Below are 62,261 nucleotides of genomic sequence, written 5' to 3' on the forward strand. Positions count from 1 at the left end.
GTATTTCCACTTGTAACTTAACAGCACTGGCCCACCTTTGATAAAGYGATTCAAAGAAGAAAAAATTGCTATCTGCCTCTTAAATGTTAATTATGCTTCTGTGATTCATTAACGAAAAAGACAGAGATGAGAAAGAGTAGGTAAGTTGCAAAGAGCTGCATAAATTGACAAACAAAACTGATACAAGTCTGTAATTCTGTTCTGAGGTTGAATAGTCTGTACAGAGAGAAATGGGGTAAAAATTGTTGGTGACCAGGAACTTGAAGAAACAGGAATTTCCTTGTGTTACAGGATTGCATGCTTTTATTAGTTCAGTGATGTACAGTGGGACTATTTCTCTTGGAAATGGCCTTTTGGTTAACATTTCATTTTCCTTCCCAAAGTTAGCTCTTGCTCTCAGTGATATGAAACACAGCTCCCTGCAATTGGCTATCCTGAACTTTGTTAATACCACTTGTTGTTGTTGTAAACGATCTGTTTCAGAAAAAGTAATAAAGCTCTTGTTTTGCAGGTAAGTATGCCCTCACCCTTTATCTCGGGGGGTTTCCATAGCAGAGGAGGAATGAAAAATTTCTTAATAAAAAATAATAAGAATAAAACTCATAATATGTTGCATCAATAGTTATAGCATTTTTATACCAGCTGCTTCTCTTTAGGAATTTGAGGCCACACACTAATTTAATATAACTAAATTGGCCCATATTTTGATGTGATCTATCATACTAATATTGAATTTTCAGCCATTGTCACTTTGATATTACACAGTGCATCCCAATAACAGTCTTTGGAAAGCTACCAAGTTCACTTGTGCGGAAGGTACACGTTTTTCAGGGACAGAGAGGTGGTACAGACTAGCTGGTCTTGGATTAACATACACTCATCACCAAATGAGTATGAGAAAATTAGATTGAGGGTCCTGTTACTCCTACCCATGCCTATGGGTAAGAGTAACAGGACCCTCAATCCAGTTTTCTGGGAATGGGTGCCACCCATAGGGTGCTGAATGAAGCTATTAATATCAGGGCTGGAGAACTGTGGGAGATGGCTTGTGTTGCTGGTGCTGAAGGTAACACCTCTGCGTGAAGCCAAAGTTTTCTCAGCACCTTCACTAGGAGCAGACTCTGGCCCAAATTCATGCTTCTTTGAAGTGAATGCAGCTCAGTTGTTTTCCTGTTTCTTTCTTGTTTTCGTGTTTTCTGACCTGCTCAGTTTCTTTTTTTCTTGCCGGAACAAACTCCGGGGTGCTGGCTGCTTTGTAACGGAGCCTGCACCAGCCTTTAATGATAGCAGAAAGGCTGTGACGCCTCAAGGTTTCTCTGTGCCTATTGTCTGCCCTGGCTCATGAATGAAAGTAATTTCCCCTTTTTTGTGTTTCTGTGCCGCGTGCAGGTGGTAGAATGTTTGCTGGTATATTTGTTGCCTTGCTGTGGGTGTTTCTATCCCCTCTCAAAAAGTCCAATGGCAAATCCCAAGGCCCCCTGTTAGGCTATGTCTGTTTAAAATGACAGAACCATTAACGAATTTGTGATGCGTGTGGATTTCTCTAAATCTCCCGAGGTGGAAAATATGAAATGATGAAGCAGAGGAGCCCGGCCTGAGGCTGGGCCTAGCTGTGAAACTTTTTTTGCTGGGGTCACTTGTTCAAAGGCATAAGGAGCTGTGTCAGCTTCGTTGGATAGAAATTCAAATGAGCCTTCATTTACATTTCTACACTGATCTTAGGATCTCGTTTCCCATTCAGTGACTTTTTTTGTCCTGAACCTYGTTTCCCAGGATGACAATTCCTGCAGTTCCGCTACATGACATTACATGGCAGCATATAAATGTTGGGCAATTTTTGGCCTGGGAAATGACTGGTTTTAGTTTGTGATCCATGGGCTCAGATTCCAGAGGAATGGAGCCCAGGTTGGCACTAATGATTTTGGAGAGAGATGGGACTGCAGGGCATGCATCCATCCCCAAACTTCAGCTAGATGTGGAGCAGCTGTGTATCTTCTTAGACGCACCTAAGAGAAGCAGGCAGGAAAAAACATCCTCTTACAGGGTTTATGTTATCTCCACTTTTCCTGCTTTGTCCCCTAGTCCTTTCAACGTGATGTGATTTTGCTGTTACTCACAGCCGCTGATGTTGTCTAGGTAAAGCCTTCTACTTCCCGGTGACTCCCCTTGGAAACCTTACTCTCCTCAGGCCATGCAGGTCCACCCTCAGAGCCGTGCAGTAGTTCTCGGTGCTCATCTGGAGGCATGCCAGCCCCACCGCAAAAGCGTCCACCAAACGCCAGACTGCTCAGGGATGCCAAGGTTTTCGAAAGTGATGCTTTATTTTTTCAAGCACATCTCCATTTGTTKCCTTTTAATGCGGGCGGGGAGGGGCAGACTTTACTATTTGTTTAGATATACAATTAGCCAAAGCGCACAGGACTCTGACAGGCCGGGAAAGTAACCTTGAATCTAGTGAAAGTTAGGGAAAATTTAAAGCCAGCTGCAGCTGAAATGGGTCCCTGTGCACCCCTTTTGCTCACAGCTCCTATTCATGCCGATAAAGTACCAGAAGATATGCAATACAATGGAAAATTGCTTCTGGGGGTATCATAGCATCTTGACTTAGAAGTGCTTTAACCTTGGCCTCATGCTTCCTGCGGGGCCTGTTGTCTTTGCTGCATAAGTACTGACACTAGCAAGGAGCACGTAGAATATTTCATTTGAGTAAAATTAAAACCCGAAACCTTTACTATTCTTTCAATTCCAGACATGTTCTAGCTGCATTAAATTGAACTTAATGGACTGAAAAACGAGCATTTCGGCACGTATGGGAGTGGATTATTTGTGAGAGAGTAAGTTCCTTRCATTTTTATATATTTCCTTTCTCACCCCAGCCCACCTTCCCCTGGAAACGCACACATCCATCTGTGTGGGTGAACAGAATGAAGACAGTCTATTAACACAGCATGACTCCAGAATTGCTCTGTTTCAAAACATTAAAGACAAATTTTCCCCGAAAGCCTGTTGCCGCCCCCTCAAAAACAACAACAAAAAAAAATTAACAAAGCTTTTGTTATTTAAAACAGCAAAATAACTAATCCAGCCAAACTGTAGGAACACAGCCGGGCTCGAGGAAGTCCAGAAAAACCGTTAGCGCAAGGCGGAGGTCGCATCCATCAAGCCAGCCAAGTAATGAATAGAGCAAAGATCACTGTTGCCTATTTGTTGATCTGGAATGGTTTTTATTAACCAAGTGCTTGATGGTAGTGTTGAGAATGATGTAAATACTTAAGACGACACCTTTCAGCAGTCCAGCTGAACAGCTAACCATGGGTTTATTACGGTCTCTTCTCAATCCCTTCAAGGTAGAAGGTAGAAAACGAGGCACCGAAACCAGAGCGGGCTGGCCTGAGCCCGCGAAGCCATGCCCGGCTCCTGGCGTATTCGTTGCACAAATGGGGGCCGGATGCTCCGCTTTCRCAGACTGCCCTGGAGCATAGGCAGCCGTCTCTAAGGCAAAGCAGTCCCACTTCTCTCGTCAAGCTAACTATTGCGCCTCATTCAGACGGACGAAGCAAAGCCTGGAAAGCCCCACCTTTTTGCTTGCTTGCTTAGTTTTGCTTTCCAAATTTACATAATTTTCCAAAACTGCATGCGTGTGACTTGGCTGTTTCTCAAAGCACAAAGCCAAGCTACCGTGGGAGAGTGGCACAGTGGTTTCACTTCGAGCTTTCATGGGCACCTTTATAAACGGAAAACAGCATGAAACATTTTGTGTGTATGCATGTGTTGTAATGATCAAAAATACCTTGACTATGTCCTTTCTCCTACCAGATGCCTTATAATCTAAATGAGCATCTTTAATAGTGGCATTAATTATTATTGAAATTCTGCTGTGTCCCACTGAAACAAGTCTAATAGCTCCTGCTCTCTCTTTCTCCCTCCCTTTGCCAGACCATGGTTGCCTTTGTCCAGAGGACAGTCATATGGAAAAGGGACCGTGTGCCTGGCTGGGCGGGCCACCAACGTGGAGAGATCCTGGGACAGCTGACTCTCCTGAGCCCAGTGCAGGTCAGGCGATCGGAAAGCACTCTAAATTCCATTTAGCAGCATGTCTCTGAGCATACAGACCATACACAGACCCCCACATTGCATGAGCCATGGATCAAAAAAAGTCCATTTTTTTCCAGCCTTACCCTCATTCTGAGTGAGTGCCTCCTGCAGGCTGTGCCCCCTGACTGCAGGTGGTACAGAGCCGTGCATGGGAGATAACCTCACATTGGGGTAACGGCGTATTAATGAGGACCAGGAAAAGGCAAGCTTTTCCACTGCGTGGGGAGAAAGAGGCTGTATTCCCCTGCTTCCTGTTGGGGGGTAAGAAATAGCATCATATTAAAGTGTGAATTAGGGGTTAACCCCCCCCCCCCCGGCCCAAAAATGACTGCCTTTCTGGCTCTGGGTGCATTCCTCTCTCTTTCTTCCCATCTCCTCCTCCATCTGGGCCTGTTCTCCAGTTTCTCAGCAGCCATGGTTTCCCTGGCACTGCCTCCTTCTCAGTTTTGCCCAGTGGACATATTTCCATTTTTCCCTCCCTACTTTTCTGCAAAAATCTCTGTTTTTGATGCTGAAGTTGTTGCCTATAAGATATCCCCTCCCTGGCCTGTTCTTCTCATGCTGCATTTCAAGAGCTGTTGGTTCCCTTTTCTGTTGAGGTCTCAGAGGTTTTGTCATGCCCATTCCTAACCTCCCTCACCCTACACTCTTGAACGTCTCTGTCCCTCCCTTGTCTTTCCAACCCATCAATTTCACCTCCTACTACTTTCTGCTCTACCAAGTCCTCTCCTCTCTGCCCCCACCCCCTATCTTCCCTTAGCCTTGTCTGCCTTCTCCACTCCCCAGTCTCCAACAAATGCCTCGTGTTTTGTCCGTTTAACCCCTCTTCCTTGACCTGGGACAATCTGGAGCCATCATGCGGTTGTCATCCATTTGTTCATTCATATCTTGGTTCATAGACCCCAAGGCCAGCCTTACAGAAGGCCTTAAAAGGGGTCACATGCGTAGTGGGTTTTGGAGATGTGCCAAAGGATATCCTGTATCCTGAGCCCTGTTGAACGCGTGTAGCTGTGAGCACAACTTCTGCTGAAATCAGACGTCTCCCTGAGTGTCGGCTCGGGGGCACAGGGAAGGACGGTGCCTGCGGAGGAGGTTGTGATCCCCCATCTAACAACATATGTAGCAGACACCTTTCCCTTGAGACGGCAGCCTCTGGAAGCCCAAGACGAACCTTTCAACAAGATTAAAGAGATGGTATTAATTGCTATCGATCATGGGTCAACAAATTAAATTGCATCTGCAACTGCATCTCTGAAAGGTCTAAATGAGAAGAGTAGTTAATGGGTCTGGCTGGTCCAGCGCTACGATTAATTAAAGGGAGAAATGAACTTAAAAAAAAAAGAAAAAAGGCAGAAAGAGAGAAGATTGAGATGAGGCTGAAACTCTTTCTTTGGAAATATGCAGGATCAGAAAAAAATACAGCATCTGTAGAGAGATCTCAATGGAATTGCAATGCTAGAGCCATGCTACCTGCCCTGAGACGGCAGCAGGGGCCATTTCAGCCTTGCTCAGGGGGATTTATTTTATCAGGGGCTTGCTTGAACTGCGGTGGGACACAGCAGCTGGGGAGGAAGGTGGGCCGGGTTCCTGCTGGGCCCCATGCGAGCCGGCTGGGTGGTGCACACAGATCCTCCCGGCGTGCCAGGGCCCACCCCAATCGCATGGCCCTGCCAGGCGCCGAGACCTCGAAGTGGGTCTCTCTGTGCTCCCCACACCTGCCTCACCTCGGTGGCAGAGTGGCCGCCGCGTGGGTGTAAAATGGTTTAGCTGACCAAGGACATCTATGTTCTTGATGCTGGTCACACATCTGCCCACTGCTGTTCAGCAACAACGGGTGCAGGCAGGGTATTTTACCAGTAGCTCCAAATCACACTACCCTGGTAGTGCTGGTGCTGCTGCCTGCTAATTCCCACTCGGAACAGGAGAGAGATGCAGCCAGTACATTTTCTCCACGTCTGTAAGCTGTCCATGGCACAGACGCTTGGGCTAATCAAAGATACKTAAGGGGCTTAGGAACCTATATGTACTCATTACGCCTCTCTGCTAGCTCAGGCCACGTTTCACCCAAATTCATGCTACAGCCTCCAAATTGCTGTTTCACCAACTGACCTTTCCTGTGCCAACTCCAGCAGTGAGCAGCGAGCTGCTCCAGGCCCTAGCTGAAGGAGCTCGGGGATGAGGAGAAACTTGTCCTTGCCGTGTTTTTGGGCACATTGGACCTAGGGAGGTGCAGTGCACGAATGCAAGGGCTTACTTGTTGCCCGACATCTTTCCATCAACATTTGTGATCAATAAGGAGCTGGGACACAGGGAAGCTTGTGCTGACCAGCAAGGGTGGCTTTCTCTGCACTGTGCATCAGATGGCTAGGTGCACGTCAATGAAATAATCGTGTAGGGGAGAGTTATTTTTCATGGTGTGGGCAAAGAAACCCAAAAGTCTCAGTCCTCTGTGGAGGGGAGGACAAAAGCTTTCAGGCCTGGTGAGGATGCATGCTCAGGGCAATCAATCACACATTGGGTACCAGCGTGAAGAAACCTCATGTCTCCATAAAGCCTGATGGACAGCCCCGACCATGCAGTGGGACTTGCAGACCTTTCTTTGGTGAATAGATTATGCTGTCCAGATACTTCTGGTCTCAGAGAGCTGCCCCTGCAGGATCAGCTGACACTGGGCTGTTGCCCTGGCCCTGCTGGGACGGTACTTTCTGCTGGGCCAGTAGCTCCCAGTTACTGTGAACGTCGGTCATACTGGCCACAGCTGCCTTCACTAAGTTGAACTGAGTGTGTGTGTGTGTGTATTTCATGTATGTATGTATATATTTAATCCTTAATGTTGACCACTGCTGAGACACCCCATTCTCTCCCTTCACGGCAAAGAAAACTTTCTGTTGCATGAAGTTTTTCCTCTAGTTCACTCTGCGAGTGGTCCTAGGGAAGCGCCCCTGTGATTAGCTTTTCTTGTTCTGTTTTTAGACTCAATGGTCTGAAAAGATTGAAACAAAAAAGGCATTTCTATGTTGCTTAGCAATCTGTCTCACCACAGACGGTACAGAGCGAAAATACAAGGCTCTTCCTGCTCCTGTGCCGTGTGGCAGCTAGCATTGCAAAGCAACCTGTTGGAAGCGATGAGTAAGATATACTACATGGTGGGAATAAGAGCACTGCCTCTTGGAAAATAATTAAGTAGCACAGCATGGAAATGTAGATGATGTTTAATTAATAATGAAGAAAATAATAAAAATATGTAGCACGTATAGTGCTGTACTTGTTCCAAGCACTGTACAAACATTAACTACAGTAATTAAGCTGTAATTAATTAGAGTAACTACTAATCAGTGTAAATAATGATGCAGCTGGAGGTACCAAATGGCGTTTGTGACCTGAAAGCAAATTTCCATGTTCATGAAATGGAATCAAATATAAAATGGCACCAAAGCAGTTAAAAAGCCTGTGGAGGTTAAAGGAAAAGCTTCAAAACTGTGGTGGTCAACTGCTTGCTTGACGGTTAACGATGAAAAGGGCCGAGAAGGGAATCCCAGCTGGGCTCATATTTTGCAACAAAGAAAGAAAAGCGGGCGGATATAAAGGATGCTGGGGCAGCGGTGAAACCAGTRCAGCTTCAGTAGCGCTGCTGAAGCTTTGCTGCTTCACAGCAGCTGAGGGTCTCGCTGTCCAACCTGGCCTGGTGGTAGCTCAGGGACTTCTGCAGCTATTTCTGGACGCAGAGCCGACCTTTCCCATCTCGTCTCATTGCCGCACCTGGGCAAAGCACTCACTGACACCCCAGAAAGTCCATGACGGGCACAAGGCAGGGATGCGATGAGGCATTATGACCTTGAGGGGATGGAAGCTCGGGAGAGTAAAATACACCACAAATATATAATTTTGGTTTTTGCTGGTTCACACACTTTATATTTAACAAAATAATTTTTTTAATAATATATTCTTTTACACATCAAATATTGTTTCTAGACCCCCATTTTTTTACAGTATAGTTTGTTTTCTCACTAGTTTCAGGCACACTATTGTGTAAAGATTTTGAAACTGGATAGTCATTGACAGGCAACAGCTTACAAATAAATATGACGATGACTTATTGAATGGTATCTGTTTGTTAAAATTGCAGGAGGCAAATTCTCGGCAGAAGTAAACCAATCAGGAGCTTATTGGTTATCCTACCGCCGCAAAGCATCTGGGCCTCCAGGAAAACGAAAAACGGGGAAGAAATAACATAAAGGCAACAGTGTGCATAAACTGAGACCGCTTTGATGACTGCGCTGATTTAATTCAGCGTAGGATGCTGCTAGGAGAACTTGCTGTCATCGCTGTTAAGGGTAAAAGTGTCGGACTGAGGTCTGAACAAACTAATCCCTGTCACCCTAATGAGAATAACGAAAAAGCAATAAACAGACCATGAGCGATGATTTGAAAGACTCCTGCGGTCACCTGGACAGAGCAAGGTGGCGAAGCGGCGCAGGCTCTTCTCTCACAGTATCGGTTCGAAGCCATGGCCGAACAACCGGGAGGCGTCAGTGCTGAGAAGCTGCGTGGGGAAACCGCTCGCAGGGTGACCGGGGAAGGCAAAACGGTGCTCGCCTGCTGCTCGTGAACACCGCGGGGACCTCTCCTTCCAGCAGGTCCATCACTACCTTCTGCAGAGACTTTTCCCGTGCCACCATGCATTTTTGGAGCTGATCCGCGCTGCTGCGTCTCCGCCACTGCGAAACGTCTCGGGCCCCCACGTGGGTTTTCTTTTATTCCCAGGAACAGGGATGCTCACGGGACACCCGGAGGGCCCAGGCAGCCCCTCTGGCTGCACCGGGGAGCAGCCGCATTGCACACGGGTGGCTACCTTGGAGCAATTTGCCCCTTACACAATAAATGGTCCTGCTGCCTTTGGCACAGCGGTGCTTGGAGGACACCAGGGTGAATGCAAACCTCATAATTTGGCCCTCCAGGAAAAGTTTTCAGGCACGTTTAGGGAAGGCCGGCCGGGCTGGTTTAGTGGGGCCGACGTGCTTTTGGAGGTCCAGCAACTTCACCTGCAATGTGCTGGAAGTGCCTGACTGCGCGTGGTGGGGCAGTCCTGGAGCACCCCAGGGAGTTCCTCATCTCCTGGGCATGGGGGCGAAGCCGTGTCCTGCCAGGTACAGTGGCACGGCAGTGTGACATTTCATTTCACGATGAGATTTCCATGCACCGGAGGTGGGAACGGAAACCTCCCTAGGGGCTGCAGCAGAGATGGGGGGGTTGATTTTTTGTTTTTGTTTTTAACGTGCAGTGGCCAAGTCCTGCTGTCACTGAAGTCAATAGAAACGTTGCCRTTGGCTTCAGCGAGGACAGGTTCGGCACTGGGCCCGCCAACCGCAGCGCAGCAGGAGGCAACGGCAGGCTCGTGAGGTGAACGCAGGATGATTTGGGCAAAAATGCCGACACTCCGGAGGCAGAGGAGATGCAGCTCAGATGGGACCTACTTACCTCGACTCCACCACTTGCACCCAAGAGGCATCACGCAGCGAGATGAACTAATTTGCAATGTAAGCTGGCAAAATTACTTCCCGTGTGAGCTCGGCCCGCTAAATCGGTGAGACTATAATTGGCTCAAAATAAAGAAAACGCCGAGGGAGAAACGCCGCACCTTTTAAGGTAAGAAGTTCTCTAGGGGGTCTTTCAAATAATTTGACTTTGCATGGTCCTGGTTGCTGCACCCGCCTGCCCGTGTGGCCTGGCGTTGGCTCTCGGTCTCATCAGAGTCACGGTGAGGGTGTAGGTGGCTTCGACTTTATTGTCCCCACTCAGTGGGGAAAGTATAACACAGACACAGCTTGCTCCTCGGATGTCCGCTCATATACCTGTGCAGCTCGCTCAGTCCTTCTGCAGGTTACACTCCAGCTGTGATTTGTAATCCCTTCTCCCCTTTTAATTTGTACATCCCCCCTTGTCCTTAGCAGCCCTCCCCCCCTTATTTCTTAGCCTCARTAGACACTATAAAAAATAATTAATTGCTTCACTCATACCTGTATTGCCCCGACGATCCCAGCTGAGGAAGAGGCTTAAAAAAAAAAAAAATCACAACAGCGAAAGAACGAAATAAATAATAAAAACTGCAAAATGCGGTCCACATCATTGCCGGAAGTGAGAACAGTGAAGTCATTGGCGTCTTGGAGGCGTCACCAGCCAAAGAGCTTGCGCGGGTTCTTCTTTTTTTTTTTTCYGTCCTTTCCCCCCCCAACTCCAAAAAAAAGGTGATCACCGAATCCCTATCAAGCACTGATAATTACAAAAGCAGAGTAGATATCGAGAGACCATATACACAGCAGGTGAAGCAAGAGAAAAGAGCGTGAGTGCGAAAGAGAGGGCTTTTCCCATTAGTACAAAACAAAACCAAAAAACCCTCYGCTTGTGCAGCCCCTCGAAGGTTTTGCTGGTGACCCCATCGCCGCAGGAGGCAGCCCGACGCGGCTCCCAYGGTGGCCGGCACGGGCGGCCGCTACAGGGCCTGCTTGCCCTGGCACTCGCGCTTGGAGCACTGCGCCGGCTTCCACCAGTCCCCGTTGTGGCAGTGGCAGATGTTGCAGTCGTCCACCTTCACCTCGATGCCGGCGGGGATGATGGTGGTGCCTGCGAAGCAGTTGGGACCTGGAAACACACACAAGAGAAACAAATGCTTTTTTTTTTTTTCCCCTTATTTTAATTGGGCGGTGTGGGCATGCTACAGGTGCCTGACGTGCCTCGCTAGACTTACATGACCGCTTATAGAGGTCACGCTCTGCCCACCCCAGCCTGGCACCCTTGCTTGCTCCAGATGAAACACGGGCGCCGGCAATAAAAATAAAAATAGCCTTACAATTTTTTCACTCCTCCTGTTTCTCTCCCCCCACCCCAGTACAAATGGGATCAGATGCCCCATCGGAGGCAACAGGACACYGCTATTTTAATGAGCTGCCTACTAATTTAGTATTGCCTTCTCGTAAGGTCTGGCTACGAGGCTAAAACGATGCGGACGAGCATCAGGGCTTTGCTGCTCGAAACTGGTGAGTCCCCACTGATGTTCGTGGCCAGCAGCCAGCTTATCCCCCTCGGACCGTGGCGGTCGCAAGCTGTGCCCAACTCCCGGTAATCCCGGGGATCCCCACCAGCTGGGGGTTGTTAACCGTGAACGACTTACGGCATCAAATTAGCAAAAATAATTCATCTCCCACATAAGTTTTCTGACAGATCTGATTTTAGGAAGGGKGATCCCTTCAATCTGCTCATTATTGGTAGTTTTTTGGTTTAGTATAAAATATCAAAGCTGAGTAACAAGTCAGCAAGAGTTTTATTTTTCCCATTCTTGTAAAAGGCCCGCAAATACCCATTGCCCAGCTGTTTCTCGACAAACCCGCTCCGCCTCCCCGTTTACTCTCGCATTAGTTAGTGCCATGAATTAAAGATGTCAGAGACAACAGCGTACGGAAAACATCGGGGCGGCCACATTCACGGCCTCAAGGAAGTGAGAAGACATTTGAGTGTCTCGTGGCGCACGTACTGCTCCGAAACATCACTCTTTTTGTCCCGCCACATTTTTAAATCTCTTCCTCAATGGCACGAGGTGCACTGGAAAGATGCGAGCATGTATAAACACGACATTTCAGGCAAGTCATTAGTGCTGAAAATAAGATTTAAGCCAGTTTGAAAGGGGAAGTAGGGCTTTCTTACRCCTTCGTTTCTGCCCTAGAGAAGCTACATGTCTGTGCACACGCTCATGCAACCGGGCACGCGCTAGCCCGTGTGCATGCAGCAGCCACGGTGCCTCACGCTCGGCAGGGCTGAGCATTTCCTCCGAGCGGGTTCTCCAAGGTCAGAGCCTGTTTCTACCGACCGAAATTTCTCACAGGACATTTCTTAACATTTGGAACTGTTCCGCAGAGTGTTTCCGTTGTTAGGAACTTGTAAGTGAAATAGTTTGCTTTGTTTAAGCTCGCCCTGGGCCATTTCCAGTCCTGCGCTGACTTGCAGCGTCGTGTTTTGCACCGACCCACCAGCCCGCGAAGCACCAGGCCCTAGAGCAGCACCATGCTGCAACGCTGGCCTCCCCGGACAGCTAAAGCTCTTATAGGAACCACCGGATCRCTAGGAAGCTGGAAATAGGCTGAGCTGCTGATAGCCAGCCTGATGCCAGAATCCCGCATTTTGCAGTTCCAGAAAACTGTTTATCGCAGCTCACTAATTTGATTAGTATCCTGCCTTTATTAGTGTGCTTCTCGGGAGCATATGTTCAATAGCTCAACTGGTTTGACAATGCTGGGCTCAACTAGCTGTAGAAAAGTCAGGCTGTTGCCAAGCGAGGTGGGTGGTGTTGCTTGAATTTTGTTCCTGTTTCAGGGACCCTCCCCTTTAATAAATGCCTCTGTAAATTCAGATCAGCTTTTTGTGCCCCTACTAATAAAGCCACAACAGAAGCCCCTGGGCAAGATGCCTCTGAGCCACAGTTTGTGTGGCTAAACCCTGAGCTTTTTTCCAGTGAGGCATCCCTAAAACTGAAGTTCAGGCACCGCTTGCTGCCCTGATTGATTGATACATTTTTCTATGCCATGCAAGACTTTTGCTCACCCTGTGCTGTCCTCAAGGCTAAACATGKAGAGGTTGGTTATAACCACCATGACATTAAGTATATTTTATTGTTTTCAAGACCTCTGTTTTGCATACTGGTACATCTGCTCATGCATCACTTGCTATTCACAAAGTGATTCCCCCTTTTCCTCTGCGACTGCCCTTCCTTATCTGAATTCGAAGAGGGGCAGGGGGACAAAACCCCCAAAAGCTCTTTTTGGTCATGAGCTGGGGATTTTTGCAGTTGCTGCCAATTTTGCTCCTGCCCTTGCCCCTTTGGAAATCTCTAGCAAATGATCTTTGCTGCAGCTTCTCCCTGCAGCCGGCATCTCGCAGACAGGCACATTCCCATTCGGAAAGGCTGTGAACTCATTTGCGATATTTCTCTGGCAACCTCTTGAAATTGTCATCTCTTCCGACCGCTTATAGGTCTCCGTGTTGTCTGCGCCGTGCTGCTGCCTGCGCTATTCATAACAGATTTTAATTCTCTGCTTCATGAAGTCTGATGGATGTTGTTGTGTTATGATACTCCGAACAGGCTTTTCCATCAGGTGGACTCATTTTCTGCTGTTAAAAGTCTGGGGTCAAATGCAATGGAAATGCCAATAATTGTAGCTGGCTGTATTTAAAGTTGAACTAAGTGCCTGTACCTCTTAAATAGGATGAGCTGATCGCCTGCCAATGTTGGGGAAGCAGGGGAAGGGCAGACTCCCACCAGTCTGCTCTTCACTCCCAGAGAAAAACCTTTTTCATTAAAATTTAAACAAAAAGCTTCCTCTGCAGATTAGGGTGGCAAGGAAAGGGGAAGATTGTTTTCTCTATTGTTGCCCTCTGGCTGCCTGTTAATCATCTTATTTGAGAATCCAATACTGCCTTGACACCCACACGCGTTTTTTCAGCGAGAGCCTTCTCCTGGCGCTTAACTATAGAAGATTTATAGCCCTGCGAGCCGATTAAGCTCTGCCGAAAGTGCAAGGGAGTGCCGGGAAGCGGCCGTTCTTCGCTCCTTCCTCCTCCTCCCCACGTCTCTTAGCCCTCTTGGGCTCTTCTTCTTCCCCATTCGGGGAAAAAAAAAAATCATTAAGCAACCCTCAGAGATGCCKCTACCCATGGGATGGAGAGAGAAGGGAGATGTAGCAGGAAGCAGCCCTGCAAGGTGGGACAACGTGATGAAAGAGGAGCCAGACAAGGGGGAATGTCTTAAAAGCATCACACGTGCCTTTGAGGTCCATGGTGGAGAGGTGGTCATTCGTTCTGGGGAAGGAAAGAGCAGCTCTGCCTGCTCTTTGGGCAGAGCCCACAGCCATGGTGTCCCTGCCCTGGCCAAGCACCAGGGCAGCTCTGCCGAATGGTAACACGACGCCAATAATCTGCACCGCTCCTCTCCAGCAGCTATTGATGTAGGAAGGACCTGGCGAGGACCTCTCGTCTGACGGAAAAATCCTTGGGATGCTGCCATTCCTCCCAAAAGAGGTGGGCAAAGGAAAGGTTTCAAAAAAATCCAGCTATATTTTGGTTAATAACACAGAAATGGGAGGCTGGGAGGAACGTCAGGAGATGACCAAACCCAGCCCTTATGGTGGCAGCACTGAGTGTCCCTGCGTCGGCCTGACAAATGTTACCTGAACACAGCCAAGGAGTGAGCTGCCCCAGCCTCTGTATTCACAGTCTGTAAAACTGAAGGGGAAAAAATTATAGAAACAGTGGGTTTTTTTTCCCTTGTTTTTTAGCAAAACAGATGAAAACCTGGCTTTGGGCTCTTCTGTCATCTGCCCTCCACTGAGATGGTTTGCTGCCTTTTCGGCATAGCCAGTGCTTTTGCCAGAGCTTTTGTTCTTTTTAATTTAGGCCAACACAACCACTGCCCTGCTCCAATTTTTTTTTCTTTAGAGCTATCTCAAAATAACCACCTTGGCATTGCCGAAATGAAATGCTTTCTTTGGAAAACACCAGAGCAAACTGGTTGGACCATTTTGCACCTTCTCTTGCCCTTCCAGTCCCCTCGCTCTATAAAACTGTTGCTGTCAAGCAGGAGGCCGAATTTCCACACTCCCTTTCTGATAATTCAGCTTAAATGTCCACTGGCTGAAAAGCCACTTTTCCAGCACAGTCGTTGCCAGGTGGCCCGTTTTTTCCCATCTGAATCTCTAAACAGGGAGTCCTGTTTGTCCAAAATCGGAGCAGGCTGCATCGAACCCAAGTGCTCAGAAAGATGCCCTGGGCGAGGGGATCCGGACTGCCGAAATGCTGTGCAATATATGCCCCAAACAAGTGGTGTTTGCTCCTCTTTGCAAGTGCATGGTCCCTGGGGAGTTTTCTAGTGACTCTGTGCTTGTACAGAGCCGACAGCTAATCCAGTGACAAAAAGACAAAATTGAGCACTTGGGAACATTTCRGGGATTTGCGATGCTCCTCAAAGGAGCTGTAGTCTGTAAGGCCCCAGCTGGATTATACAGCAAAAAATACAGTCTTTTGATCTGCGGCAGATCTAGCCGGACTCCTTTTAAGTTTCGCACCCCCCCCCCCCTTAGATCAACCTCTGAGCTTTTCCAAAGCTACGTGCCTCGAGGTGGCCCTGCCGCGGACRGTGCCGAGCACCCCCCATGGGGGTTTCATGCCGCTCGGAGGAGCGGGCTGGGACCGGGGTTGGCTGAACCGATTTAAAGCGTCACAAAGAATGGGACAGACAGCAATTGCTTTTTTCTTTTTTTAATTCAAAAGAAGAGGCTGCTCAGAAACCCTTGATGACGTCGAGCACATCAAGAAAGCTATTTCTTATAATAGCAGTAGTACCAAGCAGCTTCTCTGGGCAGAGGCTGTCAGCTTGCTCTCTGTTAAAGCATCTCAGGCCGTGACTGCAACGCTACTATGTGAGCAGAACAGTAATAACCATTTTTCCGCGCTCAGGGGAGACCGATGGCAGAAGTTTGCTGCTCCCGCAGACAGCGTAATGGTGAGATTTGCTTTGCTTAGCATAATTAATACTTATACAAGATCACAGCACTCTGGGCTGTTTGCTGAGACAACTGTGAAGATTTTTATGGCGATACATTATGGAAGTTGAGACACAGTTAAGACAGGAGCAAGGCAGCTCAAAGAGCAAAAATATGTATGTGTCGCTGATCACTAGCGGCGACAATAAATTTGGCAACCCTTAATATCCAGCTGGGTAAGGCTGGATATTGGGTGGACACTGCGTTCCCGAACAACATGGAGCGGGTGGTTTAATGCTCTTCAACCAAGGAGCGTACGCCAAGCGCCRGCCTGGCTCCTCGGCACCGCGGGCTACGCTCTGCTCCCGGTCACAGCTGGGGCAGGTTTAGCAAACGCGACGGCTTTGCCCGCAGCTTACRGCAGCGCTGGGTTTAGTGTCATACGTGCAAACAGGTAATAAAAGGCAATTAAACATTAAGCACCGCGAGCAAGCACAAATCACTTTGGGCCAACTGTGATATTCAGCTTCACCCTGAAGAGCATCTTGCACCAAACGGAGCTCAATGCCTTCACTGGGATTTCTCATGCTATAGTGCCCTATTTYGGCACTGATTTTTTCCTCTTGGTTGAAGATTTGCCAGCAATAACCCTATGTCCTCCTCCACTCCTTTAAGAGCCTCCCCCCCTCCAATCCCTTTGGAGATATTAAGGATGACTCTAAGAGACTTCAGCTTATTCAGTCAATGGATAATATTGCCTGGGAGAGAGGTGCCCCACTATTAAGTTTGGAAAGGATACCGAGAGGTGCTGTTTCCTGAGAGTGGGAATTACGTTCCCCCTCTTTCCATAATATGTAGGTATGGATATACCTGCAAACATCCCCATGAACATTCATGCAGAGGGCTTGCTGAATTTGCTTCGGGAGCTTGTCCAGGAATGGGCTATGGCAGGCGAATTTACCGCCAGCAAATACGGCCAAATTCAGCTCTTCCTCCACGCACATGAGTGATTTGGGGGCTGTATGGTGGTTTCTGAGGAGCGGTTTTGCCATGCAGAGTGACTTTCCCATTTACCTCCCAGGCTCTGGCTCAGACACCTGAAACCCCCTGTCGCCTGCCCGTCTTCTGGCCCCGACTCTCGGCACCTCGTGGCTGAATGGCAACTTTTTTCCATGTCCAGACCGAACTCTTTACTCAGGGAAGGGGGGAAGAAAAACAGCATCTTGTTTTAAATGGCCCCAGTTTCTGGAGGTTAATGCTGCTCCTATATGCTGATCTTGCAGGATCTTTTCAAATGTTCATTTAGTTCTGTCAACACTATTTACGCGATCGCTTCAGCTTGCAAGCAAAGAGCTCAATTTGTGGCTTTAATTAATGAGTCAAGCAGGGAAAAAGTCTTGGTTTTGCTGCCTGCTATCGAGCCCGAATGCCCCCTTCCTCCTATGGGGGAGGAAAAGGGAGTGGGTGAGGCAGGAGGCGAGATATAAAGCACTCAGCGGCCGATGCTGAGGCTTGCCTTACTTAAAATTACATTTGCTGAGGTTCTACAGGGTGAACTGAAGGTTGGAGGAGGACTGCTCATCCTGCATGTACCCAACACCCACACCAGGCGAAAATACCGCCCCCCGCCCCGGAGCAGAGATCCACTGCACATCCATCAGCAAAGGAGTCCAGATGAGGCCACGCAGGAGCACGGACCTGTCTGAACCACCCCTGCTGTCTGCCCCAAATCTGCCGCCTTTGGGATTGCTGCTGCGTTTTTGGCAGGGTGGGACCGAGGTGCACTGAGCTTGCAAAACCCGAAGCCACCGAACCACATCAGCTTTCATGCCGCAAATGAAAAATCCCGGGGATGCTGGAGGCGTAAATCCCAGCGAACCACTTTGCCACACCATCTGCCACCCCAAATGCTAAGCCACGGCAYGGCGCAGCTTGCGAGTGCTGTAGCGTGTCAATATTTTCAGCGCGGGTAGGCGAAGCCTGGTCGCCAGCGTCAACAAGCCTCTGCCGATACCCCGCGCCGCAGACCCGCTCCACGGCAGTCGCGTCCCTGGCACGAAGCTGAGTCCAGCCCGGCGCGGTGGCTGCTGGAAACGCAGCGTCTCCACCTGGCGAAGGAAAGCAAAGCCCGCGCTGCTTTGGCGGGTGCTGTCGTACTGCTGACAGCTGGGAATTAAATCATTACGGTTTTCATCCCCTTTTCCCCCAGCGAGTCGAGGGATTCAACGAGGGAGGCCAGAGCGCTGCCGGCCGCGGCAGCAAGAGTGGCAGGCTGCGAGCCTGCTGGAGAAGTTTTCACAGTTTTGGTGAAAAAGGTATGGGAATTCCTCTGCATCCATTTTTTCACATTAACGTTTTAAAATTCATGTCTGAAAAAGTCTTGCATGGACTAGAAATATATATGCATCTATATGTGTGTGTGCCTACATATAAGCAAGAGCCACAGTGTTTAAGAGACACATTTCTCATTGCCTTTTTTTCTTTTTTTGTGATCATTTGTGCTTTCATTCAGTATTTTCCTGCAAGAAAAGGAGGTTTGTTCAAGCTTTCCTGTCAAGCCTCAGCYTGTTCCAGCCTTCAGGACCGTTTCAGCCGCCGGGACAGACAGTGATTGCTCACTTGCAAAGAGCTCCCAGCCACGTGGCTGCATTAACCTTGTCCTCTCTGCTGAAAGGAGCCACAATACAGATAAATGCGACGATGGCCCAAATGCTGGTCCTTGCGATGCGGCTGCTCTCTCTCTGGGACTTTTCCACTGTCACGCAGGCCGTCACGCAGCCATGGCTTTCATTCGCTAAAACAGTGCAAAAATGAGAACCTTTTCTTTTTTCATTTGTGGACAAAAACCCTGTTGCATCTGTGTTAAAAGCTCCCCGGAGTCAAGTGGCGGCATCTTCTACCCATTCTCGAGCTTTCCCCCGGCTCRCCGTTCCCCTAAAAAATTCATCTGTGCCGAGCTAATCTGCAGTTCTCTTCCCTCTTTTCCCCCCAGGCTCTCCGTGCCCCCTTGCCTCCGGGGCAGCTGGCTCTCCCTGGGTGCTCCTCATGGAAAGTTTGCCGAGCAGCCACGAGGCCGCAGGTGCCACCAGGGATTCGCCCCGGCAGCCGCCGCGTTGGAGGCTGATGAGTGCAGGGGACTGGCTCGAGTTCCCTAAATTACSATCTGGCTCCCAGTGACAGACTGATTTAATCCGCACCGCGTTGAATCTCCCCGGTGGCTTGCGATCAGTCTTAATCACGGGCGGCAGTCCCCCAAACAAATTAGGGAGACATCCAAAAGGGAATACACTGCATTACTCCTTCTTATTGATAGCACAGGCACTTAATTTGATGTGGAGACGCAACTTCAGGCATCACTAAATACTGCAGCAGAAATGTTTTGGTGTGAGGAAGATCTACGAGCGCAATTTAAAAGCAGTCTGTTTCGGACCGGTGACGTCTACCAGCGGCGACGGAGAGCAGAGGTGCGCAAGCAGACTTCAGGCGATCGCTCGGGAAGTTAATCACAGCTCCAGGTCTCTCCTGGTCTGTCCCCATTTCCCAATTTTAAYGAGTTTCTAATCCGGAGGTGGCTCAGGGACTGTTTCCCTGCAGCATCCATACGGGCTCCTCCACCACGGCGTCACCAGGGTCAGCCCGAGGCCTGCTGCGCTCCCGCCGGGAAAGGCTCCGGAGAAGCCCCAAGTGCCGTCAGTGCAAGGACGCCGCCGGGACAAGGCGCTCCCGGGGCCGGAGGCTGCCTTTTGGAGCTGCGAGTTCGCCCAGCGCCGAGCACGACACGGGCCCCCTTCACAACCGGCCATTCTTGAGCGTTACCGCAATGCAGATTAATAGGTAATATCAAATCCATAATTCACCTAATCCGCGCACTCTGCTGCCTGAATAATATCCCCTAATTAAGTACATCATTGAAGTCAAACCACTGGCACCAAAGTCATGGAGGGTCCAATGCACGGCATGTCTCAAGATCAGATCTCGGACAGCRGAAGAGCAAATCGTAGGGCTACAGATCCATCCTTAAGGAGTTCCCCCCACCCCCCATCTTTTAATAGAAAATGCAGGTTGGCATTTTCAAAGTCACCTATGGGATTTGCACACCAAATTCCTATTCATTTTAATAGGCTCTCTGTGTGCAAATACCTTAATCAGCACTGAAAATTTTAGCTTATGTTAAAAAATGCATATGCAAGGTACTCAGCATTGCAAAGGAAGATACTGTGCATATAAAGCAGCTATAGACCTTTTTTGGACCAGATTTTTTTACTGTGTACCTTCAACACTGAATAAGAAAAACAGTAACACCTCAAATATCGCAGTAAACAGCTACTGATTAAGAAATGCAYGTTTCAACATTTGCCTGACCAATATAAAAGGACTCGCTCTTAAGAAAATCTCTTTGCAGACAGCAAACCTTATAACCTTTCAGGTAAGTAATAGGCTTTTAAAAACTTGTCTAAATAGATATTTTGCAAAATGAGCCCTAATAGCTCTGGAGGTACATTAATTCTTTTAATGCATCAAACACGGCAAATAAGGTGGCTTTGGGGGGAGTAGCTATACAATAGATTCATTTAAAATAAATTAATTAATAAAGCTACCATTCAAATGCCATGTCAGCCAACAACGTCGCAGGTAAAACCAATGGCCAAAGCCAGGACTTCCAAAGAAAAAGCTGGACCTTTCAGAGGCTGAACCTTCAAGCACTTAGGTCGGTGCAGAAATATGCACCGAGAGGGCAAGAAGCTGACATGGACCGTCCCGTACTACTGAAGTACAGTAAATGGCAAAGTATCCACCGATTTCCACAGCATCAGCACCTCTGCCCTCTGACTAGCTATCTCCATTCAAGGGGGAAGGTTAACAACAAAAGGGTAGCAACCAAGACTTTATTTTCTGGATCATTTGAGTTTTTAGCCAACTTCATCACCTCTTGGTTGTGCTCTGTGTGAAAATTTAATGATTTTTATGGCCCATTTTAACATTTTTATATCTTTTTTCTTTGGGAAAAAAACACATTTGGAGTAAGAATTAAAACAGTATTTCATCCTTAAATGCAGTCATGGATGATGTATGGAAGAGAGCTGGCTGCACGTCAAATCAACATAAAGCCAGAATTGAATCTAACTTGGTCACTACAGCTGTGCATGATGTTTTATGTATTTTTTTTTTATATCAGCCATAAATGAGATGGAAACTGTGATTGTGCCAATTTTGGATAAAACACTTCTTTTAAAATGCAAAAAAGAAGAAGAAGGAAAAAAAAGGAAGCAGCATTACTACATATTCATGTGAAATCCCCATTTAAATGTGCATTCAATTAAAAAAAAAAAACCCAAAAAACAAACCACTGCTTGATAATGAAACTGCAGTGGTTAACGCACGATGATAGTAGGAGTATTAGGAAAGTCAGTTTAGGCAATGGTTATTTTTTGGTAAAATGCAGCTATTTGCTGTGTGACTCTCTGCCAAGGGTTGGAAGGGTTTCTGCAGCTGCAGGAAACCACAGCTCAATGGGAATGTCCCGAACGAAGGTTTATCCCCCCTCCGAAAACGAGAGCGCCGCTGAAATCACAGTAATTCTGTGGGAATGTGCCATTTGGTAGAAAAACACCTTACGCCTGTCCGCAGGAGTGATATGAAATGTGACATTTTTGAGCGTATCAAAACGTCCCCCTTTTCTTCACCTGGAGACAACTTTTGCCTATGAACGTTTTGAACGTTAGGTTGCATTAGAAGTGGAGCTTCAAAGGAAAACAAAAAACTTTTCATGTCACAGCGCTGCTTCTGAAATGCTTTCTTTCTATCCCGGCTTCACGTTTGAATTGTTGGGCCTTCTGGGTGTAGTTTTGACCAAAACCCAATTTGCACATTTTGTGTGTCACAGAAAGACGGGCGCCCGCGGTTTTCTGAGGCCTCCGCTGTTCCCRGTGCTCCTGGCCTTCGCAACGACAGACGCAGAAATGACTGGCCACAGGGGGGCAAGACGAAAATGAAAGGGGAATTTAATGTATGTGAACATACATTCAAGTTAGCAGTCTAAGTCTGAGCTTGTCACCAAAGGTTCCCTTTTCAGTTGAAGGCCAGTTTGGCCAAGCTGGGCCATTAACACAGCCAAGATCTGGCCTTTGGAGTTGCCTTTTTTCTTTCTTCTAAGTTCAATGAATAAAATCCCACCCCCAGCCTTCAGGTCTAGCTGCACAGCAGGCTCCTCCGCTTCTGTGCAAATCTTCCTTTATAAATGATGGATTACACGGAGAAAGGGAATAAACACAATGGCAGCAAGCATAATTTCTTAATTTGTTTGGGGAATTTAATCTCCTGGCTGTGACAAGGCAGGGAAAAGAGACTTGAGAAAAAAAAAACTCTCCCCGAGCAGCTCCTAACCTCTCTTTTGGAAAGGAAAGACAAGATATTGGGCTGCTGTGCAAAGACGCCCAGCTCGATTCATTTGGAGGCGGTGGAAGGGTCAGGGCAGGGTTGATGGGACCATGATGGCGCACATGAGCTCACCAAAACCCCACCAAGGATGCAGGGACCTAGGGGAGGACCCACCGGTCGCTGCTTCTTGCCTAAACAGATGCACAAACTCATCTCCTGGGACACATCTCCGACTTCTTGCAGCATGTCCAGCTGTGGAAACAGCTTTATTCCACGTGTTTCCTCCCCAGACTTTTCTCTTCTGAGGGCCCATCATGTAACCTGAATTTAATGGTATCCATGGCATTTGCACAATGCTTTCTAATGGCACCGTGCAAAGAGTCAGGTTGCTAATAAAAATAAAATGAGCAGCGCTGGGTTTGCATGTGAATGGCTGCATTTAACTAAATCACCAAATGGAAAAGGATTGTACTTTCCTGTGCTAATAATTCCAGGTGCCACTACAAAATGCATTACCACAATCTCTGCAGGCTTTTATACTCAAGCAGATGCCATGTGATATTATTCTGAAGTGACAGGGCAGGATAGTTATTTTGCACCACAAAGTAGCAACTAGGAACGATGAAAGGTTCGGGAAAATTTATGGTAGATTTATGGGATACTCCTTCCCCGCCCCCCCCAAAATTTCAGAAAGCCTCACACTGCTCGTCTGCCTTAGTTACTTATCGCTAAGTAAAAGTATTATTCACCACTGCCGGTTTCTCTCTGGTCTTGTATCTGAGCAGCTCACAAGCTGGCGACTGTTTCCGTCACACCGTCCCCACGAGGCAGGGAAACCCATGCACCACACATGGAAAATGAACTTCCACATATCTGAGCATTTGGGCACTCTTTAGCGAGTACTGTCTGCCTTGGTTTTCTTTCATTCATTTTTTTCCTTTAGAAATTTTTTTTAAAACTGGAAAGGGGATTAAGACACTAGAACAGCTACCGATCTGATAGAAGTTAATGATTTTACAAAATGCTTAAAAAAAATGCTTTGCTTTATAAGATTGATGCTTCCTATTGTATTTTTTTAATGCCAATTAATTACTTAATTCATTAGCAATGTAACACAAGAACAGTCTTTGAAAATCCTGCACTTTGTGTGGATGCCTTTAATTACGGATAATTAAATACTGTGGAAGGACCTGATTATACCTCTGAGCATTTTCTAATCTAGAAAATGAAACGCGTTCTTGTACTCTCGAATGCACACAACAAAAGCTGAACTCAAAAACTATACGCAGTTAAAAAAACCCCCACACATGCAATCAAAAAATCCAGAGCAGAGCAAAACCCAACAACTAAATGAGGGCAGAAATTCCTGGGGAGGCCTGGGAGGCTTCATGCACACGTGAAGCTTGACGGTTTCATGCGTGGCTGTTTTCTCCTCCGTAGAGGGTCTGACACAGTCCATGGCTGGCTGGAGACACGAGCGTAAGCTCAACACGCGATGCCTGCGGCCAGCCAGCACGCACGGTCTCAAGGCCAAGTGACGTACAGGCTTCCGAAAGCTGGGAGCACACTTCCAGATGGGATCCTGCACATACGGCTGCAATAGCCGAAACTGCTAAAAAGAGCAAAGCACTTTCCAAATGAAATCAGAGCTGACCTTGCAAGCTGAGAACTTGCCAGCACCATAAGTTACCCTGTTTGTTTGGCTTTGCATTCTTTTCACCCTTTTATTTATTTATTTTTGATTTTCTCCTCTTTATTCCTCTGCAGTGATCTCAAGAAGGCCAGCTATAATAAACAACGTCGCTGGCTCAGAAAGGTTTTAATCTCAGGATAAAGCTGGGTAAGTGTGTGTTTGAAGGCACCACCACTAGCACTTGCAGGAAAGGCTCCCTCTCTATTGCAGCGGAGATCCTGCAGCAGGCCCCAGGAGGTCTATTTTTGGGTCCCACTGTACTTACTGGAACAGCAGGGGGAAAGGAGGGGCACTGACCTTTAAAACAGTGGGCAGGGTGACACTGTTCACAATGTGCCTGGTGATGGCTCTGTTTGGTCAGGAGTACCAAAAAGAGGGAAAATGTTGGGCAGTTTGCCCCAGAGATCGTGTCCTGGAGCGCACAACATAAATCCTCAACTCAGCCAGCTGATTTAATCCGAGAAGCCTAGGAAAATCAGGGACTGCCGGGTGAAATTTGCAGCTACAAAATACAGCGTATTGGACACGTTATCAATACAGGCCAGGAACATTACGCCATGGTCATTTGTCAAGATTACCTACCTGATGCTGCAAGAAAAGCTTTCTCCTATAAAGAAGGGGTCAGAGACTCACTGTCACCCCCCCCCCCCATTTCTACCTTTGCAACCCAAATGCAACATGGGGTGCTCTTCTTCTGGGCTGGTAACATACCACCTCCTCCCCATTGCTCCCCTTGATGCATAATGTGGGGAAATTGGCCTACGGTGAGTTAAATTCTCACTCCTGTTATACTGGAAAGAAAGCACAAGGAGTTCTTTGTCCTCACCAAGCTTCATCAAGTTACAGCAGAAATTGCACCCTCTTCAGGCTGGAGATCTCTTGTGAACACCGGCTTGAAGGACAACCCCAGTCCCTTGCACTTGCTGGCAAACAAGATGCTGGAAAAGCCCAGAGTAGTCCAAAAGAGCACCCGTCCGTCACCCCACAGGCCTCCTGAGTTAGGAAATAACGCCCTATGACCGCCAATGCATTTGGGAGATGTAGCACACAAGACCTACAACCGCAAACATTTCCATGTCTGCCCTTTTCCTCCCCCACATCTCTCGTGCAAACCACCAAATGAAAGTAAAACTAAAGAAATGCATTTGTGAACCTGATGCTAAGCCAGCATAGCTTTTTCTGGGTTATGGTTTGGCCAGATAGCGGTGGGTATGACACTGAAAGACACAGACATAGCAGACCMACAGAGAAAGACAGCAATGAAGCATTATCTATGTGACAATAAAAAGGTGCCATGTCTGCAAGCGCTTCTATACTGACCACCACTTTGACTTTACCGATGTGGAAAGTTTCTGCTCTAATAAGCTTATTCGGGGGATTTTAGTTTTTAATTCTAACAGGATGGTGCAAAACAGGATGGTGCAAAACAGAAAGCCAACGATTCACTGTTGGTGTGGTGATCTGCCTGCTAATACATAAGGCAACAGGGAACCACTGGGCAGGCCTAACTTAGGAGCCTCTTCTCTGCAAAACTGAATTCAATCAGCATGTGCAATAGCTCTTTTACTGCAGACCCCCCCTGCCCACAGCATGACTATTTTGTGCACCCCAGCGGGCCATGCCCAGAAGGGCAGGCTCTCAGCTTGGGTAAACTGTGGTACTAATGCAACTGCACTGATTTGTAGCATCGGAGGATGTAGTTCTCATGCGTGTAAACATCACAGGTGTATCACACGGATGAACGCAATAACCTGTCCTAGAAAATGTTACGTGAAGGATAAATCTTGTCTGCGCTCACAGAAACACTGTGGTGCAAAGCGGGCTTTAGAGTAACCAGCTCTCAGGCAGTGATCCTTGACCATAACCCCAACATGCAACAAATTCTGTTCAAACAAGGAAATGCTTTCAATTGCCACGTTTCAATACCAGCGCACATCCGAGGCCGCGCAAGCACAGCCTGTTTGCTCACTGTCCAGTCTGGTTTGATGGTGCATGCCTGAAAGTCAACAGCATCACACGTGAACCTGCCAAGCATGGTCACTGTTGCTGCTTCCAATTAGCCTGCAGTCGCCTCTAATCTCGTCGCTGCCTAGAGAAGAGCAATGACACTTTGTTTAACCTGCATTTAGGAGAGTAGCTTTTGGCTTGATCACATGTGAACCCGGTGCTGAGCAAGGAGGGAAAGCATCAACAGCTCTTCTCAGAAATGAAGAAAGCAAACAGGAGAGAACGGTTTAGATGGACGGCAAATAACGGCGCTTTCAAGCATCCACCAACACACTAATGCATGTAATGCAGAAATAAGAGAAGTCATGGGTTTGCTACTGGGAGCTGACAGTCCCTCCGCTCAACGTCTCAGGAGCTGCTTTTAAGCTCAGGCTCTTGCCCTTGGTCCCTCCCTTGCTGATCCTGACCTTGTCTTGCTGACTTGACTTCCCAGCTTCATGTTGGACCTGTCTCTTCACTAGGGACTTGTCTGGCAATCTCCGCACTGTTGGCGACCCTGGGCACTGTGACTGGATCTGCTCTCCTTGGTCAGGTGCTGCAAGAGCATGTGCCGTGTCGGTGGGGTCCCTGCCCTGCCTGCCTCACTGTCCCCTGGGCCTCCTGGCTCCTCCTGCCTGCTCCTGCTGCTCCAAACTCCTGCGGGTTCAATGCTGCAGGAGCAAGCACACACAGACTAGTCCAAAGCCAAGGTTGCCCCATCACTAAACACTGTTAAGGCTCCCAAGGAGCCATCCATCCCATATCACACCCTGCATCAGTGCTCCTCTAGCCTTTATGGTCTATGGATATCCCTCAGGCTGAATCTGCAAGGAAAGGTAATATCATTTATTACACTATTTGAGAAACCACTTGAGAAAGCCAAACTAGCATTTGGGCAGAGAAGTCCTCCAGGTACAGATGAAACTACCCAACATGAGGGTCTGCGCCATTCACACGCAGCAGCAAGAGCACCGAATGGGAAGACGCCCAAGCAAAGCTCTCCGTGTTTCTCAGACTCTTAGTCACAGAGATTTTGGCAAGATCTTTTTGGCCAAAACTTGCTGCAAACCAAAGCAGGTAGAGCAGCAGTGCAGAGGGAGCGTGGACCCTTCTACCCCAAACAAATTCCCCCTTCTGACAGATTCTGCCTTCAGATCAGTTTGCTCTTGACATGAAGACAGGTGTTGCTCACAACACTGGACATTGCACTATTAAGGCCATGAAATGAAGAGTATTCCCATTTTCCCACCTGTCTTCTCCTTCCTTATCTGCAGTGCGCAGCCTCCCCTCCCCTCCTATTTGCTGGCTCTTCATCCAGCTCCGTCAGGAGATGAAAAATACGCCCTCCTCCAGCTGCAGATTTGGTTTTGGCACAACAGAAAGGGCATCTCCCCTGGGGGCAACACCAGCGTTCGGACGCGCAAGCCTGCCCAAGGGGCAGCTTCCCTGCCTCAAACGAAGCGAGGCCCATTTACTGGCCCTGGCTATTTTTTCCTTGTAACAACTTCATTACCAAGCTATTATGAAAAATCAGAGCAGGCCAAATCCGCAGTTGCTGAAAAGCCCCATGTTTCCATTGAAGCAACGAAGCCAGGCCAATTTACGCCAGTCTTCGAAACCAGATCACAGCGGGAGCTCTCTAGGGAAGTGGGGAGATGAACACAGCTGAGAAAAAATGCGGTTTCTGTGCAAAACATAGCGAATAAATCTAATTATTACTATTGCGGACAGGTTTCCATTTTTAATCACAGTTTTCCAAGTCCTTAATAATTACCATTCAACATTTCCTGTAATACATTTCATTTTTGTATGACACAGCTTGAAAAGTAACCAAAAATTAGCTCTCACGGCTTTCCTTGTAGCACCGTGAGAGTACAAGAGCCTCATGCAAATCAACTGCAGCGTGTCAAACAAAAGGAAGCTAAATTCTTTCATTAATATTTGGCACCCACTGCCCTGATCTGTAACCTAGCAAGTGGGTTTGCGATCGCCATGCTGTCGGAAGACCACCCTGCCAGCCCGTGCTTGCCGGGAGATAAGGAATGATGCATCCGACGCTGATGCGAACCCGGCTCAGGTGAACAATCTGCATGCACAAGGAGTTCCTTGGACATCAGTGGTGCCGGCGATGAGTCAGACATCCCCAAACGAGGCTCTTCCAGCCAGCACAACCTTCACTCAATTTTTTCTAATAACGCCAAATTGAAGCCTTTGGCTTGCAAACCGCGCGCCCTGTTCGCCCTGCACCGAGACGCTGCGTGTTGGCTGCAGCGAGTTGCTTTGACTCAGACACAGACTCAGGAGCTGAGTGGGGGATTCGCTACTCCCGGTTTTGCAGTATTTTTTTCTGCAGGCGGCGAGAGTTGAGAGGGGGTGGGATGAAAGTCCTGTTGTATTTTGGTTCACAAGGCAGAAAACAGAAACCAGATAAATGCACTGACCTGAGCTAACGAGATGCAGGAGTGCTGAAGCAGTACTGAACAAGGATTCTTCTACCTGCATCTCCTGGCATTTCCCATGCATTTTAATGAAATTTCTTCTTTTTTTTTAAAGAAAATGTAATTAAAGGTGCAGTTGCAAATAGCAAAGTCTACAGGCCTGATCCTGCAAGGTGCGGAGAATTTCCTGAGAAGTGCTGGGTGCCTTCAACTCTTGCCAGCCAGGCATGAAGGCTGGAAGCCCCAAAGGGGTCTTGCCCCCAGAAGACAGGCCAACTGCAGAAAAGGACTATTTTAATCCCACCCTGAATCTGACTGCTTACCAAGGCGAGGATGAGAGCCGAGAGGGAAGGAAGTTTGCCATCGCAGTCTGAGATTTCTGTTCTCCCTCTCTCTCCCCTTTGAACGGGGCTGAGAAGTCAAGGTTGCAAACCCTTTCATTTTACAACAAATCAGAGCAAGTTGACTGAAATTGGCAAAAAGAGTCTCATTTTTGTCTTTTTTATTTAAAATGTTCTAAATCATAAAATAAAGATCTACATGTAAAATCATGTGTCACCTTCCCCTGCTCCCCAATTTGAATCGGTTCTTTTTGATAGCATGAAACTGGGGCATCTGATAATTTCAAACTTTTTTTCACATCTTTTTAAATATAAAAACAGTAAGTTTTCTATAATCGCCTTTCTCCCCCTGGGATGTTTCAGTGAGTCAGCATTTTCTGACCCAACTCATTCCAATCTTCTTCAAAAAGTCTCAACCAGCTACAGTAAAAAAAAGTCTGAGCCTTGAAAAGCTCAGCGATCTTGTTCAGATCCTCACAACCCATTTCTCTCACTAGATCAGTGTGCAGGACATAGGTACTTTCTATTTTTGGCATATCAGCTCCTGTTCCCTTCACTCTAAGAAACACAAACTTCTCTACCACCATAAAGCATTTTTAACTGGGGCTAAAATGCGGTTTATTTTATGTAAAGTGAGTTATACCAGGTTACATTGGTTGTGGGACTGATCCCTATCAATTTTTTTCCCTTCAAAATACTTGTGGTATTTCCAATTTCAGAAATGGGCAAAAGTGGAATATGTACTTCCTAGAGTTTATCAGAAGAGAATAAACCTGGGGACCTCTCCATGCAGAAGAAATACAGTATTGTTCACACGGTGCAGACTAGATGTGATGAGGATGTAAGAGCACTGGGATCTCTACGGGAAGCTTTGACTGCCTTTCCATATTCCTGGGAGATGAAACACAACTTATATTTGGCATCCTTTGTCAAGAATAAGGTTAAATCATACATTTGATTATATCACACATTTCCTGAATTTGTGCTGGTTGGTAAATGCATCGTGGACCAGGCACCTTCACTGGAACTCTATTCGTTAGATAGGCCTGACAGTCTTTGGTGTTTTCCCTGCTGTTTTGAAGACTTTAGTCTGATTTCGTGAGTTTCTATCATGAGCAAATTCTGATTTTTATGGCTTTCTCTTTAAAGTTTCAAAAACTTGCGTACAGACAGAAACGACAAGGAAACAAGGGCATGTGGGCTTGCTAAGAGTGACCGTGTTTTGTAATGAGCTCCCTCCAGTACGTACCTACACCCCAAGGGACGTGTTCCTTCAGTCCAGCAGAAAAGCAGTACATCCTCAGGATACAGACAGAAGTCAGGAGGACCTTGATGCCGTCACCGTCTTTGCTAGTGCCCTACTGATATCACCTTGGGGACATAACCTCCCTCCTGTGTGCCTCCTTCCCTGCTCATTCTCTAGTTCAGGTGCAAGCTCTGCAGCGCAAGTCTCTATACATGAAGTCTCCTAGCGTGCGCTGCACGTGCTTAATCTTGGCTTAGTGCTTCTGGAGACAAAAACGATAACGGGTAGGACTTCAGTAGCAGCTTTTCTCATGGAGGGCCTCAGCTTGTACACCTACACTGCTACATAAAACAGGGCGAGGGACTCTTCTCTGGCCCTAATGCCACGTGGCAAAGACTGGCCACATCCTCACTGCATAGCACTTCTCCTTGGATCTCCTCCAGGCCCCACCAGGTGCCCTCTTTGCCCTAAGACATAACTTCTTTGTGTGCTGCCTGCACTAAAAGGAGGGCTGTCCACCAGCCCATTGCTCCCTTACATCGCTCCCTACGCAGCGCTGACCATCAGAGGTCCTGTGCGGGAACTCGCTGCCCAGACCTCCCTTATTTTGGCCAGAGATGCTGAAGAACTGAGCCACACCGACCCCCTCCCATGGGCAGTCAAAGCAAAGGTAACATCCTCTCCTCTTTTTCACTGGCCTTTTATATGTTTGCCGATGACCAAGCCCAAACTCTTCACTCTTAGCTCCTTAATTCAGACCAACCTTGCAGAAGGGTTTTCTACACAAAAACAGAAAAAGCAAGAAATTACCCCTAACCTGCAAGCTCCTTGCACCCTGTGCTGCAGGAACTGAGGTGAGAAAGGCCTCCAGGAGTGATACCCTAGTGCTAAGCTCCTAGACCTGCGCTGAGAGGGTGAAAATACCCATGGAAAGCCAGAGCGCAAAGACACCTAACCGAGACAGAGACGGCATGCGCCAAAGCGGTGGAAGGAAATGGATGCCGATGTTCGCGGGCTGCAGAAAGTCTCTGAACAACAGGGGCCAGCAATATCTGCTGGCACGTACCCATCTTTCCCCGTCCTACTGTAAGCACATGCTTCTCCTGGCAGCAAGGCTTAACCGCTTCCACACAAGCAGAACAAATCAGCAGCATCTCCTCCATGTATAAATAACACTCCATCACCCTCACCTGGACAYGCGCTGTAACAAATTGTGGGCTCCTCTGGCAAACTGATTCTTGCAAACTTATTTTCATTCTCCCCAGGAGAGTCACTCTGTCAGCAAATCAGGGATAGAGATGAAGAAAAATGCACCTTAAAAATATTTTCTTGTCTCTCCAGCCAAACTGACTGGCGAGTTTGCAAGCTTAACAGGCTAGGATGATGTGCAAACATATAGTAATACCCAGCATGAGATTACTGCAGTGATTTCACTCACAGAGGCACGTAGGCGTAGAAGAGACAGAAGGCTGCGGCTGAAATGAGGGACCCTACCAAAGGAGCAGAGAGGATGGAGAGCTTAAAAAAGGCAGGGGGATGGAAAGGAAGCAGGAGGAGAAAACTTCTAAGTGCCTTCTTTAATTCTAAGTTTTCTAAGACTTGCTTAGCTCTAATCTTTAATTCAAATTTTCATTACAGTCTCTTTGCTCTGTAAAGTCTGCATTTCATGTAAAAAGAGCAGCTCAAACATCAATTATTTGTCATAAGTCAACCCCTTGTTACAGGTCCTCTACGCTACATATATGTAGGCTCCAATAAAAGAAGCATTAAACATTCATTAAATTAGAAATACATGAAGACAGTGTCTGCCACTCTTCTCATACAGATATGCCTAATAATCCCAACCTTCTCGAGCAGCAAAAGTAAACCCATCTCTAATCCTTTTAGAAAGCCTGACCATGCAAAACACCACAGCTTCTTGCAATTTGCCTGTGTGTCACATGGTGGGTGATATTAGCTCTTGCAGGCCAGATCCTCAACTAGAGTAAATCAGAGTAAACCAACTCTGCCAGCATTGCACCAGCTGACACTGGCTCAGGATTTGGCTCTAGGTCTCTCTTGCACCAAAATGGTTTACAGTAACATAATTGGATAAAAATGTCACTTACACTCTTTTAAATTACACCAAGAATCTGATTAGCTGGGGAATAAGTAACACCACGCCTATTTTAATTTCAGTACTGCCTGGGCTGCTTGTGTTCTGCAAAAGAAACCTGGTTTCACAACCTGAATCTGGGATCTTTTCCCCCCCAAAACCCCCAACCCACCCCCTCTTCTATGAAACGCTACCRTGACGATGGTGGATTTTGAACCACCTCTGTCACAGATTTGTGCACACAAATTTCAGCACCATTTTCCCACGGGGAAACAATCACTGGCGAGCAGATGCTCCTTCATAAATATTTCTGAGTTTAAAGAACAACGCAGACCATATAATGTGTTTCCCACATCTCTGTGAGCTGTGTCCCCTTAATGAGAGCTTTGGAGTAGGTCCCATCCAACAAATGACTTCTCACAATCCTCCTTAACCCCTCTCTTTCTGGTGCCAGCAGACATTCATTTTGGGCTCTCCTGGGAAAGCATAGCAGTGGTAGAAGCATGGACACATGGTTAGGACTTTGGGTACAAATTTGGGAGAGCAGCTTTCAGTTCCTGCCTGGCCTTAGACTGTCTGGCAGAGTCTTCTCCTGCCTTGTGTTATATGTGGATTAACCTCTTCCTGCTTCGTGGGCACGTGTGTGGGAAACATCACCAATGCTTGGGGAGCACTTAGCTGAGCTGGAAGCTCCAGCCGGGCAGCTGTCTGGCGGCCCTCCCACCGCAGTGCTCTCTGAATTGTTTTTTTCCCAGCAGGATCCCTGTCACTCTTATGCTATGTAGTCCGACAGCTCCTGCTTTCTGTGAGCACTGAGCTGTGTGATAGAGTTAATCACGTTAACCGCGGCTCAGTTCATGTCTTTTTTGTTCTCCAAATAGAGGCTTTTCCTCTCCATCTTCTCTTTTAGTCTCTCCTTCTAAGCTTCAGGAGGTGGCAAATTCGACCCCTTATTGTTATCCAGCATAAAAATGGCTAATTTTGGAAGGCTTAATCTCTACAGACCTTCCCGAAGCCTTTCACCATTAGTAGACGGCTCTTCCAACAGCCGTGTCCACAGGTAGGAGGTTATGGTCTTGAGTCAGCAAAGCATTTGTGCACGTGGATAATCCAACTGAGTGAGACTTCCAAAAGCAGTGGCAGGGCTAGCTCTTTCAAGATACTCACATACCTAGCTCTCATCAGTGAATTCGGCACCTTCCAGCCTTTAATCATGTGGCCTGAAGTTGTGGAGGTCAACAAGCTCCGCTGAAAATCAATTACAGTGAAATTACTTTCTTTTAAAATAGTAAAGCAAGTACCGACGTATTTTGTTAGCTCAGTGGCTACCTGGCCCAAATGTACCATCTTGTCTTCAGTCTTGATCTTTTAAAGAAATCCTTTTTTCCTCTACTGGTTATCAAATCATTCCATTAATTGAGCTAACAGGGTACCAYAGTTTACATTCTTGCTGGTAAACATGAAAGAATATCAGCTGACGAACAAACAAAAAACCCCATCCTTTTTAGTCATTTTCTGAATTTTTCCTTGGCATACAACCTTCTAAAACCATCGATTTTCATAGTTAGGAATGAAGCCTCAGGTGAACTAGGCTCTGCCCTCGCAGTGGTTATGACTGCTTCTATGAACACTGGAAACATGGAACCAGACTCCTGATCTGGGATGACAGTGTCATATCAGCACCGCAACACCACGGCATTGGCTGCGAAACAACCGCCAGCCACTGGGACAAGCAGTCCGCCAGCGCTGGACAAGCACTGCCAGAAGACAGGTAGGTCCTTCACACTTTCTCCAGCATACCATCCAAACAGAGGGAGTTGACRGAGTACACGAGAAGCCGGCTGGTGGGCACGAATACTTCATGAGAAGGACGTTGCAGCTAGGCTACACTATTGGCTTTGGTCTCCAGGGCCTAGGGAGAGGTTTGTGGCGTCCAGCAAAGTCCAGCATGGGGGATACATCTTCTTCTTGTCTGGTCACAAACAACTTGCATCTGCACAATCAATCAGCATTTTGCATAGACTTTGACTGAAGGGGTTTTTACTGCAATCTTAAAATCTGGCCATTTCAGGACTTCCTGAAATAAATTAGAAGAGGATTTTATTTAGTTTTTTTTTTTCTAAAGGAATTTCCCCATGGCTCCAAACCACTGTTTTCCATAAAGTAAATGAATTTGAAGTCTTCTCTTGTCCTCTTGCCACATTTTCTGTGTCATCTTTATCCTGCAACAGTTGTATATAATCAAATGGCAGACAAAATATCCTCTCCCCAGGATGTCCCCCATTTTTTTTCCTCAAACTTTTAATAATTTTTTTCCACAGCTCATTGATTATTTTGTCACTAACCATGTTAGAAGCAGATGTTTTCCAAAACAGTGACCTGGAGATTCAGTGATCCAAATCTTGCAGATAAATAACAAGTTTCATTTATGCAATAAAGCACAGGTAAGTTAATATCCAGGGACTGGAATATTTGATATTAAAAACTTGGCACATTTCAAGACATCAGWTAATTTGGAACAATAGACACCACATGCAAAAGTTCTTTTTGTCAATAGTGGTTAACAACTTGTACAGCTTACAGTGGTTAATCCATTATCTTCACCTAAAATACAGTAATTTATGTTTATATGGAGCCTTTTGTCCCCCAAAATCCCAAAGGGTTTTGCAAACTAACTAATGTTTGCAAACATTGCATTGCCCCCTAACACAGTACCTGGGCAGTGATTTGGTGGTCTTACTGATTCAGGAAGAAGAGCTCTGTTCATTGATTGAATCAGCAAAATCACTTTCCGTGGCATCTAGATTTTCCTCTGAGGTCTGCCCACCCAAGTAATAATCAGTATTAGCCCTGCTTAATTTATGAAAGGAAATGAGATCAAATGGCTGAAGGAGTTCAGCAATGTAGTTGGTTAATTAATCTACTCTTATCTCTGGAGAATGAGGTTCAAATGTAAATTAGGAATTGGAAGAAACTTGGAGACTGTGAGGTGCTCTGTGGTGGCTTCTTGTGGAGGTCTTGAGACCCGCCGTGACCAAAGAGAGCAGCCAGGGTGCTCAGGAAGGGTCTCGGGGCTGGATGCTGAGAGCAGGTGGTGAAATGCATGAGCGCGAAGGGTTGGACCCATCCTCACCCACGCGCTGAGCCTGTCCTCACAAGCGCTGAGGGGACTCCACCATCTCCTGAGGGTCTGGCAGGAAACCACCAGACCAGAAAGCCTTCTCCAGCCTCCTGGCAGACCACCACTGACACAGCTTCTGCAGAGCGCACGGGTGGGCAGGACGGAGAGCGGAGGAGACCTTTCAGGGCACGTCGCAGCCTYGCCTGGTGGCTGCCTGCCCACGTTTATACGGGCTGCCCATCACACACGCTTCCTCACACGTGCCACTACTAGCTCTTCTGCTCCTCTACAGCAGAGCTTACCCAAAGCTACATGGAGCCAAACTGGCCACCTTTGCAGCCTTTGGGGACTTCAAAAAATCTTCAGCTTTGAAAAAGGAGATTTTTCCATAGCCTGCTACAAACGGCTTGCTAGGAAAAGGTAGCCTCGAAGGTCAAAACCCTGGGCTGCTGTTCGCCATAGTCGCATGCAAAATTCACTCAGGGACAAACGTGAAGTTTATTTGTTTGTTAACGGAAAGGCTGCCCTCAGTTTCTACAGGCTTTGAAAATCCTTGGGGATTTTCTGGGCAAAACACACTCTGTTACAGGAGGAACAGAGCAGGGTGCAGCATGCTTATTTCAAATTAACTCAGACCAAAAAATAATGAGCAGCAAGTTTATATTCTCAGCAAATTAAGAGAGAAGCTTAGGTAAAATGTGGCTTTATATGCATGGAAATAAATTATTATTTACTTTCTTTCATGCTCATGCTCTCAAAGACAAAGATATTGCTATGAAATTATTAATATTTATAGCATATTAGAATAAATACCCAGAGCAGCTATGCCTGAATACATGCTATTTTACCAAGGTAAAAATCTGTTGAAGGTCAAAGGGGTTTTTGCTTGTGTGTGGAGGGCAGGATCAGACCCTTTATTCTGAAATCTGTATCAACTGTGATAATTTAAAACTTTAATTAAAGCCTCAGTGACAGCTTATCTATGAAACGTCTTTCCGCTGCCCAGTATTTCATCATGAATGTCTCCAGAAGCCCAGGCTAAAGTGAGTAAGCACACGTGCCAGGAAGTATTTCATTGTGGACACGTTAGCTTTTATCTGTCTCGTTGTGTAACTAATTCTTTTGTTGAGGGTTGGTGGCAACAAAAACTAAATTAAAAGCAACACCAGACCCCAAAACAGAAATTTATAATGCTTATTTGGTTCATCCCTCAAGAAAATGAAAATGCCAAAGCAAAGTCTAATATTTTAGCAATTGCGTTAATGTATGTGCAAATGGGCGAAGGCGCCTTTGAAATGCTCTGAAAAGAATTTCACACTTCAGAGAGGGGAAAAAGTTAACAATTCTATTGCGGCATTTATTGGATTTTTAAAATTAATTTCTGTGACACAGCTGTGCCATAAAATCCCCCGCAATGATGAATTTTTGCTAATGTTGAGATTATTTTTGGAAACAATTCTGAAGGAGCACTTTGTAAAATCAGGAGAGCAGAGGCCCGGGGGAGCCTCAGGTCGCCCTTTGCTTGCCTTCCCTCACCTTTAGTCTTCCCCCAAGCAGCTGAGATTCGTTTAATCTGAAATTGCATCTGGCTTTTTCTTCAACGGAGCAGCAAAAGGGGGAAAGACGCAGCAGTGCCACGTAGCATTATGAAGCTGAGCCCCTTCAGAGCAGTGGGCAAAGATCTCCGTGCCACGCACTCAACGCGATGTTGGAGGAAAGACCACCCAGGCCACCCTGAGGACTGCAGAACATCTCCGCTCCCTCCCAGAAAGGGCAGATTGTGGAGCTGGCTCCGAACAAATAGTCCTGGGCAGGGGGAAACACAGTGAATTTCCCTCTTTGCGCACACTGGTTTTCACAATCTATAGACGTCAGCAAAGAAGATGAACCCGTTTGATCTGGACAACTGTTTAAATCTGATTAAAAGACCTGGGTGATAATATACTGGAGATGCCCCCCTCATCCTTACATCCTCTCCAGACCTCTCCAAAGGGTTGAAGGAACCCTCAAGAGCAACCCCGCAGCTGGGTGTGAAGAAGGCCTTTAAAATCCACACGTCCCCAGATAACGCGACTCGCTCCCTCAGAAAGCGGGGCAGAGCCTGCCACCACTGTGAGAAGCCTTGGGGCACCATCAGCAATGAGCCACGTGCCACGAGACATGACTCAAACAAGGGGACAGGCGTATTTCAGCAGACGGTATTACACACAACCTGGTGAAAGCCAAATGCTGTCTCAGTTGGCGCAGGACCAGGTCTCACGCTGACTGGCATTACTTCCATAGCGCAAGGGCCGTGATGGCAGTGGTGGGCAGTCTTCTGGAGCAAGCAGAGGTTCGGAAATGAAGAGTTCAGGGTGAGGTGAGAAGTCTCAAGGAGGTAAGAGTAACACCACACAGGCAGGTCTAGCCCTGGATGCAGGAGGATTGGGGCTTTTTGGGGGATTTTTGCCGGGAAAGGCTTCACTGTGCTGGCTTTGGCGTGAACAGACTGGATAGATGTTCTCACTGAGCTGCACGAAAGTCTGTGGGGCAGGAGGGATAGCACAGACCATGGCAGTCATCGGCTTGATTTTAACAATAACGGGCAAGTTTGAGATCACATAGAGGAGAGAGCTAACAATAGCTGACACACTTTTGTCTGGAGAAGTCACAGTGACTAGAAATAACAACTCGGGGCCATAATTTTGTGGTCTGTCACTACCAGGAAACATAAAATCCAGTGACCTTTCATCTCTGAGACAGAAATGCTGTACAGCACCTGGAGCCATCACCCTTAAAATTTACTCTGACAAATCGGATCACGGGACATGAAGGAAAAAATACTCTCTCCCTCCCCTACCCCCAAATTTTAGCCTCCCAGTGAACTCTGCCTACTATACATGTAATGAGGTATCACTTGCCCAGCAGAGCAAGCTCTGTCCGAGCTACACTACATTTAGGAAAGCACAAGATAACAATTCTATTTCTTTTGACAATAAGGAATAAATCTCTAGAGCCACTTGTTCAGACTCTTCTTAAATGATGGTAGAGGAAGGGAATTGATATTGGCTTTTTATGAATCTTCAGGTCAGGTATGTTAGAATCAACAGATTTTTGCATTAACCTCACTGCTTCATAGCACTTTTGCCCTTGGCAAGACATAATTAAGAAAGGCATGGAAATCTATCTGAATGTATTGAGAAGAAATTATTCTCCACTTAATGGCAGCAAGAGCTAAGCAAGCAGGCAAGCCACATTGCCAGCAAAGCACAGCAAATGATGCAAGGCCCTGTTTTAACCCCAAACAACGATTCTCCTCACCAAAATTTTAGCCTTTTCAAATGAGGATTTGCACTACATGTTGCCCTGGGGGGTAACATGGGCTCTTTCCACAGCTATATCCCTAGAGCTCTTCTTTTTGCCAGTCTAAAATGCTGACCACATGGGTTGAGACTAAGCTAAAATCTCTTCATCACGCCAAGACTTTGCACTGCAACTGTCTTCACTGCTTTGGTAGAAAGCAAAAGCTACTGGATGGAAGGAGGAAAAAAAAACAAATTTAAGAAAAAAAAGGGGGGTTCACTCAGTGAAGCGGGCCTGCCAGACTGCGTTATCTTCAGGCATTTGTGAAATCGATCTTTAATTGACTGGCCTCAGTGGAGAGCTGAAAGATAAAATCTTGGTCTCAAGACGAGTAGACAGCTTAAAGTATTGCGTTCCTCATTCATTAGGATGTGTCCGAGGGACTTGGAGAGGGAAGAGACACAGCAATGTGTTTTATTCTTTTGCATGAAGTTCCCAAAACATAAAAGGGAAGCGAACAGGGTGCTCAGCAGCATACCATGCCCAAGAGGAATAACCACATTTGCTCATCAGGTTCAGTGTGTCAACGGAGACTGCTCCAGCGCCTCCAGCCTATCTTGGCGCCCATCTATTTCTATCACTTTGGTGCCTTTTCCATAACTGAGTGTTTTATTTGTGAAGGCTAAAGACAAAATCGCAAGCCCTGGTCCGATATTGGCCAGCTAGCCCTGGCTGCAGCAGCTGCCCGCTGTGCTGAGGTTTGCTGCTCCCTGCCCAGCCTGGGGGTCACCGCTCATCCCCATGGCAGCCTTGGGACATGGAGACCGCAGCACCACTACGCTCCTCGACCCACGCAACGCTCCTGCAGCTGCGCCGCCTCTCGCCTCCGTCCACCGTGCTGCCCGCTCTCCCCGGCTGCAGGGACCGTGCTCCCCAGCGGGCTCAGGCTGCGCTTAGGGTGATGATAAAAAGTGCTTCCCCGTCTAAAACAGATTTCGGAGAACTTTATATCAAAGTCATTCTTCAATGAAGATGGGGGGAACTGGCAAGTCCTGCCATACTCAGGATTACAAGGATTAAACTAATCACCGTGCACGCAATAGGAAAGCAAAGGCCAGATACACACGAGCTGTGTTTGTCCAGCTGTAAACGAGCCTACGCTGCTGCGAGGGACACCAGGATGGCTAACGCTACGCCTCCCACTTAGCTGGGCGCCTTGCTACGTCCTTCTTTTAGCAATCCTGCTGTGTCAGATAGGAAACTTCATACCCAGGCTCAGCGGGTGGTATGCAAAGATGGTGTGCAGAGCTGGTTAAAATGCCTTTTCTTGAAGTTCAACAACAAAAAAACACCCAATGAAACTTCCTATGAACATTTTTCTGCTTTTCAATGGAAGAATAAAACTCTGAATAGAAACCTTAAAAATATTTTTGATTAAAAATCAGGGTTTAATATAAACCTCTGTGTTTCAAGTAGTATTTTTGCTATAATTATGCAGACTGTTGAGAAATTTGCCAATTCTGTTAGTAAAAACATTTTGGATTTCAAATTGTTTGCTTTTTCTCTGTTTTAAAGAGCAGAAAATGTGTTGAAAATGTTATTTCTCTGTAAACATTTTCATCTTGGATCCAAAAGCAACCATTACTCTTTTATCCAGCAGCAGTGACGTATGTAAGAGGACATACATATGGATGGGGCATCCTGAACATGAGAAGATGGGTCTAGGCAGCCGTTTCTTACATGCTAAGAAAGCTGTGAAGAGGTTTATGTAAACCTAGCTCACCTCTTAATTTGTCCTCACCTCTACATTAGGAGAAAGGTGTGCTTTTCCAGAGAAAAATGTGTTTTGGGACTGTGGTACAATTTGATCACCAAGACTTTTTTGGGAATAGATTTATTTTCCAAAGGTATTCCTGAATCTGACTCCAATTCATGGACTAGTTTCAGCAGGACAGCGAGGGCCAACGCTCCACACATTGACTCCAGCACATAACTTACAGTGCTATGGGCTTGGACAGCCTCTTACTGGCCCCAGTGGGAGTTTTGCTGTTGATTTTGAAGAGGTCTCCAATTACCTTGCATATAATCATCACTTTCTTAATTTAGGGACAAAGACTCTTCTTATATACTTGATTTTGTGTGAGACTACTTATGAGAACAAAGCAAAGACATGAAACGACCATCATCAATGTCAGGACCCGATCCTACAAGCCCTTACTCAAGTTAGTAATCCCGTCAACTCCAATAAGAGGACACAAGCCAGGAAGGGCAGCCTTAATTTTCACAGTTGCAAGTTTGCAACTGAAGCCCACACGCAAGGAGAAGCAACAGCCCCAATGCCAGTCGGTGCCAGTGGAAGCAAATTTCCTGGCGGTTCATGGGTAACAACATTTTAATAAAATGTTTCCTTTATATCCCTTTGTTAAAGCCAATACAGTACTTTCTTACCATTTTTGCAGACAGGACAACACTGTTCTGGTTCATAGACTGGGTTGACACATTCAGGAACTGCGCAGTCTGCTACAACACAGTGAACTTCATTGCTGGGCTCACAGCGACACCATTCGCATGGCGAGGGCTAGGAACAAATCTAAAATTAGCCCATTTCCTCCCGTAGCTTGCAAATTTGCAACATTTCTATCTTGCCATACGATAAACACATGAGCGTTTAATACCTCTTGACTGCATTCATTCATCATGGGTAACACAAATTAACCTATAGGACAACATAGCAACATCTCAAATAGGCAACCAGAACATTACACAAACCATCGAGCATGATATTTGTTTTCCCGGAGTAGGTGTGGGTTTTTTTAGCTCTTGTCAGACTTTAGCTCCTTTGGGTAAAAAGACTGAGCTGAGTCGCTAGGTTTCAAACAGGCCCAAGGTTGACAGGGTGGCACACGTGTACCTGACCCTACACTTCTCTGCTCTACCCATCTCTTGTAACCTTACACATTCAGCCAGGAGCAGAGCCAGATTCCTGGAAGATCGAAAGGGACAGATAGAGAAGGACAGAGTGATTTTCCAGTATATGTTCATATCGCATATAGACTGCCATGGCCAGTAAATCCATGACTGTTGGGAAGGTGCTGCTGGGTGGCCACCAGACTCTCCGAGGGGTTGCACTTCCACCTCCAGAGAGCCACTACACTTTTCAGAGCGGAGGATAACAGTGCTGTTCTCGCAGGGGCAGCAACGTTTTATTCTGCATTTGTGCAGCACTCGCATCGGGGGGGCCAGTAAGCACCCCCTTAATATAACCCTTAGATCTGGCCCTGACCCCACTCCTGGTGATCTGGGAGCAATTGCCTCACACTGAACATGTGAATAATCAAGAATATGAATAATTCCACTGCAAGCGGGGAGTTTTGGATTAAAGTACCCAGATGAATGGTTCCACGTCAGGTCCACCAATTTAAACAGGAGTCTGTATCTACCCTGCAAATGGTAGAGAGTTGTCACTGCCTTACCTCCTAAGAAGCTGTTGAAATCTGCTAAAAAGTAGAGAGGTCAGTATCTTAAGGTCCCCAATATCCTTATAGGTGTGTGAGTGTGATGACAGGATGGCAACAGAGCTAAGAAATGACAAAAAAGAGAACCTGAAAGGAAAGTAACTTCCTTTCAGTACCTGTTGGTTCAATGTATAACTCTTAATTCCTCTGCCACAGTAGCTCCCATCACCAACACTTGAACTAGTACCAGGTGAGTACTGGAGCGAATTCTGCTTTCTCTTGCACCAGTGGAAATCTGCAGCAATGGGAATTCCTCCATAGTCAAAAAAAATTGAAATGCAAATGAAAGGAGGACTCGTTCCCTTGTGTTTCAGACCTCAGTGATGTCATTCACTTCTATAAGACAGACACAACCCCCTGAGCCCTGGTTTTGGCAGGTAAAAAGCTTTTCAGTTCACCTCTAAGAAGCTCCATATGTCTCGAGTCAAATAATTTATTCCCAGGAAATTCATTTCTACCTTAAAATGCACTAATTAAAGCTTCCCTTGCTTTGTCTCAGCGTCTGCAGTCTATAATTCCCATCACCTCTCATTTGCTCACAGCTTTGGCAATTTAGATAAAATCAGCACTCCTTGAACAAGGAAAGAAGTCTGTGGAGGTGGAATTCCTCTCCCTAATTATCTTTCTTCGTTCAATCCTGCTTTGATTTCTGTCTGAAGCACCAGGAGTCTAAATTCATTTGACTGACATTTCTTATTCAAGGCTACTTAATAAGAAGAAACAATACAGAAGAAAATAGACAGAACTATTTGCCGAGGGATCAATAAGAAAACTGATTCTTTGTTTTTACTCATTTCAATCGCTAATTATACGGAGTGGTAGAACTAGATTTCATGATATATGGAGGCTTTCACTGACACATCCTTTCCCCTCTCCACTACTCCCGTGGCTGCAATGCTAAGGAGTGTTTCCAGCACTGCAGCCCAAGCTACTGCTTGAAGAACATCAGCAGATACAGAAGACGCCCCTGAACAACCGTGTGACTGAGTAAATGAGACATGACATACGTATCTCTTGCTTTTGTGTTGCCAGTGTAACGCTGACAATAATGCTATAATAAAGCATGATGTCGCCTGACACTGAAAGCAGCTTTCCAGGAGAGAGGAATTGTACACAATTATGAGAAGGAAAGCACACTTCAGCTGCACAACGAACGAGCAGCCAGCAAACGAAAAGGCTGCTTTGGCACTAACGAAGGGCCTTTTCTCAGCCACCCCCTTCTCCCCATCTTATTGGGTTCATACTGGTTGGCCTTGCCTCCAGGACTTTCCTTTATCTGACCATTTCGTTCATTTGCCAGTGCCTCTTACTGTGCCTCCACCCCAACGAGTGACTCTGGCCTTCCTGACCACTTATTTTATGAATGCCGCAGCACCTTCTCCTGGCAGATGTGTTTTGGGAGCTCATTTGCAAAACCCTGGCCCTTCCAGAAAGGACTTAGCTCTGAGTGGGCTGAAACAATCAAGCAGCTTCTTATTGCTGTCTGCAGGCTCTGCATCCCAGCTGTGAATCTCTCCTGGAGCTACGCTTCTTGTGGAACAACTATGGGACATTGGCCAATAAAGTCCTCCATTTATCTACCTAGATAGGAGGGGTACTGAGCGGGGAAAGGGGGAACTGGGAAGCAGCGCAGGAATTGGGAAACAGTGAAAGATGTCCCAAAGTTTTGTTTCCTGATTCTTCCATCTACCTCATTTGCTCTTGTTTTTCTCCAGATCACAGCAGTTACCCTTCAGTGGGCAGCGGCGTTCCCATCCACATGCTGCTGCTGTGTTTGCTCCCCGTCCAAATACTCTGCCAATGCTGCTCAACTTTTTACAGGATCCACTATGCAGCTTTGTCAAATTTCCAGAATCTAGATATAAAGATTTCTCACTCATGGAACAGGAGGGTAGTTTAAATTTTTGTAGCCACTGAGGTTCAAATACATTAACAGCAGTTCCTGGAAACAAACTCCCAACCCTACTGAAAAAAAAGTTGAAAAAATACACAGGGTTTCTCGAGTATGAAGATGAGAGGACACAAATCAGAGGTTATGTCATTCTCACACAGACAGTGCAAACAGCTGATATTCTGAAAAAAATACGTTAAGATTAAAGGATCATAACAGGCTTGGGCCAGAAGATGATTTATTCACTCTACCTGTGCAAGGCAGAATAATCTCTTAGAAGACTCTCTAGGAAAGGATTTGTTAGGAAGGATTTCAAGACATATTGGTGCAGAAACTTTCTTTACACCACTGTCCAAAATGAAGGTTCGTGGTACACAGCCATAACATACACCCCCACACAGCAACTACATGATCCATCTCTTATTTTTCAAGGTATGTTTTGATAAATAGACCCATCATTAGAACCAGAGGAGTGAACTGGGCCCTTTTGTAGAAGGTATTAGTACGGTATTTTGACCTGGGAAAACTCATACAAAGCACTGAAATTCCTGTCACCTGATGCTGACGTGCCACAGGCGTGAGGACCCAGTCCCTCAGGAGAAGTGGTGAGGAAATACATTCCTTGATGTCCTCGTCAGTATGAGGACCAAGACCAGCCAAGTGGGTGGGCAGCAAACATGACCAAGGCCTGATCACCATTCAATGGCTTTTGAACTGATTAATTGGGAAACAGAATACAAACGACCTTCTAAGTCTCAGCATTGACCCTGTTTCACCTCCTCTACTCCCAGTCACTTCAAGGACACCAAAGGAGCATAGGGATATGGTTTCTAGACACTCCTGCTTACAAGCCACACGTAAGATGATGACCCAACCTCTATTCAACTTCCGGACTTTTGATCTCAAGGAGATTTGTGACCCCGGGTTTGGGAGTTGTTGGCAGGGAGGTTCAGTTCCTTCTTCTTCTGGGAGATGGCTCTGCCCCGCACCTGGGAGAGGCAGTGGGAAGAAGCCAGAGCTCATTCAGTTTGTAATGGAAAACCTTAGTCTCAGGTGTTGTCAAATGGGAAACATCTGCAATCAGTGGAGTTCATTAACAAAGAAAGAAGGAAGGAAAATTAAAACAGAGAATAGAGAATACTCACGGCTAATAAAGATTTTATGTGCATGAGCACATAATGATAAACTTGATAGATAATATAAACAAACAAAAAAGGCAACAAAGGAAACAGAATGAGAAACAAGACACCCCCCTGAGCAGGGGAAATCAGATGTGGATACTCTGTCTCCTCATCTTCACTCTTGCTCCCATATGCACACCAGCTCCCTGTCATTTCCACTCTCTCTTTGGGAGCAAACGCCAATGCGTGTAGGAATTATGCTCGCTAACCAGTCACCCAGCTACTCCTCACAGTGGATAAGGGGCTCCCTCTCTCCTAAGGACTTGGGCATCACACAGGTTCTTCTTCAGCCAGCCACCAGTTTTCATAAAACACCCAGAAATTTCATCCCTGTGAGAGGTCTACTCTTGAGGACTCGAGCAGGCCCTTGAGTCATCTGAAAGAACTGGCAGACAGACAGACAGACTGCATGATCAAAGATTTCTTCAGGAAAACAGACTGAAACTCTAATCCTTCCCAAAGTTGGAGGGGCATAAATAAAGTGCAAAACTGAATTCAAACCTCAGTGTCTAAATCTACTTTCTTATGCTTTTCTACAGCTGAAGAGATCTGAATCAAGCAGTTTCTCAGACGGAGGAGGCAATCACAAGAATAACCTATCGCACAACACTTCCAAGCATTCACTTACGATTTTGCAAAAAACATCTACAAGACCTGCGCCTTACTGCATCTGAGACATGCAGTCTAATCATGGAGATTCTCTTGTCCCAAACACTTATTAAACTTCATCTGTATTTCACAAATTGCCCATGCCTTGTCCACAACTACAGCATCCTAAGCCACCTCTCTACTCCCTCAAACACATCAAAGATTTCTCTTTAACATGGAGATTGCCCTGCAGATGCTTATTACTTCATGTCTGCTTGTCAATTAATCTCAGGTGCTTCTGCGCAAACGCCTTTAGAGAAGTAGGCAGGGAGCTATTTCCCTAAGACAAATGAACAACTTTAAAGATGACACCTGACTGATACTTTTTCTGTACTTGTTTGTTCTGTCATTCAGTGGCAACTTCCCTCAGATTTTTTTTGTTCTGCTAACTGTAACGGTTTCCAGGCTACCTGTACCTCCTCAGGTCCCCAAGAACACTCCTTTCAGTCCCATGTCTGGGCTGCCGCCTATCTCAGACCAGGTTTTCCTGGCCAGTTGTGATTATTCAGCTAGCTTCACTCAGATTCAGCGTTTGCAGTTCATGTTCCTCTGGGGGCTACGAAAACGGTGTCCACTTTCCAAGCAGCCTTCTGAAAGCAAAGTAATATTTGAAACCAAAGTATTTCAAGAGAGAGTGGATCTTAAAACATTTAAATAGATCACACACACGCCTGTTACTTCTTGAGACTTGCCGCCCTGTGAATTTATAGATCAGCTCCTTCTGATTTCTTCCAGTGATGTTTATCACAGCCACTGACTGAGACTTTGGACCCCTCCTAACCTTTTCAAGAAAAGACTTTCAATTACACAGTACTTTCTTCATATCTGAGTGTTCAGCCCTGTGGAACAAGGTTTACACCCTTGTTGGAGCTAGCATATAGGTTGCCCAAAGCTAAGGCAAATTCTTGCAATTGCCCCCTAGTCATCTGTCCTGAGATCCAGTTATTTGCATTTACTGGGCTGCTTTCTTCCTCCTTCTTCCCACACTCTCCAGTTAAGTTTGAAGAGTATATTAGTACAAGACTGTCTCATAATACCATGCTCAAGGACTTCAACTCATTGACTAGGTCCCATGATGTGCTCAGGGACAGACTGCGTCCGAGTGCATTTTGACTACTGCACAACAGCTCTTTATCGATTAGAAAACAGCTATTAGCAAACAACTACAGAGCAATACAAACTTTATAACTATTATGTCACAAATACTTGACATTTCTTTAGAGGGAAAAAATAGAAAGGCTTCATAGAAGTGTTTACAACCATCCAGTCACTTTACAATAGTCATGTACTGTTCAGACAAGGGCTGTTCAAGTTTAGGATAAGACAATCCAAGTATTTCCACTAAATTTCATATATCTGCTGTTGGGGCCTACAATGCTTTTCAGAGTCAAATAGGTATATTTACAAAATGGGCACAATGACTGAAGAAATCTGCTTGGTTGACTGGGATTTGAAGTGGCTGATAACACATAGAGAAATGCACCTGGGGGCTTTATTTCCAAGCCCCATGGAAACTCAAGGATTCATCACGCTGGAGCAAATGCAGAGCAGATTCCAGAACTCTCAGTATCACTGGAAACCTTAATCAGGCATGTTAGCTCCCGCCTCCTTTAACCACTGAAAATGAAATGGTGCATAAGTATATGTATTTTCTAGATACTATTGCAAAGGAAAAAAAGATGCTTTTCATGATAATCTTACTGAATATGGGATTGCTATGTTTTCTCCTCCCTTTAAAACCATGTTAGAAAAGAAGTGCAAATGCCTTACAAAGTGGAAGACACAATCATCTCCGTTTCTACTGAGTCAAGGCAGTTCTGAACACAACGGATCTAACCTGTTCCTTCTGGATGCCAAAACTTTGCCTTAGATTTGGAGCCACTCTCTGTATCTACATGGGTGAGCAGTGTGGCCACCTCCTGCCTGTGTCCCAGCTCACCAAAGACCACCACTGCTACCAAGCTCTCCATCTCTTAGTTCTTGAGAGAGTTTGTACCAGTGCTCACATAAATAGTTGCATTCAGCCCCCCTCCTCAGCAACTGGTGGCATCCTGCTTTATGCAGATAAAACAGCAGGAAAAGCAGACAGATGTAAAGTGAAGTCTGTCAAATTGTGCACTTACATCTTAAGACTGGCTATAACTTTTAAGGACACGAAGGACAATGGCAACTCTGATGGAGATGATTTTTGTAGCTACAGTTTCAGGTGGTGAATTTATTGGCAGGAAGCAAGAAAGGCAAAAAAAGTTAAAAAAGGACCTGATGAATAAAATTGGAGGCAAAAACGGTTTCCGCATTACAGCTGAGGTGGGAAGTTAAAAACCAGGAGAGATGGATAAAAAGGAAACCAGGAGAGCATTCATCAAAGATACTCCTGGAGTTGAAATTAGAATCATTTTCATTGTTATTGAAATTGCCTCTGATCTCAGGCAGATTAGCAGGAGATTGTAGGAAAGTTCAGAGAATTACCTTCAACTGAGAAATTTTGCAGATACCAAACTACAGAGAACAGTCTAGCTGGTGAGAGTCCCACCTGAAGTGCAAGAGTGGATCAGTCCACAAGGACAGGACATTTATCCTCTGGACTGGTCACTTTGACCCTCATTACTAGCAGCATATCAATAACTGCTTAGATTGCCAATACAAGAACTTGCACGAGGCAAGAATTATTCCCTAAACATATTTGTCACTTATTTTAAAAAAAAGTTTCATCCCGCTAACTAGTGGAGACACAGTAGCAATTACACCATGGAAACTGTAGTGGCTTGGACTTTCCGTAGGGGGGAAGTTGCTCAAATAAACAAGCTGGTGAGTGATTATAGGCAATAAGCACAATCACAGAAAACGCGATCAGTTAGCAAATGATTTCTCAACAGGCAAAAAAGTGCTAAGTCATTAGATAAGTTAATTGCAGTGAAAAACTGGAGTTGTACACTACTTATCTGGAGAACTAGTAATACTGCAAGAACTTTTGCTGTGCCAGCCAAAAATTTAAAAGCGTTTGGACCATACAGATTGGCCATAACAAGGAGCTGGATTCTAAGAAGAAGCAGAAGTTGAGGCTGAGAGGAGCACAGAGATCCTGTATTACTAAGGGCCCTCCTCAATACACAAACACACTAGCATTCCTAAATATAAGACTAAAATGCAAAGAGAAATTTGTTGCTCAGCTGAAGGGACAAGAGAGACACACACGTTACATAGAACATTTTCAGTAAATGGTGACTCCATCCTATACTCAATGCAGCCACATGGCAAGGAGATCAAAGAAGACTTGCCTGTTTTACTAGCCTGCAGGTGCTGCAGCTCTCCAAGCAAAGCTGGATTTTGGTTGCCCCTAACTGATGCCTGGCTATCCACAGCCGCCAGAGGCTTTCCAGGCAGCTGGAAAGAGCACTGACAAAGTGGTCTGGTGACCAGGCTTTGACTCTGGAGATGGAAAGGCACAAAGATGCTGCAATACCTCCCGGTCACATACACCTCTCCTCCCCAGACCATGCCTGGAGACAACCACATTGCTCTTGCTACTCTTTTGTAAAAAATCCTGGGGAGCTACCGAGGCCGGGTAAGCCAGATGAGGGAGAGAAGCACAGAAGAGGTGCATCACCACAGGCATCAGATGTTTCAGCAGTGTGAAGGCATTAGCTTTGTATTCTCCCATTTGCTATGTGCCACACAACTGGACGGGTTTACAAGGCTCCTGGAGCCGCCTCTGGGTCTGGAGAGTCATTCCTCAATTAGCTGATGAGAGAGAGATGAACTTGAGCCGAGCCTTGGCCCCTCTTCCTATCTGCAGTCTGGCGGTTGCTTTTTTCTGCCAAGAGCAGCAGCGGAGCTCTCTGTAACAACATGACTCTGCACTTCTTTTGTAAGAGTATTCCCTTTGTTTTGATATACGTCTCATTTTATTCCTGACAATAGTTGCACCTCACATACTCCAGGGCTGAGAGGACTGGAGATTTCTATTACTTTGGTGATAATTTTTACGATTCTGTTCCAGGAGGTTTTTAGTTTGGCCGTTCCCGGTGCACAGGGAACAAGGCTCCTTTCTAAAGGTTACCGATTTGACAGATGGGCCTTACACCAGCATGGGAGCACGGCTGGACTGTGCGATGCGCAGCCCCGTTTGGACACAGAGAAAACATCTGTGTGCGTTTTGCATTCGTTCAGCTCCGTTTTTAATACCAATAGCATAACTGCTCCCAGCTGGCAGCCTTCCAGCGAACATCGCTGTCTGTTCCCTCGCTTTCTGTTCTTGCCATACTAACGGAGGAGTCACGTTCGGGCGAAAGCCTCCTAGTGAGGCACGGGGGCAAGGGCAGAGGAACTGAGACTGTTCAGAAAGGAGATCCCTTCGCCTGGAGCTTTCTCTAGATCTGAGTCTGCCGTTTCCTTCTTCATTCATGCCAAAAGATGGGAAAAGGCAGCAGGCTCCGGCTCTACACACTCATAAAATACTGAATTTGTATTAGGGAGGTACATATCATGCCACCCACGCTGGGGAGGAGAACTGGATCTCAGTCCTGGTCCTTCTCCTGCAGTTTTCTGTCCGGATCATCGGATGCACTTTCCAAAGCCACAAAACAGGCCAGATCTCAGCGGGGGCAAACCAGCGTAATGCCACTGAGGTAGATCTACATCAGTGAAGGATTTGGCCCTGTGCCTGATCCCATCCACCAGGAGGAAATCATGTCCCTCTTTTACAGGGAGATACCCGGAGGACGGCTGTTTAGCCGAGCTGCAGGAAATCTTTGCTGCCAGCCTGCTTTGCCCGAAGGCAAACTCTGTGTCCCCAAACAGCTCAGGCAGCTGCAAATATCCATCTGGGGGACAATTCTTGGTTGGCCCGAGGCAGTCAAGGGCAGGTGCGAGCTCCTCTCGCTCCATGCACTGCCCTGCCCATTTCACAGTGCTGTATCCCTCCCAGCCTCAGCATCTCGCTCGGTTCGGATGCCCTTGCACCCTAAGGGAGGCTGGTCCCACGCACCCCATTAGTGTAGCATGAGCTTCTGCTTCCCAGTGGCACAACAAAAGTGCTCTCTCCTTCTCCCAGTTGAGGGTTTCTAATGGAAGTTGCCTGCAGTTTGCTCTTCCCCATGATGAAACGCTACAGCTGGAGGTGGAGGAGGTACACCAAAACTGAGTGTAACTCTGGGTGCCCTGGTAGCACAGAGTTGTCCCAGATGGACTCTGGAAGCACTGTGACCGCACTGAGAGTGGTGCGATATTTATGGCATCTTGAAAACTATTATTAGACAAATTCAGCACAGCCACGAGTCTCTAGAAGCCAGATTCACATTCCCTCTTCCCCTGGGCCCTTGCTGCTTTGGGAGATAGCACTGACCATGTTTTCCCCTGAAGGAGCAGGTTCTTCCTGAAGACACAGCTCTTGGTTGTATACATTCAAATCAGCATTCCCTCCAGGATCACAGCTGGAGACACAGGATCTCCTCCTGCCAAGAGCTCATTACTGAGCTCTGTTAATGTGTGCTGGCTGACTTTATTGCCTTTTTCTCCTTCCAAGGAACGACATGTTGGCCAAACCTGAGTCTAGAGCTGAGGAGAGGTTAGGAGCTGGCTTCCTTTTTTCCTTTACATTGCTGACGGCACAGGGACTTGAGGGCGATGAGAATCTGTTAACATCTACACACACAAACTCTTCTCTTCTCCTCACCATCTTTAGGCCCTGATCCAAAGCCTTGTCCAGCCAAGCAGCAAGCTTTGATTGTATCAGTGGGTTAAAGCCAGGTCCACGCAAATGTCTCTTGGTTTGGCTGGGTCTTTGGTTTCCTTTGGTTCTGAGCACCGAAAAACACCTCACTTGTCCGAGGCTTTACACCAGCGTAACTTCCAAATGGGGCCAACTGAGACCCAGGGAGCTGCAGCAGTTGATACCAGCAGACAGCCTGGCCTACAGACTAACACAGCCCTTCACTACCTGGTACTACGGAGAAGGTCTGATGCAGACAACCCCCTTCTGCCTCTAAGGGTGGTGGTAGGGGGGCTTCAAAGGATGCAGTGAGGGATTTAAACAGCCTAGGGCTGCATGAAAAAGACTGCTGTGATGCCCACGAAGCTCTGCATCATCCCATGGACTTCACGCAAAAGGAAAATGACCCCCACGCATGCAACCAGCATGTAGGTAAGGCAGGCGAGGCCGATCCCCAGGGCTGTCCTTAATGAACAGGCTGGAAACATGCGGGAACCCTGCCGTGGTGTCCAGATACCACCTCTCCGCCCTGGCACAGGAGAGGAGGGTCACCTGCAATCAGACATCTTTCTTCATTAGGGTCTGGGAGTTACGGAGGAAGGGGAATCTCTTCTTCCACCACACATTGCTGGGACAGGGGCTGCAGTGTCGCTGTGATTTTGCATGCAATTTGACTCCAGCAGCGAGTAAGACATTGGGAGAGAAGCAAAAGCGTTCAATCCAATGACCGTTGTTTAAACTACAAAGAGAAATGCCAGCAGGCTCGGGCAGCTTTCTGGCCCTCAGAAGATGCTATCACATTTGGTGATGAGCAGAAGCAGGGGCAGATGCGATACGAGAAAGGTTTTTTTCATAGAAAAGAGTAGACCGGGGTCTGCTAATACAATAAGAGCACTGGGTTATCCCAATGCGAGAAAGGTTTAGCCACCAAGGATGACCACAGATAACCTGACCGAGAGACTCCCTGCTTTGAGTAGCTGTTTCAAATCCTAATGCTCCTCCGAGCATATTGATTTTATTATAATTCCAAAAGGGAACAAAGACTAAGGAAGCCTAATGCTACATGTGCTTTTATTTTGCAACTAGAGTGAACGTTGTCATTAGATGACTTATTTAATTATAGTTTTAAAAACAATAACTAGGATAATTACTTAATTGAGCATTATTTTTAATGAATGTAATTCCGTGTAAAGCACATTCTAGGAGCAACAATCGAACACCTGCACTTCCACTCGCTTTCTGAGGAAACAGATCTCTAAAAACTTCTCGCCCATGATGTAGCAGCATTTCTGCGGATTATATTTTTGCTCACAAGCTGATGACTCGAGGACTTCACGCTCCCTGGCCGTAAAGAAACTTCTTGGGTGACAGAGGTGGACGTTGCTTGGGCAAGCCAAGGGACAAACCTTTCTCTCCTTGGCTTCACTGAGCATTGCCAGGCCTGGTGATAAAGCCTCAGATGCTATTTTACCACTCTTGGAAGGACCTGGTAATGTTGCATGTAATACATATCCCATTTTCTTAACAGCATGGCTCCAAGGGCGATGGAGGGGATAGGAAGTGCCAGAGCCTCTTCTCTAGCTGTGCAGATAGATTTTTTTTTTTTCTTTCGGTAACTCTCTGGACAGTCCCCAAATTTGGCAGCAAGCAGAACCAATGGCCTGTTTCCTGGAGCAAATATCTGAAAGCACAGCCATAGCTTTGGCTGTACAAATGTTGGGCACACGCTCATTCCTGTGTCATATTTATTGGAAAAAGACCAATCCCTTGGGCATCCGTACGCAGGCCAAATCCTGTACTACTCTCCCACAAAAATGACTGCTGGACTGTGACTAAGACACCCCAGCTCGCCCTTCATTCCTGGCTCTGCTGCGGTGCCCCCGTGCGACCCTGGGCAAGGGGCTCACGAATAAAGATGCTCGGCAGGTGGCTTTGAGTCCCGACGGCGTTTTAGGTTTGGGTCTCCTCTATTTCCGCGGTGAGCTTTTGAGACGGTATTTGCGCACTGCACGGGGCACAGCCGAGCTCTGGGCTCTTTGGGCCTCGATATATTGCTGTGCCACAGCAGAACAACAACGCGAAATCTTCAGAGCCAAACTCGCAGCACAGCCCATGTTCTTTTACATATTATACTAATGCATTTGTGCATAATAATATATATGTATAGAATCAGCATCTAAGTGTATAATGTATTTTAAAATAGGTATCATTACAGATCAATACGTGACATACCTATCCATCTTCATATGTATTTTTTGGTATAAATTATGACAGAAATACAGTAAGTCAGTAATTTCAGATTCCTGTGCACAGACATTGTCACTGTAATTTTGCCAGGAGGGAGATAATAAATCATACTTTTCCATCTGACTGATGTTCTGTTTCCCCTGTCTGGTTTCAATGGCTGCACGCTATCTTGTGAGCTAGCATTGTTCATGCCTCCTTTTATTAAAGCACAGGCACGTTATTGAAATTTCTTTTGTATTATGATTTTCTAGCCGTACGTGAAATTGCAGAACACACAAGGAGAAAAAAAAAAGCCCCATTAGTCTGAGTCATAATAATAATAAAAAAAMCCCCACTGCACACATCTTGGAGAGCAAAATGCTAATATTAAAATTGGGGCCCCATGCTGACCTGGGCTAGTAATCAGTTTCTTGTGATTTATGAGCAAAGAAGGGAAAAATACTGGCGTTTTGGATCACTGGTTAGTATACTACCACAAGGGTTCAATAATGTTTGTTCTTGCAGTTATTAGCTTGCCACGATTTGAGCGCTTTCCAAGAGCCACCAGGAAACCGAGCCCAAACACTCATACTATTAGAGGAGGACAACTCAGTAAAGAATCTTTTTATTCTCCACACTTTGAGGGTTTTTTTCAGTGGCTTAATGAAGCTTCTCAGATTTCAGATGTCATGTTTCCGTTCTCTCACGCTGATACGAAACGCCAGAAACACACTCCAAAGCTGCAACGGGATAATTCAATATCCCCGGAAGGGCTGAAGCGATCGCTTTTTAAACGAAGCACGCAGTCAAAATCCCCCTTCAGCACCCGCGCTGCGCAGGCCCACGGCAGCTCGTGCACGCGAAGCGGGTGCAGAGCTCCTCTCAAAGTCAACGGGCGTTCGGGGCCGCGAGAGCGCCCGACGTGGCTGCAGGGACCGTTAGAGCAGCCCACTGCAACACCCCGGCCACGTGGCTGGCTGCCTCCCTCCTCCCCTTCCCTTGCAACCTGGGGCTGCGACTACACCTGGTTTTCACAAAACAGCACGGTGCCCTCAGTAACGCTACGGGACTGTTGCGAGCGTTTCATTCATATTTGATAAGGTTGCACCCCGAGGCTGTGGTCAGAGCAAGGATGCAGTCTGCACCACTTAATTTCTATTTCGGGCACGCTTACTGGCTGGGGGTGGGGAACCGCTTTTGGGTTCGTTGCCTGCTTTGATCCCCCAGCAGAATGGCCACATTGCATTGCAGGCACTGAGAGGTGCTGTGATGACGGCTGAATAAACACTTGCATGTGCTGAGACCTTTTGATGAAAGGTCTTATCTACCGCTCTATTTCGCAAAGTTATATTAAGGTAATTGCATTAATAAAACATTTTTAAAGAGCATTAACAAAGGAGAAAGAGGTGCTGCTATTCCAAAGTAAAGGGTTCCGTAACGAACTGAGAATTAGGATATGATAATGCTATGCTTATACAGTCCCTCATTTACTCTGGATTCTGATTATACCCCAAAGATCCCTGCTGGAGCTGGGATCCCTACTGTGCCAAGTGCAGTATAAGAAGACATAAAGTCAACGAGATATGGAGGCCTGAGCTGAAGGATTAGAGATGATCTGTGGACAAAACAGAGCAATGAATTTAAGATAGAGTAGAAGGAGACATGGGAGAGAAAAATAAAGTAGAACTCCGGGAGTGACATCCTGGCTCTTTTTCAGTAGAGATTTTGCCCTAGGCTTTAATGAAGCTCAAATTTCCCCCTTCCCTTTTCTACCATTCACAGAGTGGGCACCTGCCCAGGGGCAAGAAATCGTTCTCCATCCGTCAACACCCTGCTTGTGCTTGACGCAGGCGACAAACCTCTAGACATCATCTAAGGACTGACTTTTGGAGCGAGGATGGGTTTGGGCAGGGAGGAGTGAAGGTGGAAGCGATGAGAAGAGTTCTGCTTTTGATTTCAACAAGGAGGGCACCACACAATGGAAAACCCCTGTCTCATGGGTCCCATGGGTCCCGTGGTCACTGGGACTCACTGGCCTGCAGGCAGAATGGGCATTTCCTTCCTATATGGTCTAAGAGTAAGAGAACACTTCAAGATGCCAGCTTGACAATGTCTTGTGAACCCATGGTCCATGTCCCGGCAATGGTATTTCGCTACACATCTGGATGCACACGGAGAAGATTATTCCAGGTACGCCTGTACGCGGTGATGCAAGAATGAGGGAATTCACAAAACGATTATGGACTTTTCAAACTGACAACCCAATCATTTTCGGAAGGCTCCTAACTGTGGCTACAAACGTACCCTGAACCCTGCCGTAAATTACATTTTTCCAGTGTGGGGAGGCGTGTTATTTTCTGTCAGTAAGTTATGTAGCAGAGTAAAAACTAATCAGCACTTAGGAAAGCTGTTGTCTCTCTGACATTCACACGATTTCTCCATAAGCTGCCAATGAACATTCATCAGGCTTGCAGTACACTGTCTCCTCAAGTTTACATAAGCTGCTGTCTGGGAACACTCATTTAAAACACAACCATGTGTATTCATGATAACTGAGACCACTTTCTTATTTGTTATTTGTTTTCTCCCCTGAGGCAGAAAGGGGAAGGTCAACAACTTCTCCAAAAGATCTCTGCTATCACAGGCAAGCGTGTGGCACTTTCGACTTGGACCTTAACCTCTGCAATGGAAACCAAACATGACTGATGCGGAGGGGGAAAAGGGGTTAGGTGACCCCAAGAGTCACCACCAGACCACTCCAGACACAGTGGAGGGACCTGACACCTGCAGCACCCTTCACGCCTTCGCTGCAGCCACCCACCAGGCTGTCACCCTGATGTTTGGCCCCGGGGAAGAACGGAGCAGTGCTGAGGGAAGGGATTCCCAGAGGTTGACGAGGAGAGAAATGAAGAACAAGGCTGGGAAAGAGAGACACAGATCCCAGTAAAAGCAACCAGGCCTCCCCTTCCTCCTGCACACTCCTTCTCAGGAGATGGATCAAACTCCTGAATGCTGGAGAGCAACCTTTGCATTAACCGTATTTGTGTTGCATCTTGAGTCATACTAGAAAGACCTCTCTGATCTTTTCTGCAGCTGGTTTCCAGGACTCCAGGTCAACCTCAGCCTTACTGAAGTCCCAGATAAGACGGCCCAAGGGGACTAACCCAGCTCCACAAAAGCAGCTGGGTCCCAAAGCCATGAGGACCTCGCAGGATCCATAACGGAGCCATGGAGATCCTACACGGGCTCACTAAACCATCTGTAAGGAACACAATCATTTACAGCAGATACAGAAGAGCTATCACTGGGTTGAGATCTTCATTTGAACTTCAGTTGAGCATTTCATTTGTACGTATTAATGATTTAGGGGCACAAGCATAAACATCTGGACAGCTGTCTAAGCTAGATGGCTTGTTGTCCTGTTTATATTTTGTGCTTACAATTGTTATGAGTCATAAAACCTACAGGCACAAACCCAGTCCACTAGAAGGAAGATAAATGATCAAGAAATGGGTTTTTGTAACTACCCTTTTACCCTGAGATACTCACACACGCTGTCAGGGCTAAGGAAAACAAAAGATTACATTGCATTTGGATTTTTCATCCCAAATCACTTCGAAGACATAGGACGCCAAAAACAAGGCAGGAAAATTATTCCAACTGGAAACCTCTAACAAATTTTGACTAATCAGTCTGTTTCAAATGTCTCCTATAGCTTGCCTGAACTTTTCTAGGAAAAAAATAATCCTAATAGGTGCAAAGATCAGACAGCTGAAATTTCTATAGGATGAGTCAGTCCTGCTAGCATTAACATGGTAAGTATGAATGTGTGTATGCACACACATACACACGCGCGCACACACACACTTGCAAAAATAGATTTTTAATTGAAAGCTAACTTTAACTGTAACTAAGCAATGATGAGTGCTTCTGCGGACGATGAATTGGAACCTAGATATTAGCAAAAGTAAATCACATAAAATAGTGAATCCATTTCCATTGAAAGCAGTCTACTTTGGAGTCAGAAGGACGTGGGAAAGCCTCTCACCTCAGGCAAAGACAGACTCCAGGCTATGTGGAGCGGACATGAGGAAGTTTGCAGATCACACAAATTCCACAGGCCTAGAGAAGACCACAGCTCTGAGCCTATAAAACCTATGAGCTTCAGCTTTTCTTCTGCAGAGACAGCAGATAAAATCTGTGTTCTGTTGCAGTACACAGCAAAATACTCAAGATACTTCAATGAAGTCAAGATTTCACTTTACAGTAGCAATTTCCTGAATCTTCAGGTTCTGTCTTTCCTCTAGCATTTATAAACTCATAGTTCATGGGTGCTCCTTCAGCTCCTAAGATCTGTCTCTCTCTTTTTTTTTCTTTAATACACCCTTGGACCTGCACAGTAATGTTCCTTTCCCTCAACCTGTTCCATTACTTGGAGGGAAAAAAAGAGGGTTTCACCATGTATTCTAGGTAAACACATAAACATCCAAAAATCAGTTTCTACTCTACTCTATATAGTATCAAGCTCTCAGTAAAGCACAGGTGCAGGTCAAAAGCTTGACTGTGAACTAAATTAAATCTGAAGGATCTCACATCAGCCCTGAACTGAAGGTTACTACATGCCAGAGTGGCATGCCACCAGCTATTTTGCCTTTTTCTGAAGCTACTGGAACTTCACTTTCCATGCAGCACTCTGCACGGTTCATACGGAAACTGCTGTTGCACAACAAACAATGAATCAACTCTTACTCCTTTTTATTGCGCTTTTCCCCTAAATTCTATTTCTCCACTCTCTCATCCATTATCAGGATGAGATTCATCCTTTGAGTAAAAGTGATTAGTACTTTTGTGGTTTTTTTTCATATGCCAGAGATATTTTAATGAAAAGATCCATCTTATTGTTCCCCCCCTGCATTCCTAAAACCTCTCCTAAAAAGGCTCCTTACAACCTCCACATAAGAACCTGACCATGCCCCTGAATTTACACAGAAGTGGGATGCGTAGCCTCCAAGCAGGCAGACACAGGACCATTCGGTCTTCAGGCATGATGTCTGTGAGATGAAGTTGGACTGGGTCTTCTTAGGGCAACAAGAAACTGGTATTTAGGTAGTTCACAAAGTCAGCACCTTCACGTTCCTCTGCAGAGCAGAGAATGGCTGTGTCAGGATGGCCCTCAAGGAGCTGCTCCTCTACTATTTGTTTTCCCTAGTGTTTAAGACATTAGACTGTCTTGACTATACTGAGTTATTCCAGTTACAGGTGGACAGAAAAAATCAGCATAAACCATATATGACAGAAAAAAAGGAACTAAATATTACCGTCGCCGAAAAATGACAGAGAAGACTGTCTGGGAAAAGGGAAATTGTGATCTGTGTTACGGAGAACCTGTGAAATGCAAAGACCTATAGGGAATTACTCTCATTGTCAGAAGAGAAAATAAATTGGCAAGTGTATAATGAGATCAGGCATACAGCCATGAAAAGTTATAGGCTGTCCTTAATTATGGAGGTATGAATCTTGAAGCCACATGACCTGAGTGAATAAACTTGTGTATACCTATTGCTTTTATAGACCCTGTTCTTGATTGTGAAATGCTGTTTTCCTTGGCAGAATTGAAAACACATAATCTAGCTTATAAAAATAAGAGATATAGGTTGTGTTAAGGGTAATGATTTTTGAAAATCTGGTCTTATTTTTAAGATGTATTCCAAAAGGATCTCTCAATACTTTCATCACAACATTCCTAGTGGGAACTCAACCTTTACAAACAAACCACATACTTCTCACGACGTGAAACGGTTACCTGCCTGGAAATTCATCTCCTGCCGTTCTAGACAGCTTTGATTATCATCAGAGTTGCACTAGAAGTATTAAAGAGAGGTTGCTATCTACTTATTTGTGTTCTTATATAGTTGTGAATACCAACTCTCAGTACCATGCCATCAATTTGTGTTATCCAAATTTGAAAAGGGGTTCTTGAAAAGCACTCAGTATTGATTTAATGCCATTTTTACAGATGCTGTTGGTAGTTCAACCTGATTCACCCTATAGGCAAACAGGGAGGTTGTCCAGAGTAGCAGAATCAGAGGGCTGACGCGCTTCACTGGGTGTACATGAGGGGTGAGGTGGCCTGCACCACAGCTAAGAAGCTCTTTGGTTTTAGCATCGGTTAACAGAGATAAGCAGACACGGAGTCCCCCACAGGAACACACGTCATACCACACACTAATATTAAATACTGAAGAAGGGGTTTCATACCTTGAATTCCTCCAAGATTTTGTAATTTTTCCCATGATATTCACAAAAGTTTTTCACTTCTTTGCATTCCGGACAGCATCCGTTGTGTTCCACTTTTGTACACTTTGGGTGGATTTTCGGGCATTCTGGTTGATCGCAAACAGGTCCATCCTCAGTACAGACACAGGGACAGTTGGAATGTCCCGGGAAAAAACGTTCTCCCAGTTTGTACACAAAGCCACTGTCATCCACACAGCCCTTCCCTCGATAGTCATCAAAAATCAGATTGTCATTACTCGAGGTCTGGTCCCCCTCATCGGCAGGGTAGTCTTCATGGTTGATGGCAGCTGGAGTGACCAAACCAGGGATTAGAAACAGCAGTATCCAGGCTTCATGAATATGAAGAGCCATCCCCCTCCTCAACTTCTCCATGGGGTCTCAATGCCACATATAAACAGCTGCTTCCATAAGGAGACCAGTGCAGTGGTCTGAAAAGAAATATTTTTAAGTGAGAACACTCAAAATACAAAGGAATATTGCCTTATAAAGACCATTTCAGCCAGCACCTAAGAATAAATCAGTGCTTTCAAAATGTATAGATAACAATCACTGTTTCATTCGAAATAGGCCTCTTCTCCTCAATTATTTCTAAAGAGAACAAAGCATAGGAAATACATAAATTAGACACACATGGCTGTATACATATGCCCACAAAATATCTCCATACAAAGGGTGCTTCACAGAATCATCTAATTTTTACTCTCCTCATTTGTACAGTTGAGTTTTCGGATGCACAAAAAGTTAAATTAGCTGCCCAAAACGGCATGGCGAAGGGGCAGTTCAGAGGGATTTGAACCCAAGTTTAAGCATGGTCCTGACCTCCTGCTGCAGCCACTGCCCCTCCGTGCTAGGTATGGCACATATCTCACTTCATTAAAGCAAGGTGGAAAACCCGAGGTGAAAAATGAGGCAAGCATAATGTGTAGTTAGATCTGTGTCCAGGACCAAAGACAAGGCTGGGCTGGACTTGGTCGGAGTAGCAAAAAAATTTTAGACATAGCATTTCTGAAGAGGAAGATGGACTACTCGGGCAAACACCGTGAGCCCAGCCTGCCGGGGAGCTTTGTAATCCCTCCAGAAGCAAGGATGCGATTTACCGTTTCCATTATTGAGCATTTCAGTAATTCCCAGGCACAAGTTCAGAGACGAGTCCGTTCGGATGCCCGTGTCATGCTTGCAGCCACCGGCCCGAGCCTGCCCGATCAGGCTGGAGCCATCCTAAAACTTTGGGAGCGATGCAGGATGCCTTCCCGACCCTTGCAGAGCTCGGCTTAAGCGGTCGAGACGACAACCAATCGGGAAAGACAGATAAGCCCTGTGCTGCCCCCAGGTTAGCCGAAAATAAAGGCTCGGCATATAGTCAGTCTTGGGTAGGCTACTGGCTGCATGGGGTGCCACATCACTGTCACCAACACACCGTCCTCCCCTACACACCGTCAAGAAGGCTGCGTGATCCCAGCAGTAAAATGGTTTCTGAGCTAGCTGAAGATACCTGGGCAATGCCTGGCTGCTCTAGGAGCCCGAGTACGTTCAGGAAACTTTGAAATGAGGTGGAATATCAGTGTTGTATTGATCGAGGATGATGCAGGCAGCTTCTGGCACGGAGTGAAAATGGATTGTTTGTATGTGTGTGCCGTTCTTCTCCTCCTGCTTTCTCACAGTGTGCGTACACACACGCACACACAATACACAAACATGCATTAACCCTACACAGACAAACACGTACTCCCCCTCCGCTCTCCCCTCCCAAGGAGGTATTTTTACGCATTTGGATTTTTGGTGGGCTGCAGATGCTCAACAATTAATTCTCTTTATTTGAAGGAAAAAAGCAGCCGCGGCAGGAGAAAGCTTTAACCTCACAGAAGCAGCTAAGGGATCCTGTTGACAAGGCAGTTTTCTCAAAGCTACAACAGAGGGAGACACCGGATACTACACAAGCTTTATCAAATTCAAAAGATAGCTTCTTAACTGAAGGACTAGCTATGTTTCCATCGCAAGAACTGTGCACTGCGTTACTATCAGCGGTACCTATCGTAACACGCTGTTTGGAAAGGGGGTGATTCACGCAGATAGGCTGCTTCCCGCACCTAGAGAGCGAGGAGCCTTGCCCACCTAAACGCTACAGGTAGGCAGCAATATTGCAGAGTGCTGGGTATTTAAGGAAAAAAAGCAGAAACCAGGGAAGCGGCTCCTGTTCGCAGGCAACGTGAAACGACCGGGAGCACCGGCTGAAGTTTGAGGAGGAAGCTCTCAAAAGGCGAGAAAGTTGCGCGGGGCTCCCCGGTGAGGCCGCGGCCACCCGAGCCAGTGCCCGGCGCGGGGCCCGCTGCCCGCTGCCCGCTGCCCGCTGCCCGGCGCCCGCCCCGCCAGCCGGCGGGGTGCAGCCCTCCGGCACCGCCGCTTCCCACAAGTAAACAACCGCCGCTCGGCGCCCCATTAGTTCCCGGCTCAACTTTCTCATCGCGCCTCAGCACGGGCGAGCGCAGCGTTTGCAGCCGCCTTCCCCAGCCCGGGCGCCCGCTTCACACTTACCGCCGGGGCTCGCCGCGCAAGCCGAGAGGGGTCAGGTCAGCAGCCCGCCGGCGAGCGCAGC

At 46.5% G+C, this 62,261-nt stretch overlaps 1 protein-coding gene and 1 long non-coding RNA gene across 2 annotated transcripts in view; one reads left to right on the forward strand and one right to left on the reverse strand.

Annotated features, from left to right (window-relative positions):
- Positions 1 to 549, forward strand: part of LOC112976738 — a 12,815-nt gene extending 12,266 nt beyond the window's left edge. Inside the window, exon 7 of the long non-coding RNA XR_003257125.1 lies at positions 1 to 549. This exon is cut by the window's left edge and continues 393 nt beyond it. This is a non-coding gene — a long non-coding RNA (uncharacterized LOC112976738).
- A 10,036-nt stretch (positions 550 to 10,585) lies between these two features.
- VWC2L (von Willebrand factor C domain containing protein 2 like) lies at positions 10,586 to 60,040 on the reverse strand. Its single transcript, XM_026089059.1, has 3 exons — positions 59,630 to 60,040; positions 40,649 to 40,778; positions 10,586 to 10,734 (listed from the first exon to the last, which is right to left on the reverse strand). The coding sequence occupies exons 1-3, from the start codon at positions 60,038 to 60,040 to the stop codon at positions 10,586 to 10,588; spliced, it is 690 nt and encodes a 229-aa protein (XP_025944844.1).
- Positions 60,041 to 62,261: the final 2,221 nt, after the last annotated feature.

The sequence above is a fragment of the Apteryx rowi genome, unplaced genomic scaffold (genome assembly GCF_003343035.1).
Source record: "Apteryx rowi isolate R43461 unplaced genomic scaffold, aptRow1 scaffold_12, whole genome shotgun sequence".
NCBI lineage: Eukaryota > Metazoa > Chordata > Aves > Apterygiformes > Apterygidae > Apteryx > Apteryx rowi.

Bases quoted from the DNA above. Each gene is read 5' to 3' on its own strand.
- VWC2L (XM_026089059.1), bottom strand. From the start codon at position 60,040: ATGGAGAAGTTGAGGAGGGGGATGGCTCTTCATATTCATGAAGCCTGG. The intron at 40,779-59,629 runs GTATGAAACCCC...ATTTGTTCCTAG, and splicing joins AAATCTTGGAGGAATTCAAG to CCCTCGCCATGCGAATGGTG. The intron at 10,735-40,648 runs GTAAGAAAGTAC...GTGTGTTTCCAG, and splicing joins TTGTCCTGTCTGCAAAAATG to GTCCCAACTGCTTCGCAGGC.